Consider the following 72,089-nt stretch of genomic DNA (forward strand, 5'->3'; position numbering starts at 1 on the left):
AGTTTCCTTTTTCATTTACAACTCTTGGACAGGTTTGCAAGCTTTCACTGTCAATCTGTAAATTCACTACTGAATGATAGGACATAAAATTACTGCAATCAAAGTTAGAATTCCAATTGCGTTAATAAGAATGGTTGCAGCACTGTAAAAATAAATGCAAACCTTGGTACCTTCTGTTACATTAGCCTGTATGGGGGCATTGAAGCCAAAGGAGAATGTAATATTAAATGCAAGCTCCCAAAGACCTTCATACTAACAAAGATTATCACAGAAATTGCCTATATTATATGCACCCTTCATCTACTTTGATTTCTCCTTGGTGTTAATGACTGAATGACACAATGGTCTTAAATAGATTATTTTCTCTTGGTTCAGTGCCCTTTGCTGCCTGGACAGCCTTGATGTTGACATAGCGCTAGTATGTTGTCATCAGCTTGGTAGGAATACGGCAGCACTGGGAATTTGCATGCATGGATGCTTTAGTGATGTTTGTGACTGGGTCAGCTTGAGTACATCTGAATTCAAATAAAGAATGAGCAAATTGTCTTGAAAACTTTACCGTTTTAACATATAGTATTAGCAAGGAAATTGATATGAGAAAGCTATACCTAGCGCTACCAATCATTAAAGCAAATTAGCTTTTTTAGTTTGATCTGGGGTTTTCAATCTAAGGACCCCTGAGGATCCATCAAACAGTTTCAGGGGGTCTGCAAAAATAAATTGAATGTTGGTTAAATCATATAGATAGGCCACCCTCCAGAAACAGAAATATTAAATCTGCCCATTCATTAGTTCTTAGTTACTTATTTAATCACGCATCAATATCAAGGGGTCCTTTGATGAACATTGTCTTCTAAAGGTTTAAAACTCCTTCATTACATGATCATACAAAATTCATTCCAGCTATGTAGGTGTGTAAGTAGTTGAAAATTAAAAAATATATAGTGCCTTCAAAACATTTTTTAAATTAATGTAGAATAATTGAAATATATTTCCCTTTAGCAACACAATAAATTTAAGTCATTTATGTTTTTTTTATTATTATTCAGCCACATTTTTTGAAAAATAATTATAAATGTAATCACCCTAGCCCCATTCTTTGCAGATAGGCCTTTGGCAGCAAGTACTGGGAGTCTTTGTGCGTAAGTCTGTATGCATATTTATATTTTGTCACATTTGCCCATTTTTCTATGAATATTCAATAGTGTAAGTGGACTGGGGTCATACCACATATTTAACGGGATTTAAGTTCATCCTGGAATGAATGACGCAAAGAACAGTACACTGATTTCATGATGCTATTCCTTTGCAGTGTAGTTGCCATGTGTTCGGGGTTTTTTGGACGTTAAAATCAGGAGTGGATCAAAGGGGTAGCCGGAGTGGTCATAGCCACACCTATAGCAAAAACAAGGCCACCTCTGTTACCACCCAACATCAAAATAATATAAACAAAATATGCACAATTTTCCAAGTGGAACCATAGAAGAGACAAGGTGCAGCATGGCCACCCATAAAAATAATAATTAAAAAAAGGTCCCTTATGACCACCCCAATCAAAATTTTCTACAGGCGTCACTGGTTGAAATATGAAACTTTTTTCATAAAAGCACTGGACAATGCAAGGCTCATGGACAGGATCTACTTGTCTTTATAGCAGTGTTTCTCCTGAGGTGAGCAGTTGGGAGGAAGCAAAAATGTGGACAGTGAAGGGAGCATAGAACAGGGCTAATATGATTACATTTTTTTAGTGTTTGTAAGAACTCTGGCTGCTGCATTTTGTACTAGCTGAAGTTTATGTAAAGATCTGGATGGATCAACATGTTCAGCGAGCAATTCAGAATAAATAAGCAGGTTGTGGAACCTGTGGAAGACTGTGGAATGTTTGTGAGCCTGAAAGCCATAACCTGATATTCATATATTCGTCTTGATGAATGTGGTCTTTCACTTATCACCTTCCCATGTGTCTATTGTATTACTTGCATTTTGCAGGTCTAACTTGGTGAGATACTGATTGGACTAAATCTGCTACAACATCGTACAGATTAGTTGAATGGAAAAGCTGACATTTTTAGTCATTCTGTTGAGGGTGCAGTAGTTGATGCAGCGATACAGTCCCCTGGCCTGATTCTCGACGAAGAAGAACAAGGAAGCAGCCAGTGAGGTGGACAGCCGAACGAATCCCAATTGTAGGGCTTCCTCAAAGTATCATTCCATCTCCTTGGACTATGGCAAAGTGAGTGGGTTAGGGCAAACCTGGAACCAAGTGAATCTCGCAGTCCCAGGGATAATGTGGTGGCAGTTTTGTTGCTTTAACTTTGCTAAATAGGTCCTGGAAATCGCTGCAAACTAAGGGTATGTGTATCTTTCTTGTGGTACTATCAACTGTGGTGGTAAAGACAGGTAGCTGAAAGCAGATACAGAGGCAGCATGAGTTCTAAGCAATGATCTTCTCATGCGTCATCATGGTTGCACAGCCATGGAAGCCCACGGGTGAATCTGCTGTTAGTGAAAAAGCGGAGCTGAAGAATAATGGGCCTGGGACAGTGTGTAATGAAGCCAGCAGCCATCGGTGAACTATCCAGTTCATGAATGTTAGTAGAGCCTCCAGCCCTGGTAGGGGCAGGGTCAGGTGGCAAGCCAGTGTGGAATCAATTAAGATTCTGGCAGCCTCAGAGTCAATCTGGGCTATGACTACACGGATACTGAAGTCTTAGTAGAGGATGAGCAGGATTCTGATGTTGAAAGTGATGGAGGACCTAACCTGAGCTGTTTCTGTGTGCTTGCGTGAATGAGGTGGATGCGATGGTCACTGAGAAAACACATGAGCGCCTTCCCAGCAGTACAGGCACAGTAGGTTGGATATTCACCGCTGATGCTCAGTCTGCTTGATAGGGTCCATTCTGAACGACATGGGTTCTGTACCCATGGAGGGAAAGAGGTGGGAGTCGGGAGCAGAGTCGCTGGGGAGGAAGGTGGCCAGTCCCAGAGCAAGTTATCCAAGCAAATCGATAATTGGATATATTTTGCAAGGCCTGGGTTTCTGCCCCATCATTTCTGGATAGAGGCTCCTGAGGTGCAGAGTGAGGAAAGCTGGTTCCCTTTACCACTGGTGGCAGCAAGTGACCAGATCTTAACAACAAACAAAGTTCCCACAGTTGGTTGCCCACATCTCTGCCCTATGAGATATGACTGAAAACCTTAGTATTGGAGGAAGGCAGTGAAAGAGGAGAGGACTACACTGTGCTGATGGTACATGGTGATAGCCCACTCCTGGGCTCTCCTTGTAAGGAGAGATATTACAAAGCAGGACAGCTGGGCAGTGTTATGGTGCATGAAGAGGTCACACTGCACTAAGACACTTGGGCAATGTTCTGATGAACCATTGTACCCCAGGACCATAACTATTTGTAGTGTGTTTCAGAACACATCCATGTTAGACAGTAAGAACATTTTTATCTGCATAAAAAACAAAAATTTAACACTCATTCATTATTCACATGCATTGTCAATGCATTAATAACCTTTTTACCTGTAGTTGGCAGTTTCATAAAACTTGGCAGTTTTTCTTCTGAAGAGAATCTTGACAAACTGAAAATTTGTATATTGGAAAAGAACAGGATTGATTGTCTGTACTAGAGTAAACGACGCAGTTCTGGAACATGTCCACTGCATCGACTGTGAGAATCAGGAACACATATTGACAATGGGATCACAGAAACACTGATGGTTTGCAATGTACCCAGACAAAAAAGGTTTTATTTTCAATAGTCTTCCAGTGCATCAACATTCTGCTGCAAAACAAAGTGCTAGTTTTCAAGGCAAACACTCCAAAAATCAGGCAGAAATAATGTAATGTGGGAAAAAAGGGAAAAGATTAATACAATTTTGTTATAAGATTAACAAATGCAGTCAGACTTTGATTATTTAGAATATACATAATCAGCAAAATACCCACCAAGTACATAATATCTGCATTAAATAAAATCAATTTAAATATAAACATTTTAATATAAACAATATAAGTACAACATAATACAGTAAATTAATGAGGAGTCTATATATATATATATATATAATTTTTTTTTTTCTGATGACAAATGTGAAAATCAGAAGTCAGATAAATTCATTATAGAGATGGATATTTAGAACCTTTAGAAAACTGAAAAATACCATTAAAACTTTAAATTTTGGGTGCAAGTGGAAAGCTGTCTGCCTGTAACAAATCAAACTTAGTGAACTGACACGACCTATTTTACTGGTTCCATGCTAACTGGGGGGGAGGGGGACTAAACAAGTACCTACTGTAGCTTTTTTGCTATCAACACAGTGCTGAAAAAACATTGATCAACTCTTTCCCACTGTTTGATGTATTAGCAGCTATCCATTGGCTACAGCGGTGTTACACTGAAGTAACTGGATTTAGTATGAAGAAAATGGCTATTTATAGATGCATATATACATAGAATTAAAACAATACAACAAGTTCACTGTTATGCTATATTGGATAAACCATTATGGAAAATGGATGGATGGATGGATGGATGTAGATATTGATAATCCAATTTACAGTCAAAAGTGGGATGGAATGGACTTACAACTATGGCATACAAATGGTCACTACTACAATACACATGATGGCCAATTTATTACATACACCAATTTAGTACCAGGCAGAAAACATATTTTATCCTCTAGAACGGCTTCAAAAGCAGATGAGTTGTGCGTTCTAAGAAACTATTCTCTACACAACTGTGGTACCGAACTGCTCTTTCTGCACTTGTTGTCTGTCTGTTAGCTTTAATGAGTCTGGGAATTTTCCTCTGACCTCTCATTAACAAGGTGTTATTTGCCAGAGAAATGCCAGCAGAATGTTTTCTTTTTTTTATTCATCACTCCTTTCTCTGTAAGGTCCAGAATTTGTAGTGCATGAAAATACCAAGAGAATGGCTGCGTCTGAGGTACTAGAACCACCACAACTGGTCGAGCATGTTCAAAATTGCTTAATATTAAGCATCTTAGCACTTCTAACGCTTAGTCAAACAATAAGTGAAGCTCTTGGCTGAGCCCGCATGCTGTATATTCAGTGACATAATTCGGTTTGGAGGAATGCATTGTTTGCATTAACAAACAAGTGTACTTAATAATGTAACCACTGAGTGTAACTGCTGAGTCAACAACAAGTCAAGGACTAAGAATAAACATTGACGATTAGACAATTAGTACAAATTTCGGTAGACTTTACGCTGGTAGAATTTTAAGTTGGTCTCAAGCAGGATAGTTGAAACATTCAATCTGGGGTGTGCATTGGCTGAAATAATCCTTGTCCAGGACCAGGTAACCTACTGGTGAATAGCTGGTAAGTACTGAAAATTATGCATTTATCTGAAATTTTTATTATTGGATTATTCATACACTGTGGCCTTTGTAAAACAGTTGTACTCTTTGGAATCCAGTTTATCTGGGACTTTATTAAAGTTATCTAGTTCAAAATTCATCCTCATTAAATACAATGAACTATATTTTCATATAGCTTTGACACTGGCACACAAATTAGACTATTATTAAGGCAAGCTGGCACAAATGCTTGAAATGGCCCAAGCACTATCGATGGATATTTCTGCTTGCATTTTGTTGAAAAAACATTTTAGAGGTTTTTCTGACAGGAAAGTTTCTTTGAATAGCTAGATCTTATCAAGAGTGTCTAAAAATTCGATATGCCTAGATTTAATTCACATTCTTCACGAGTCCCTTCCACCTGCCCTGAGAATTCTACTGTGCTACATAAATAAAATATTGTACTTTTCCATTTCACTACATCAGCACTTATTTCATACAGCATAGTAAATATCAACTAAACTGAAATCCAGCTCTCACCTACTGTCATTGTCTTCTTCTTCTTCTTCCCATCTCACTGTAGTCTTTGAAATATGCCATTGTGGGAAAACAGATACAAGAAAATGCGATGACATGAAAGCCATAGGTATGCCAAAAACCTAAACAATTATAGTGACTGGAAGATGAAAGAGTCATGTATCTCACACTTCAGAGCTCTGGATTTGTGTTTGTCTGGATTGGAGTTTGTATGGGGACCTTCACAGAGTGCAAAAAGATGCATTCTGTGAGAGACTAAAACAATGTCCCAGGTATCCCCTGCCTTGTGACCTGTATTGCCCAGGACAGCCCCCAGGATCACCGTGACCCTGTACTGGATAAGCAGTTCAGATTAAGATGGGCTTTACTGATCCCAGGGGGAAATTCTGGAAGAGAAAAGGATAAATCATAAATGGTGCTGAAAAGTCAGTGGTGAACTGATTTTAATATGAGAGTGTGTGACAATGAACCTCAGATTGTTAGCATAATTTAAAATTGACAAATTCATGACTTTGCTAGAGAAATGTTAATGTAATTAGTAGTAATAGTACTGGTAATATTTCAGAAAAAAAAAGTAGTAAAGACAAGTAAACCTTTGATTAATTTTCAACCACATCAACAATAACAATATACATACCTCGATGATTAGTGCTGTTGCCTCACATCTCTGGGACCAGCGTTAAATTCTCCGCCCTGATTCCATGTGTGTTGAGTTTGCATGTTCTCCCCATGTCATTGTAGGGATTCTCCCAGGTATTCCCTTCAGTCTAAAAACATTATTAGGTGAATTGGACTTACCAAATTCAGAATGGCGAGTCTGCCCGGTGATGGGTTGGTGCCCCATCCTGGGTTATTCCCTGCCTGTAGCTTCTGGGACAGACTGTGGACCCCCTGACCAGGACAGGCAGCTACAGGAAATGGATGAATAAAAAAGGCGATGAAACACTCACTGTTTCAACAATTACGATATTTTTTCTTTCTTTACTTAGAGTGCAAAGACATAATTCTGTAAGCCTGTTGGTCCTACCCAGTACCTACAGAATACAATTTTTAAAGAGGATTTACTTTAGGCAAGCCTCTAAAATGCGTCCCTATCTAAACTGTGTTAAATGAAATAAATATACACCACCTGCATGTATGCCTCTTGATGGAGACTGAGCTACGGGAAGTGTCAAAAAATGCACCTTCAAAGAAATATGTCCAGGGCAGAGAAGGACATGACCGGCAGAAGGAGATAACTCACACGAGGAAGCCACTGCGTCACGGACGGCAGCTCTTCACGCTTGCCTATGGGAAAGATATCTCAGGAGCTGGAGCCGGTGTATCAGCTGCTGGTTAACCGTGATGGACAGCATGCAGCGATCTATTGGCTGTAGGCTTTGTAAATTTCATTCACCGTAACCCAATGGCAAAGGGAGAAAGAGAAGGAGAGAGAGGGGTAGATCGGCTGTGAAGAGCCTCGGTGTTTCCTCCCTATTCCCCAGTTGCGTCTCTCTCTCTCTCTCTCTCTCGCTCGCTCGCTCGCTCGCTTTCTCTCTCTCACACACATACACATTCACTCTATCTCTCTCTATCTCTTTCCCTCACATATGAAGGCAAAAGATTCCCTACAATTTGCAGGTCCTCTGCAGCAAATTTTGCGAACTCCTCAAATGCATGCAGCGGAAAAGCTACAGAAAAGCTGCTTTTTTATTTCTGAAATAACACCTTGGCTGTATCCGTGTTCATTTGGACTGTGAGATTACGTTTTTTGCAGGACAGGACACGGAGTTTAGGTTTTTTCCCCTGTATATCCATTTACCCTTTTCCCTGAAGTCCGAAATAGGAAAACGACTCATGGTACATAGATCTGGTAAGTGGCGTTATCTAATTGTAATTTGGAATATGTTTTAAGATTAATGATGCATACATTACTATGCGAGCAATTATTCACCAAGGGGATTGAGTCCGCATTGTGCAGAAAGTGCGTGCAATTGGGTTGCCAGTGATGTGCGTTACCACGAACAAGCGTAATGAAGTAAGCAATCCTAAATTACGGCTTCACAATCATACACCTATGCTAGACGTTTTATGAAATAGCAGTGATGGAAAATCAAAGGATTTGTTGAATGAACAATTCAACTGTCCGAATACCATAATACATAGATTGACCTAATTCATTCATATACAAAATGTGCACTTTAAATACGTGTGTGTGAGTGTATATATATATATATGCATATATATATGTGTGTGTGTGTGTGTGTGTGTGTGTGTGTGAGAGAGAGAGAGAGAGAGAGAGAGAGAGAGAGAGAGATTTCTAAGATATTTGTCAGGCAAGACAGTTTAAGATTTGATATTTTTATGATTTTAATTTTCTAATTTTGATCCATCAAACCCTGCACTAATGAAAACAGTAAGATGGACGATAAAGCCTATGCCTGCGTAGCGGCTGGAGTAGAAGTCGTGGTAAAGTAGCTTACTTTGGTCTTTCTGCCCCAGATGAAACGACATGAAGGACAGAGCTTGGTCATTAGATTGCATCCAGTGTTTTAATAATTTTATATTATTTTTAAAAACAGAAATGCACATTTATGAATGGATTAAAAAAAATGTAAAAGAAAAGAAAAAAAGATCAACGGTATAATTACACAAGCATCATTCACAAGCTCAAACGCCCGCAGACACAGCACAGCTGCCTTTTCTGGAGTGTTATATAATGGGGTCAGACTGAAGCGCAAATTATTCTGAATCCTGCTTTTAAGCATCCTACGCGTTTACTTAGTCTGTTTGTCCTTTTAATTTTTATTGCAGTTATTTTGCCGCCAATGTGTAATTAACGCTATGAAGCAATTTACGATGAACTCGACTTACAAAATCAACATCACGCCACAAGGTGGCAGTGTGGACAGTTATTCTTTTCAAGGTCCTTGTAAAAGATTAACGTGTTATACACGATCTCTAGAAATTTCACCCCTGCAATGTGCATGTCGGTAAACGGTGCGTTTCATTTGATGTTTTTCACTTAATTTGATGTTTTTCACTTCAACCAATTTAATCAAACAATACTGTCAAGACTGAAAAGAAAATATGTATATTTCTAATACAACAGCAGTAGTGTGCATTGGGTACACTTTTAATTTGTGGCATTAAAAAAGAGGAAATGTTTTTTGGGACAATTTTGGAATATGTATCTTTTACTTAGTAGTTTAAAAATTCACCTTGACGTTATTCAGGCATTTACAAAGAGTTGCAGAGCATTTTAAATTTGAAAAGATTTAACTTCATTAAAAGTTAAATATATTTTAGGCTTATGCAATAATTAAAATGAAAAGAGAAATACGTGCTACTCTGGTAATAATATTTAATATCACATTATTTATGACATCACACATCCCTAAATAAGATGGATTTTACTGTATATCAAATACATTTATCAATTCATCAGCAAAGTACAGCTGGAAATCATATTTTTCTTCTTACTCTCTACTACTACTACTACTACTACTACTATTACTACTAATAATAATAATGATAATAATAATAGTTAATATTATAAACATCATAATTTTGGATGATGATTATGTAGATGACTGGCGGTCATCATTATAATGCTCGCTACAGTCATATATTGGATAAGTGACTGGAGCACGAATGGATGGATCTATTATTATCATTGCTGTTGTTAATGACAACATTATTAACAAATAATACATTCCAAATAGATTTATCAATATACTCTTTAATCTTATTTTCATCTATATAGTATGCTTTTACTTTGACACTACTAAGGCACCCTTCAATTCACAGGTTTGAAAGCAAAGACATGTTTAATATATTATATTGTGGGTCCTTAATATAAAAATTTCTTAATATAGATATATACACCGATAAGCCTTGAATGCAGAAAAAAGGGTCTTATAGTTTCAGTCCCCTTTACCTCCTATGAGCTCCATAAACAAACCAATGAATAAGTAATTGCCTATTGGGCACAGTGATCAATATTTTTCTCTTTAGTCTGGTTAAAAAAGTGTGGGGCACAGCTCAGCTAATGCGTACTCAAATGCTGTTTGTCGAACGCTTATGATTCCAGCCTTGCGGTCCCCATGTCTGCCAGAGGACTTGTTTACTCAGCCCTGTCACCTTTTAATAGATCTGTCCACTGTTAATTCTCAAGTTCCAGTGTCCCCACCGAGCAGGCCATGTTTTGAATAGGAAATATTATCATAATGGGAGTGCGTCCTTTATTCTCTTGCTTTTGTTGTCTGTTATGAAATTTTTAAATTGTTTTCCACACACACGGTTGGGCACAGGATTGAAGAAAATTTCCCTTTCAAGTTAGTTTGCTTTCACCAACCCCTCTCTTTTATTTTGGTCAACTGCAGAGTTCTGTGTGCAGTGATGATAATGATTAAAAGCCAGTTTTAATAACCCTATGTTAATTAAAACACACGTGAATGATTTCTGCTATCACACATAGCAGATTACTGTTTCTGGGGTTGCTGCGATTCATCCTTCCCCATCTGCTGTGAAAGGATGTATTTTCATTAACATATGAGGTCTTCAGCATTCAGGTCTTACATACATCTCTCTGGCAGCTCTAGAACAGAGCAATGGTACTCTGCCCTTGATAATCACCAGGCATAAATCTTATAAATTGTATATGGGATGTATGCAGACAAGCGCTGAACATCTTGTGTTTTGGTGCTATATCAGAGTTGTCCCTACAGGAATGGTGAAACTAAATTGCATCATCACTGGAATAGATAGATAGATAGATAGATAGATAGATAGATTCTTTTGGAATTGTAGCTCACATGAAATTACATATTCCATAAATGAATAATATGATACTGCAAAGGCATCTGTTTTTAAGCCAGCTAATGAAGATGTCACCTCCTTGACCAGTGTAGCACATGGTAATACAGCACAGTTCAAGTGACGGTGATGGACTCTTGACTCACCGAGCATTTGCTTATGCGATAAAGCTGTCAATTCCCACTATTTAAAAAATATGAAAACTAATTAATCAGCTTTTTAGAATTATTCAACTGTGCCTGAATTCCCGCTGACCACTCTGCATTCATCAGGGGTGCTGGGGAAAATGAGCATTTCCCTTGAAAATTAAATTGCATGCAGAAAGCTTTATGCCAGTTGGTTTATTACTGCGTGTAGAAATGTTTCCAACGTGCAAATTGACTATTCATTAAATTAATTTGCTAAAATAATTTTTAATGCGTACTTTACCTTTTAATGTAAATATGTTATTTTGGTTACGCCTCTTCTGTATAAATATAAATACTATAAAATATAGTATAAAATACTATACTATAAAATAAAGTTCAACCTTCAAATCTTAATGGGTCACCATGCCAGCACAAGATATAAACTTTACCCTTAAGCAAACTTAATCTTGAGTAAAGCCATTTAGGATGGACAGGCAGTATACAAAGTCAACCTTGTTTTCTAGAATAGTATGTACACAGAAGGAGCTAGTTATTTTTTCCTTAACACTTCCAATATTTCTTTGAAATGTTGTAATTGACATTATTAAATTGGTGCCGCGAACGCAGCCATTTTTTGCTTTAATAATTCTTAGGCTTGCTTTCTAAATATTTATTCAAATTTGATAGCATTGTATTTCAGCAAGGGTATCATAGTGGGTAGTACTGTGGCCTTACAATGTGGGTTGAATTGCTCTGTGGGTGAATAGGTGTCTCCAGGTTGCCTTTAGAGTGAGAGTAAATGCCCTGTGATTGGCTGGCATCCTGCACAGGGTACCCCATCTTGTGCCAAGCACTTCTGAGGACATGGGGCCATTGTGATGAAATAAGCAGTATGGAAGATGGATGGATGGATGGTTTAAATTAATGTTTAATAGATGAGTTGTCATTTTCATAAAGACATCAAGGAGACCAAAGGTAAAAAAATGTCCTGAAAGTAATTAGCAGTATGTGTTAGCACATTTGTGAGTAATGTTGTTCATTGGAAAATGAAAATCAGACTTTTCTGTATGGCATGTGTCACTTTGGGAAACCAGCCTTGGAATGACCTGGGAGCTCTTCAGCTTGCGTTACCACTGTTCCCGAGCCATACTTTATGGTCACCTATGGCCAGCAAGTGCAGCAGTTAAGCAGTTAAGGACCTAAAACTGAAAGTTTGCTAGTTCATAGGATGGGCCTTCCAGACAAATTGCCTAAATCTCATTCCACTGGATAAACAGTTGCCCAGGTTACTAAATATGGTTAGGTAGTGTGCATAACAGTGTTTGCCAAATAACCAAATGTCATGCTATAGCAAGAATTAGGTAATCTATGGTTATGATTAAACAATTAGAGAGAAGATATGGGGTCAGCCAGCATAATGATAAAGCTATAGGAATATTAAAATCAGCAGCATCACTACAGATTTATGAAGGGGGGGGGGGGGGGGTAAGGGGGCGGTCTGTTGGAAATGGCCCACATTGATTAAACGAATTAGTGTAAGCCCCCCTAAAATGGGCCTAACAACACCCCTGATTAAAAGTATGGTTTTTAGAGATTCTGAAAAGTGAACAAAAATAAAGCGGCAATATAGATGTGTATCATATTTTTACTGGGAATGGGAGGAGTTTGATTACACTCTGAGCAAAGTCATAAACCAGGTCTGATTTAAGGTTGATAGCAAAGCTGTCCTTCTGCTATGAAGGGCAGGAAGCTGTCAGTCAGTGACGCTGGAGGGACTTGGCAGGGCTGCGAATACTGAGTCATACAAAGGACTAGAAATATTAAAAGCAATGCAAAACAAGGAAAAAGTATTCTTTTTTGTTTTTATATGTTTATATATTATTACATTATAACAGTATTTCCTGTATTTGTAATTAATTTTTAGCCTGGATTGAGCTGTGATCAAATTTTATCATATTATACAGGCAACACAGGTTATTTTGAATGAAAGCAGCTTGAAATGAGCTGTTAACCTCCAGCAGTCCCTGTGTCAGTTAAAAACAGCAGACATATTCCAATGACATCTGAATAGTAGCAAAACTCAATCCTCAGCCTGCAGAAGAACAAAAAAGCCAATAGCACATAAAAAGCTGATAGCACATTTAAAAAGTACCGGACCTAACTCGAATCCCTGGGGTACGCCCTGTGTGAAACTGGATATATATTCTGCTTGAATGCCATAATAAATAGCTGGGCCTAATCAATATCCAAATGTACACTTTTATTATATTAACTCCCACCCATGCATTTTTATTATATCTTGCACTCATGAGTTCATGAAGTTAGCTGAAATGGCTGAAAGGTCATTGATAGTTAAGGTCTGATTTGCAAATTTTTAATCAAATATATATATATATATATATATATATATATATATATATATATATATATATACATTAAAGTACAGGAAAAAGTGTGATAATGGTCTAACAGTAAGTGTTTTGCTAGTGGGATGGTGTTTCTATGACTCTGCTGAAACTGTTTTTAAGACAATATAACTGATCCTTGTAAAAAACAGAAGTTTCCTTAAAGACGGGCTTATTGAAAGCTCAGGAAGCTCTAGTTTTAATATCTCAATATCTCACATTAGTTTATACCTTACAGTATATCTCATCAAAGCCATGATTTGTATATATATATATATATATACTGTTTTCAGTATATAAGAATAGGTATGTAACCATCTAGCAGCGTTTCATAGGTATGGGGAAGTGTTGTTCACCATTACAATTAGCTGGGAGAGAGCTGTGAATCTTTATATGCTATGACACCTATAGCAATGACCTCTTTGGAAAATGGCTGAGCCAAAACCTTGACACGATGCATATAAATTATAAATTATAAAAATAAAACTGGATACACTTGTTTTCTCTTTTTCCCATGAGGCCAAAACATGATGAAAGCAAACTTTTTTTTACAAGCATATATGGTCTTATATTCCACTAATCTAATACTTCCACCAACTGCTCTGGGTACAGCTGTTGCAGCGATAACATGACGCATTACACTTCATAGCTGTATAAATCAATGGTGTTCAGCCTAACAGCCTGATCCTGCGGCAGCCATTTCTCAGAGCACCTCTGTTAATGCGGGAAAGCATTAATAAATGACTACTGAACTGATACTCCAATTTACAGAAGTGTCATTGATCACGGGAGCAAAGGAGCACCATAAACAGGTCCTGAAATTAATCCTTTGAGGACAATGAATGGATGAATGAATGAGTCAGGCTTTATTACTGCAAGCTATCAGGTCATTGTATAAAAAGACATTGTATATAATGACAATAATTCATTTTGAATTATGAAAATTAGGAAAATATTATAATGCTACAAATCTTTTTTTCATGCAAGGTGATTGCTTTGAAAAGTTTAAATGAATTTGCTTGAAATTATTTCATTTAATATACAGAGTAACTAAAAATAGCCTAACATGACTAATTGCTCAGAGAAAGAAGAACTGATAACTTAGCTTAATCTATCTGGTTTTAGTTGACCCTGAAGACATAGTGATAAATAGGCTTTCTGTGATCTCAGGGAATTTTATACCTTTCGTATTTTATATGTAAGCCATGAACTTCAATGACTCCAGAAATTGTACCATACTTACCATTTAGTTAACATTTGCTCAAATACATGATTTTGTGTCAGGAAGAGTGCAGCTGTAATATCCAAACCTGGCAAAGGTTCAATGAGATGTTCAAGTGTTCCAGGACATTTTATAGAGTGCAGATTTGGTTGGCCAGGTTATGGGGTAGCTTAGGATGTAAAATAATAATGCAATGCCAAGGAATGCTCAGAGCTAAGAAAGAAACACTTTAGAGCAATGCAAAATTCAGCAAACCCTCTGATAAATGTATCAGGTATTGATTTGCTTCCTGCATATATTATGTGAAATACTGTATGTGGATATGCTTGTGATGTTCTGAAACATATATTATTAGTTATTAATTGAAAGCATGCTCTCTCTTCCCTCACAGTTTTTTTCAGCTAGCTGGAATCCATTCAGGGAAGTAATACTACCCACAAACAAAGGAAAATCTTCACTCCCACTTTGGAGTGCCGAGACAAGACTCCCACCAAGACCTTCTTCCTGGAATGGGGAGTTCTGAGCAGGCATATATTATTGGTGGGCGATTTTTCTGTTTGTCCAACATTGTTGGGTGAGATCGCGTGTTTGTGCTGTGGCACAAGCATATTATAACCCAGCTTGGCTACAGTGGACCATGGCAAGACCCCAGGGAATTGTATGGCTACCATTCATCTTCACCCCCATCCATGTAATTCTGAATGTAGATCTGCTTTTCTGGATTGCTGTTCTGGCTGTGAGATTTACTGCCATCAACTGCCAACAGTCCCAATATTCCATAGTCACCACAAATTATGGGAAATTACGGGGATTAAAAATGCCTTTGCCTAATGAAATCCTGGGGCCAGTGGAACATTACCTGGGAATCCCGTATGCCTCCCCCCCAATTGGGGAACGCAGGTTCCAGCCTCCTGAACCCCCCTCTTCTTGGTCTGGCATCCGCAATGCCACTCAGTTCGCTCCTGTCTGTCCACAATACCTTGAAGACAGATTTTTGCTGAATGACATGTTGCCAGTCTGGTTTACTGCCAATTTGGATACAGTGGTGACCTACGTGCAGGACCAAAGTGAAGACTGTCTTTACTTAAACATCTACGTTCCCACGGAAGATGGTAAGTCACTTTATTAGAATCTATTCATTATAAATATTATTTATTTAATGTTTCATCATCATCCGAATGAATTCCCATTGAAGCACATCCAATTTACAATTATACTTTGGTTGTATATGTTACAAAAAAGGCTTCATATGATATTGAAACAAACATTTATGATAATAATTAGACAGCTGTGTGACTTTTGCAAAAATTCTTGGTCATTTGTGGGGGGAAATCTACAATGTAATTATAAATAATAGAAAGAGAACAAGTAAAACACACTAACAGTTCTTCATGTGCAGAAATCCAGTAAAGATACTGAGCAAAAAGAAATGCTAATGATTTATGAGTACATTTACTCTCCATTTATGGTTTATCAGCATAGTAATGTATGGTGATTGAAGATACAAGGCTTCAAATCCCATGGTGGATGGGTTCATCGCAAGCCACCAGTCACAGATAGGTCTCATTCTCATTACATTGGTCATTTTTGCTCATTGGGTTAGATGGTAGTGATTGACTTTGTGTGGTAATCCCAATGAAAGTAGATTTCTTAGCATTGTTTCTGTTACTATCTTAGGAACATCATTAGCATTCTCACTGTCAAATATGACACAGTTATCCATGCCTTGGGAGGCAATAGAGTGTCTTATGCTGCTAAGGCATGTTGTGTCTTTTGCCCCACACAGAAATCAACATCAACAACATCAGCAACATGATTCTGGGTTTTATGTTGCAAATCAATATGATATTCCCTTGCACACCACAAACAGCATACAATAGTAAAAAAAAGTGAATTAATTGAGATGGAACATTGTCTAGAACAGAAAGGGATTATGCATACAAACAGTGAGGTCAAACTTTTAAATGAAAAGATTAAAATATGATACACTAACATTTGTAAATCAAAAATGGATCCTGCAGATCTGAACAGAAAGTATTAATGGAATATCAGATTCTTATTGAATGTATTATTTTCACACAAAATGTATGCCTTTTGAATTGTACTTTTTCACTAATAACTTATTCTAACACATTTCTAACCTAATGAAGTACAGAACGCTCTTTTGGATTAACGATAAATTAAAGTCACATAGGCTACACAGAGACATTAGTGATCATTAAGAATATCATTAATAAAATAACACATATAATACATAATCATGATGTAATGCCTCTATAATGCAAGTATAATGGCCAATGAAACAACAGTATTACATACACGATTATTACGGTTAAAAATACAAAAAATATATTAAATTCCTGGACACCATGGCTTAATGAGACCATTTCTTATCACTATTTCCACAAAAATACCTAGTACTACCTTTCAGAACATTCCCTGTAACTAATGAATAAAAAAAAAACCTTTTTCTTGTCAAAGGATTGCCATTAAAAAAAATGTTTAATGATAAAAGCATGTACATATTTACAAAGCCTACCAAGTATGTAGTTAATATAATACATGCTGTGTCCACGCATCCATCTACAAAGTATAATATTCACTATATTTAAACATTAAACGAAAATAATAATCTCATTTTGAATATGTACCTTTCTACTGCATGAATGAATTCTAGTAAGTTTTCTGTATTCTTATCCACAGAGTTTGGAATTCAGAGCCTAATCTGGCCATACTCTGATCTGTATTTCAAAAGAAAACAGAGAGCTTTTATCATTGTGTTCACCCCCAATGAATTTCCGAAAAGTGCATCATGCTCTGGAGGGTATGATTACTGCGCTGTAAGCCCGACACTATGAATTCCAGGTGGAACAGAAATGCTGCAAGCCTCAAGCAAGGCAAATCAGTTGCTTAAGTTAAATCCCAGCTACATAAATGGGCCAGGGGACTAAAAATGAACGAAACACATCATAATCCTCTAAATATAATGCAAGTAATAAATATCCGAAAAGAAATAATCGGGACAATTCTATGAGTTCATTAAGGGAATCATCTAACAAAAGAAGGTGAATAGATTAATGAAACACATGAAGATAATCTCATGATCTGAACGCCAGCACAAAGCCTTGGTCTAATTCAGTCCAATGCTGCCATGTTTACAGTAACTGTAGCTGTCCTATTACATATTTCATTTAAGCTCAGTTACAATGCTTACTGGAATGCCCTGTGGCCTTATATTAATTGCCAAACTAATCATGGGTGGTTACATGGTTTACATGTACACAAAATTTACATATAAAAGTCCCCCTTTATATGTGGCTATATAATTACCTAAATGCTTAAGAGATCTTGTTCAATTTCAAATTCAAAATAGAAATGCCCCAATTTAAAAGGTAAGCCATTAACAACAATCAACCATATTTTTGTCATTTTTCCAAGTCCTTTAAATTAACCCTTTCACATCTAAATCTAAACAATATTTTGGAAACATAGAGCAAAATACTTGTCAAATAAAAAATAAGTTGCTGCAACTTAAGATCATTATAAGTGGACTAGCAATCAAAATAATCATAATTCATGAATATTAAATCAACATCCATGAAAGAATTTCACCATACACAAGGAACTACTAACAATGCATGTTAAATAGAAAATATGTTGATTTGAAGATTTAAATATTGTCAGAGCTGTGGCAGTTGCATCTGGTAATTAATTGCATAGTGTCAATGTATATCAATTTTTAAAAAAGAAATATAAAATATTGCCTGCAATGGATTGGTTCCTCATCCTGGGTTACTCACTACTTTCCCTGCGCAGGAGCCATGCACGTCTGCATAAGACAAAGGGGTATATAAAAGCAATGGATGGACAAAATAATGCCCAAAAAATGATGGATAGCATCTCAAGGTGCATGAGGATGTCATCCACCATGCAAACACCCACACCTGTGTGCATTACTGTGTGAATGAATATGGATATGTATTTATCTATACATCTATACATTTATCTGTGTTTGCATAAATACATATGTACATTGTCTTGTTCGATAACATTCCATGTCATTTAACTAGCATCCATGCAGATGATCCTAATCAATTAGTTGTCAATACATTTGATTTGTTGTGTCTATCAAAAAGAAATTCAAAGAGTCATGGCAAATATTCATTGCTGACCGCTGTCTGCTGGGGATTTGGATCGACATGGATCCTGAAGAGAGAAGGATGAGAACACAAAGATGCTGTGCAATGCTGTTCTGCAAAGACAGCCTTGTCAGAATCAGACTAAAAAGAGGCTGTGTAAGGTGAATGCACTCAAGCGTTTGAATGTTTGCTCTGGGTTCAACTGTCAGCTGAACTGAACTGTACGTGTTGTATAGTTATACAATATTGTGCAAAAGTCTAGGCACTAAAAGAAAATGTTTAAAGCTGTTTATCTGCATAGTAAATGTATACTTGCTTCAAAATAAACAAACAGAATTCAGCATTACAATGTATGCAAATGAAGAGTAAATAAGAGTTTTTTGTGCTTGCCGAAAAGTTTTTAGTATCTTGTCAGATGTTTACTAGAACATAGGTTCGGTTCCCAAACCTCTACTCAGGGGCACCAGCCATTACATGGATTTGCTAAATTTCACCACCAGCTTAGTTAATTATTCAATGAAATTAGTAAATTAATTAGTTAAACAAGGTGTGCTAGTGGTCGAGGCAAAAAATTGGATGGCTACCACAAATCCTGGCCTGACTTTAGGACAAGGTTTCTTAATGGCTAAGCTAACACACTTTGCCAGATACAACTGTCTTTAGGGCAGTTAGTGCGGTCAGACCAGGCCCTGCCCTCTAGGGGGGGGGGGGGGGGGCGCTCAAAAGGGATACTTCCCTAGATAATTAAGAGGCTAAATAATAAGTCTTTTTCTTCCTGATTGCATGCAGCAACATTTCATCTTAATTTGTTACTTTGGCTAAATATTAGGACTGTAATGGTATATGTATTCATTGTGTACAGTTTAGTAGGCCTACATCATTTTCGGTACGATACACACAATGAAAAGTATGAATACGTTTTTTGACATGGACGGAACCCAAATTCACAAGCATATGTATTTAGCAAATATGCTTTTGGGAATAACAGTGTTATCAGATCATGTAGTGCCTATTTGTAGGTACATTTTTAAAGTGCATGCTAATTGAAAAAAAGAACCTAAAGTAATACATTAATACACAAACATTGCCGTCTATAGCGTTTGGTCCGCCATCTTTCTTTTTTGATAGCTCTCTTGGCATATTTGCATGAACGGAAATTAATTGGCTGGCAGAGCGAACACTTCGCTTGGTCCAAAGAGGTGGAGTTGGACCTCAGCTGGGGTGTGTCTGGCCGTCCAGCTCCACCCATTTGGCTCTGCAGTGAGCACTGTTTGGCTCCAGTCCTGAATAAGTTAACTTGCCCTCAGCCCTGCGACTCCTCAGAGGTGGGCCTCTTGCCTGACGTAATATCATAGTTTTACACTGATATGAAGATCATTTAAACACCACTTTCTTTGACTGCCTAAGACTTTTGTACAGTACTGTATATCAGAAAATAAAATGCATGCCCATATGTTGTATTACCTCACACATTTAAACGCTGCCTTCTTTTGATCAAATGCTGGATTATGATTCATCACGATCTCATCTGATGTCATCGATAACAAGTTTTTTTCTTATCTTAACTCCATCAGTATAGAGTGTCAGCAGTATAGATAACATATTTGTCTAACTACAGAAAGATCATGAATAGGTAACATGGATCACAGAATTATTCTTACATTAAACCACTTGTGAACTACTGCTAATTAATTGTTCTTTTTGAACTTTCTATGGAGAAAATTTTGTTATGTTAAATATGGTGTCTAATTATCGTATATATTCCAAAGATTCTTGATATTTTCAGGTAATGAGAAATAATTGAGTAACTCATACCAAACATGTATACAGTCCTTACCATTTTAATTTTCTTTTCCTGTTGATTCTGTTAAACATAAGCCAGGAGAATGCCGAAGGAAAAACCACCATCAACAACAATTTAGATGAATTAACACCTGGGTTATTTTTGAATTATCATTTTTTAAAATTCCATCACAAGTACTCTTATGTGAATTTTCCTCGGTGACTGCAGACAATGTATTTTTTTCTTTTGTACCTCATTTTTACCTTTTATCACAAAGGTAGTGCCCATACTGAGCTGGATATTGAGCATTTTTTTACCTGTGACTTTTTTTTTTTTACATCTAATGCATCTTTTAATGCATTTTTACATTTTTTGATAAAGCTACTGTTTTTTTTAAATCTGTTCCTCCCCTTGTCAATCGTAGGAACCAGCTCAAAGAGTCGAGACGATGATATTACCAGTAATGATGATGACGGAGATGAAGGTATTTTGTTTTACTGCAAAAAGCCTTGATCCTGCTGCATGAAAAAGAAAACAGAAACCCTTTTGAGTTTGTTTTTTCCCTCTTTTTCCCATTAAGTGCATAGTTGCGTGCACCTTTTTCAATCCTTATTTCAAACCGCTTCCTTCTTTGGAGAAATTAGCATTTAGATGCAATACTCCCATTTGACTGTTAAAGATTGTGGGACACTGTGTGAAGTCAGCAACATAGAAAATGCTTTTAGACCCAAATACTTGCCTATATGGCAAGGTGCAACCTGGGAACTGAAATTGTGCATGTTTCTAACCCTATAGGAGAAATTAGGAATACTACCTTTGCTTTTTTCTTTTTTTATATAATCTAATTAAGCATGAACACTAACCATTATTTATTAATAGACATTTTAATGAATGCATGAAAGTGATTCCTCATTGAAGAGCATTCAAGATTGATAACAATGAAAAATAACATTTGTATGTTTCAGGAATTTTACTGTCATCCTCTACTGGCCATACAATATTTTACATGTAAGAGACTGGATTGTAAAAATAACAATAATATTTTTAAAATCTCACCGACGTGTCTTTTTTTTTTTTTCTTAGAAGGTTTTGTTAAATGCAAATTATGGAGCAGAAAATGACACATACATGCACGCGCTCCATGGGCAATTACAAACTCTGAATTACACACACATGGAGTGGAGGAGGGATTGGAACCTACAACCCAAGCCATAGTTACTCACTGAGCTGAATCATGACTCATATGTGTTTACTTTCCTTTTTACAATTTTTTCGATTTAAATTTATTTTCTGTGGTAACTATGCTCAGAACATGAAGTTATACTTTAAAACCAAGTCTTTTGTATATATTTGTTTTATGCTCTACATAAGACTGTTTGTGGTATTCAAAGCATTGTAGTTGCATTAATATGTAAAAACAGACCATAGTAAGGTGTGTTGGAGATATTCAACAAAATGCTGAGCAGTCATGAGATATTGGCTGTTAAAAATAAGAACTTTCATAGAGACCTGGTAATAAATTAATAAGGTCATGACATATTGATTAATGTTATTTTACATTAGTCAAATAAAAATGTTTAGTCATTGAATATTATATATACATTTTATTATTATTTTTCTGAAATATAGTCCCTTTTGGTATTCTGGCAGGTAAAACCCTAACCCTATCTGTTGCATAATTAATTTAAAATACATAAATTACAGTGGTATTCAAAATGTATTACATACATTTCAGTACAATCACGTTGCATGTTAATAACATTTAACTAAATAAAAACATTACTTTTCCACATTGTCAACCATTTGTTACAAAAAATTACTTGCTTGTGGTTTATTGGGACTGAAAAATGTCGTTTGTGAATACAGATGTAAAAATATTGAAAACCATACTTTTGGCTCCATGCTCTTTACAATGGTCCTGCTCAGGGGAGGAAACACTCAAATGAAGTGTCATAGTTTTTTTGCCCAGAAGTATAGCATTGGTGTTCAGTTTTATTTTATCCAATAGTGAAACACAGAATACATTAACTATTAATATTAATATTAAGGTACTTAAGTACATTTTAAACATTACTTTGTCTTCAAAGTGTAAGTATTGTGATGGTGAACTCTCTGTCCAGGCTTTTGCAGAGTTCTGAGCGAAACCCTATTTTAATAAATGAGAAATGCAAACCACATAGGAAGCCTTGGAAAAGTAAAATCCATAGTGCGTCACATTTAATTGTCCCAGGCACCTCTGCTTTAGATACACAAAAAACTGCACTGGTGATGAATTGGCTCCCTTGAGGTTAAAACTAAGCAATACAGTTTGCTGCATCTCAGCAGTGCAGCAGCAAAGTACCTCTCGTGTGCCTTTAGAGGCTTTAGAGGCGTTTTTTATAAAAACATAAATAAATAGTTAAATATTATACACACACACATAGTGTAAAGATACTTTCCATGACCACCACCCCATTTTTCCAGGGAGTATTGAACAAGGAAAAAAGCAGTGCTCATATTCTGTGGCCAAGGTGTGTCGCATTGTGTGTTAAGAGAAAATAAATATTCTGTTGATGCCAGCTTGCAATTATGTATACTCAACACAATGAATTTATTTTTCAATGTATTATTTAACACTATTTTCAATTTCAGCTGCTGTAGCAGGATTGAAATACTGTGGAACGAAATTGTTTTCCTCTGCTATATAACTGCATTTGGAGCACATGTAATATCAGATAAACGTTATAGTCTTTATTTTTGTCCGATAATACACATTTTATTTTTCCTTGTTGGCAATCTGCATAGGTTTATGACTGTTTTTATTTGTTGTCTAGTTTAGTGTTTTGTGAGGTGGAATTTATTCACTCGGTAATAATGACTTGCCTTTGCTTGTTCCAATTTGCAAATAGCCTTCACACCTCATACTGTACTCATATGCAACTTGAAATGTGACCTTAAGCAAGTCTCACTAAGACCGTTCCTTTGGCAGTTAATAATAAAATTCTCTGTCTTCTTTCTCCGGCAGACCCTCTTGGCTTGTTACCGAGAATGCTGCCCACAAAACAGTATCTCCCCCAAATTAACCTGGATTGCTTCCTTTGCCAGTCATGCTTATTTTGCCAGGAATAATAACATACTGTAGCATGGGCTTCACTTAATCCAGGCTTCTTCAAGATACAATACTGTTTCCTGTAGATGCTCATTTCCCAAAGTACCATACCCAGACCACTATGTAAGATAGACCTATAAGGTGGGAATTGTAGTCGCAGTCAAGATTTTCATTTTATCCTGTCAAATCAAGATTGTCTGCTGGAAATATTTGGCAGGTATTTATTATTAAGGCTGGGCTCTTTGCTGTAGGACAAAGAAGCTTTTGCAGATTTCCTCAGACGGCTGTAACCTCATACATCGACAGCAATATCATGATGTTGAAATTCACCTGAAATGGTCACACCTCCAGTAGTAACAACTGGTCCTAGAATGAAAGTGTCTTTATTAAAACAAATAAACAACCAAGACTGAACAGGCAATGATAAATGAATGAACGAACGAATGAATAAATGAATGAATGAATTAATGAATTGGAAGGACATGTTTTACGTGATATTGTACTTTCATAATGGGTTTGTTACAAATGACACTGGGCTAAAACATACAAAAACCACCCAAAACCTACAGTTATGTTGATTTGAAAAGTTTTCAATGAACAATATTTAATCTAACCCAAATTATGATAAGACGCTTAATTTTATTGGACCCGGTGACTCTTTTTACATGAACTTCCTACATTTGTTTCCAGACATCCACGATGAGAATGGCTTGAAGCCCGTTATGGTCTACATTCATGGAGGATCCTACATGGAGGGAACGGGGAACATGATCGATGGCAGCATTCTGGCTAGCTATGGCAACGTCATTGTGGTTACCATTAACTACCGGCTAGGAGTTTTAGGTGAGTACCTCTTTTACTCCTCTAGACTTTTTCGGTTGGCTCCCTTCTAAAGAGACATCCCATGAAATCTTCTTTACTATATTGAAGCTTTTTTTACGTGTAAGTTTAAAAATAATTATGGCTTCACTGTGTGAATGTCAGTCCAGCATTTTAGTTTAATTAGCTTTGCAATTCAGTCCCTGGATGTAATATTTTTAATGGTTTTAATTATACAGTAAAGAGCCAGAATAATATGAATCATTAATTTATGTGGCACTGTAGCTTCTCTTTAGAGCGTTCAGTAGTGTTCTTTTTAATGTCATTAAATATGAACTGAAAGAGATGTAGTAGTTTGTACTGTCCCTGTTTGTGATTTAAATATAAACATGTATTATGTACAGTAGGGGCTTAAATTACTGTTGATTTTCTAGTACAGTATGGTAAAATTGAAAGTAAGAGAAATAGTACTAATGAACTAAATATGTAACATGGTTTATGGGCAACACTAAAAACTTATTATATAATGTTCCTTATAGTTCTGAAAATACTGCAACCTAAATGACTTAAAGATCTTTTCCTCAATTAAAACATTTTTTTCCTACAGAAGCAATCCAATAAATAAAACAAAGATGAATAAAATAAATAACAAAAGGTGTGCTATTCGTGACAAATGTGTAGTCTATGACTACTGTAGCATATTTTTAAAACTTAAAATTAAAAAAATCTGTTTAGAAGTTTAGAAAAGGAAGCAGGGAGTAACCATAATAAATTACTACGTTATTGTGTAATAAAGTGGTCGATAGGCTGTCAGTCCACTACACTCCATTACATCTGTATTAAATGTCTTCATGCATTTACTGCATGTTCTACATTAATTGCGTAACCAGCATGTGCACACTGTAATAAATTTATGATTGCATTTTCTATATATTTGAGTTGTCTTTTAAAAATTATCTCGTGGTTAAACTGAAAATAAATTTAAGTGTACAGAGAGCATTGAGCTTTGCAAAGCAGTTAATTGCTTGTATTTCTGAACGTATCTATCTACTAGACGTACTTTAAACAACAAAGCTGTCTTTTAATAATCAAAACTAAAACTTCCATCAGTACCCTACAAACTGACAGATTTAATGTATACAGCTTTATGGTCAATGCACAGTATTGGATTGTATACAGAACATGAGTGGCATGTTAGCCCAAAAAAAGAACCAGCTTTTGATAGATCCACAGAAAGGTGATTTGGTCATAAAGCTTGACAGGAAAGACAGCAAAGAGAGAAAGAATGGTGGAGTGATTTATGTATTATGTGTCGGAGGTATTCCTCTTGAAAAATCAATCACCTTACATTACATGTTAATGTCAAGTATGTGATAAACTCAGGGCCAATTTCATTATTGAGTCAATTTGGCCAGTATGAGTTACTTATGATATTTTTATGATTAACTGTGCATACTAAAACTGATAAATCCTTAAAGTATTGATTGCACACGTTATTTGTTATACAAGGACAAATATTTGAGGGTATTTGAGGTCATTCTCAAAGTTCCTCTATATATACATTATATGGATTTCTTCTTTGCAGCAGATACCACTGAGAAATGGTTAAATACTGCTGAAGTAGAATTTGTTGTTGTGTTTTATTATTGTTATTAAGTATTGTGTTTTTAGTATGACCACAGCCTATTACATTCTTAACCTCAATCATTTCATAGTTACTGTAGTTACTATAACAGCTAGGTAGTAAAAAAAAACCAAAAAAATATATATTCTTATAGAATAATGAATACAGTAGCATTCATGCTTATATACTGTTTACACTCACCGGGAACTTGTGCAGAGGTTTGTATTTACACTGAGTATATTTTTGCTTGCCATTTGTTACAGGCCCAGGTTGTCTGTACCTGCCTCTATATTTAGCCTTTCGGGCCAAGGGGAAAAAGTATTCAGGAATAGATTGTGCTGCAGAGGAAAAAGGTTCCTGCTAAACAAATGGTGTTTCTGCTCTCTGTCAGGTCACTGATTGATGCTTTTGATATTTCATGGCATTTAGCTGTTCTCTATAACGTGTCCAATGCTGCATTTGTTAATCAATGGTTTCGCAGTACTGTAGCATAGTGGTTTGGGCTCAATTAATGCACATTTGGTCCCATTATGTGACACAGAATGTGCAAAGCCTTATTCTACACAAAGGGACAAACTTTTGCAGAGGGCATGCTGGAAGATGTCATTGCACTTCTGCGGATTACCTTCTGCTGTAACACGCAGCCACATTTTTAAAAAATACTTCTAGTAAATCACTGTGAAAAATGTTCTGCTGAGATTTTCAGGTTAAGAACCATATCAGCAGTGCTGGCAATTACACCAACCGAATGTGCTGTAGAAGTTCATGCTGGGTATGCAGCCTATGCCTCTCAAAATTCAGCAAATTAATCTCTTCTGAGTAAAACAATGTGACTGTTAAAATTGTATGAATAGATGGCTTTTCCAAGGGTGCCAGGAAAACAGGGCAGAGTTATAGAAAAATCAGCTTTATTAAGCCTGGTCAAATAGCACACTCCGAAAAGCACATTCACATTGGCAGGTATTCTGCCTGTCAGACCTTGCCTGTTCGGCTGCCATGCTGGCTTTAGTGCAGGGCTAAACCAGAGAACAAGCCAAACGTCAAAAGTAGGAGCAGGCTAACAAAGGAAAATCACAGACCTACCATAAAACTTATTTTTTTATTTATGCCTTATGCCCATTATTCCAGGATAGGCTCTTAATCAAAACCGACATTCAGAACCTCTAGTCGACGTAATCTTGCCCATGTCGTTCTTTTTTTCTTTTTAATTATGTTAATACTTTTATTTAAAAAATCTGTTAATATTTTCCCCAGTGTGTGTTCATGTACTGTCCCCTTAAAAACATACTACTGCGTGTGCTGTCACATGGCTGAGCCCAGTCCAGTCTGCAAACACTGAGCAGATTAAGCAACTCGAGCAGCTTGTACTAAAGGAAAATGCCGTGTCTGTCCTTTGGACACAGTGTGTCAATCATTAACACTGCGGAAAAGCAGTTTCAGCTACCAAAGGTAATACCACCAATCGGTTTCAGCACTAGCAATATTTAAAATACAGTGGAAACCGCATTTAGTGATCATGGTGATAGTTATGAACCGCTTATATGGATCAAAAAGCTTGGGGCAGAATCATTCCTGTACAAATGCTGTGTAAATAATTTGCTTATAATAATCAAGTGGTCTACTTACAGTGTTCATTTTGGGTGTTATTATACATAACATATTTTTTCTTGCCTACTTTGCCTTGTGCTAACCCTTCTGCTCATGGCTAGCTGCTTGAAGTTAATGCTGCTTGCGCAGAAAACCTGACGGGAAAAAGAAATTCATTTTCTCTCAATTACAACTATAGACATTAAAGTTTATGATAAACTGTCAAAAACGAGCCAAAGAAATCCAGTAGCGAAACTACGACAAGCTATATTTTACGTAGAGTACTGTCCTGTGTTATATCATATTTAAATTGTACCCCCTTCAGTAATTTAATTGGTACAGTACTGAAATTTGAAAAGTGTTTGACGAGCTACATTTTGAAAGAGTCAATAAAATTAAGTAAATAATTAATTATTAGATAAAATAAAACGCTATCCATGTTATTACCTTTTAGTCGTGTACTAAACATACAGATGTCAGCTTGATGGTAGTCTGACTGATACATGAAGAAAAGAAAAAAAATGGTTATCATGATCATCCGCATATAGTGATCAGTTTCACCCAGACAAACGTGATCACTATACACAGTTAATTTTCCTTGCAAGAAATGCAACCTATTTTCTACTTTTTTAGGAACTTGGTTTTTACATCAAAACTAAAATGTGACCTTTTTCATAACGTTTTCATTTCAAGTGATTTGTACTTTGATTTCAGTTGTTACAAATATTCAATGAATAACCAACCATAAATGGTTGTGATGTCGTTCTCACTGTTTTCTGTTTCTTTGAAATTATGAATGTGCTTACATTGACTCTGAACGACAGCTCTCGTAGGACAATATGCTGCTGAAAATTGCTGTAGGGAAGTTGATGCAAGACTATTGATTTCCTGAAGCCTGTGAAATAAGGAAAAGATCATTAGGGTAGCCATGACAGATGGCTCACAACCTCCTAGGAGTTTGACCTGATCATTGAGTCTCTGGTTTTCTCAAGAGATAGCTTAGCAACGGAAGCCTAGAGCTGACACATCTGATAGTACTGTGTATTCTTTATGCTTAATCACACCTTGGCTGGTAGATGGTACCCTATTTTGGCACAAAGGGATCAGGTTTTGATTTTTTTTCTTTACTCTGTTGTCTGATAGGATACATTTAAATATACTTAGCTTTAAAATTCTATATGTTTGTATACACCTATAAGTTGTACACTGTAGGTACATAAAGTCATTTCTTTTCACAACATTGTATTCCTCCATGGTAATAATTAGGGGTCCAAGCAGCGTAGCATGCTTGCTCACTTTTCCAAAAGCCACATTTAAAAAATTAAAATATGGTGTAAATTAGTAGTCTTGGACTTTCTGTGGATTGAGGATACTTCATCTGTCTTTACTGAATTATATATCTATGAATATTAAGGGCAGAAATGGCAGAATTCTTTTAAGATAATTTAAGATGTGAAATTACTAATAATAATTTTGCATGTGATGGAATGTATGTCACGTCTGGCGGGCGGGCGAGCAGAAAAGCAGGCGAGCTGAGCCGTAAAGTCGGACGAACAGGGTTTATTACGAACCGGAGGGTTGACAGGCACGAACATCGAGACACTACAATGCCGAATCTGGCATACATGGGGTGACGCGGACTAATATACACAGGACTAATCAAAAGAAACAGGACACAGATGATCACAATCAGGAATGAACACGAGGTAATGAGGGGGCGTGGCACACATCGGGATCGGACGGAGCGGATCGTGACAATGTATAGGAATGTATTTGAAAGGACTGCAAAGATGAAAACAGGCCTGAAGAGAAAAAATGGTTGCCTTGACTACATATATTTTGGTAATTTACACAAAATGTACAATTAAAATGAATCTGTTTCTTTGCATTTAGGTTACTTACTGTACTATACATATATACAGAAAAAATGGTCCCCATAATGTGTCCCCTGGTCCACATCAGCTATTGGGTATATTATAATCTTTGGCACATAATAATCTGAATCTCTAAATACAATGTATGCACTGCTGAGTTCCTGGAAAAAAAATTATAACAAGAATGTTTGGCTTAGAAATATTGATGTGATACATTCAGAATTTGAGCAAATCCATGTAAATGAAACAGATGCGCTAAAGAGATTATAGCTTTCCGACAAACAGATTCACGTCCAGATGGCATTTGCCCTGGAGAAGGCATCAGATGGAAACACTGAAGCTCTCCACTCTCTGCTATTCTGCAGTCTCCATAAGGCATGGAAATCCAGATTACTTAGTGAAAATGCCTTCAGGCAGACATGCCAAGAAAGGAGACTCATTAAGATGTTTGCATCATAAGACCTGTTAGCTAAATGTTAGCTAAATATTGGGGATGAAATCACTAAACTGCGTTTAGATGACACATGGTCTTCGAGGTCCTCAGTCAATTGACTGCCATTGTCATTAAGTGTAGCTAACTAAACTTAATTTTCACTCTTCCTGCTTAATGTGCCTTAACATACAACCAAAATATAATTGGCTAAGTTGTCTTGGGAAGTTGATTTGCATTTATTGTTTGGCTGATTTCTCATGGTAGAAATAATTTGTATAGCTTCTGACAGGTTGAAATTTTTATGTCAGCACATTGTTTGCAATTATGTAACTCAATCAATCAACTTGTGCATCAGAATTTCACAAGAACTAAGTGCTAAATGTTGGAGATAAGAGACATGAAACATATGACAGTATTTTAAAATAACACTGTAAATGGCATTAATTTTAAGGATGACTTGCTGGTTGTTTGAAAGCTAACATGATAGATTTCATAGTCTTACTCTATAATAGACACAAATGTGATTTCATGTGCAAGTGTGTTGATTGCCTGGGGGTTGACTATGGATTAGTTTGCTTCAAATTAAAGCATAGCTTGACTATATGCTAGGAGTCCATGTTTGTGGAGTTTGCATGCTCTTTTGACGTTGTGGTTGCGTGGGTTTCCTTCAGGTAGTCGAGTTTCTCCTGTAGTTAAAAAATGCAGTTAGGTTAAGTGAAATATACCCTGTAATAAACAAACATCTCATTTAGGGTGTACCTCTGCACTGAGCCCTGTGCAGTCTTGGAAAAGGTCTAGGCCAGTATTTGTCAGCCTGGTCTCCAGGAACACCCCTATGTTTTTGCTACCTCCCAGGCAGTCCACATGTTTGCCCCATCCCAGGTCCCAAAAGCAAAAACGTGGGGGTCTTGGGGGTCCTTGAGTCCTGGGTTGAGAAACAATGGTCTAAACCACCTGTAACCCTGCTCAGGACCAGCAAAGATGGAAAGTGGATGTATAGGCGTGCATATGTTAATGATATGTGGAAAAACTTTACACCCAGCATAAAGTATAAATTACTTTCCTGTTTTCTTATATTTTTCTGAAAATATTAAAATGATGTTACTAATTATTTATTAATTGTTTTAAGCTCACTGGTGTTGTTCTAGCCATCCAACAAGATATCAGTAACTTTTTAGAAAACAAAATAAATTCTTGTTAGTTTTCATTACTGCTAAGTTATATACAGGGATTGGACAATGAAACTGAAACACCTAGTTTTAAACCACAATAATTTATTAGTATGGTGTAGGGCCTCCTTTTGCAACCAATACAGCATCAGTTCATCTTGGGAATGACAGATATAAGCCCTTCACAGTGATACTGGTGGAGGAAAACGTTCCCTGACTCACTCCTCCAAAACACCCAAAAGTGGCTCAATAATATTCAGATGTGGTGACTCTGCAGGTTATGGGAGACGTTCGGTTTCACTTTTATGTTCGTCAAACCATTCTGTCATCAGTCTTGCTGTCTATATTGCTGAATTATCATCCTGATACACGGCACCACCTTCAGGGTACAATGTTTGAACCATTGGGTGAACATGGTCCTCCGGAATGCTTTTGTAGTCCTAGGCAGTGACGCACCCTTCTAGAACAAGTAGTGGGCCTAGGGATTGCCATGATATTGCAGCCCAAATCATCATGATCCTCCCCCATGCTGAACTCTGGGTGCCCAACAATCCGTCTGGTAAGCCTCTTTCCTTTTTTTCCCTCCAGAGCAAATATACACTTGCTGCCCACATAAATAGGGTTTAATATTTTCTTTGACTATAAATATATAACCCTCTGCTATGTCTTTATGACTTGTCTGCTGTTAATCACAATCACGTCCAGTTTGTCATATAATCCTGATGTATTGGAAGAAATAACACAATAATACAAGACAATCTAATAAGAGTCCAGTGTCCCTGGATTTAAGAGTGCACCAAAATGAGTTGTTACCCCTGGTGCTATCTATTTAGGTGACGGAATATGTTTTCTTGTACAGTTTAATTTAAAGGTGCTAATATGATGAGATTTCAGATTCCAAAGGTAACTTTGTTGTGGATAAATTAGTTTGCTGGTGTAAACGTGAAGCCTGTTAATAGCGAGGTCTGCAGAGTCCTGGGGGATACACTGTTTTAACAATAGCACTCATAAAGTAATCGCCCCAAAAGAAAAATGTAGGGGTTAGTACTTTGCTTCCCATCTGGGAGGCCCACAATGATTAGCAAGCTCTGCTACGTATTGCTTTTGTGACCAAGGTAGCACATACATTCTTTTGTAGATTGATAACATCGAATAAACATAATCGTAATCACTGAGTTGTTCTTCAGCCTACTAAATAGGAACTTATTTTTAAATTATGTAGCAGAACATTTGAAAAATAAGCATATAATAAGTGTTTGAGGCTGCGATACATTGTGAACAGATAAAGAAGTTACTATTATTGTATTAAGAATGCACAGATTGATACAGAATCATCAATTATGTTGAACCTAAATATTTCATTTTGAGAATCTATTCTAATGTTAATAGTGTTAAATGTTTATATGATCATAACATACCACATATTTTATTACCACCAATTTGAAAAGAAAATCAAACAAATTGAAAAGAAAATCAGCAGTACTGCCCATCCATAACTGGTATTATTCAAGAAAATAAGTGTCTAACAATTAATTATACCAAATAACATATCTGTTCTCCTCCCAGCATGTTCTTCACCTGCCCAGGAAGTTACAGCAGTATAGCAACATTCTTGTTTGTTTGTTTAATTTATTTTTCTCTGAGCTAAAACTGAAACTCTGCAGTACCCCATGATTGATAGAACATGCTGTTCTTGCATTAATATACATATAGGCCACTGGTGTCTCTCACCAGTGAATATTCTACATCTTTGTATTTTCAGTGGAATCTGGTCGTGTTTTGAAGACAAAAAAAAAAGACTTTTACCATTTTTATCTACCACTGCAGTACAGCAGGACTTCGCAGGTTCTCTGTATATATTCAGTTGCTGATTTACTTGGGGCTCCTTGGGTTACATTCTGATGTAATTATTCTATCAAAACCAGTAAAAAATAAATAGTAGTAAAAGTACTAAAATAAATACAACCTCATTTCCAAAAAAGGTGGGATGCCATGTAAACGTAAATAAAAGCAGAATGCAATGATTTATAAATCATATAAACCCGTATTTAATAGAAGACAGAACAAACATATCAAATTTTGAAATTGAGAATTTTATTGTTTTATGAGAAATATATGTTCAATTTGAATTTGATGCCAGCAACACGTTTCAAAAAAGTTGGGACAGGTGCAACGAAAGACTGGAAAAGTCTTTGTAATGCAAAAACAAAACACCTGGGGGGTATTCCATGAAAGTAGCTAAAGAAAGGCAGACATCACCGAAAAAGTCAGACTCAACCTAGCTCCATCTCTAAACTTAGCCTCATGTCATTCCATGAACGCAGTTCAGCTTTAACTAATCAAGACTCATTCGAGAGACTTGCATAGTCTCACTTAGTGCGCAAACCCGCGATATTTAAGAAGCCCAAATGAATGGATGAACGATAGATCGACCAAATGAGTCGGAAAGCCTTTAAAACGAGAGCGGTGTTTCATTCCACCACAGAACAAACGCTGCTGATAGAGCTGTATGAAAAATACAAAGATATAATCCTTAAAAAAAGGCAATACTGTGGCCATAAACACAACCAGGGAGTTGGCTTGGCAATTAATTGCAGACAAACTAAATGCATAAGTTACGTAAATGTTACAAGTGCTTAATGCAGTGGCACATAATTCAAAAGATTACATATGACATCAGTAGTAAGATCGCGGAATTTCGTCCGACGGAACGATCTTTTGCGAATCTGTTCCCACACGTCGGACGTTCTTTGAGACAACGCTTAACTAAGCGAGGGTGCGTTTCCCGAATCCCGAAACCATCGTTGCTAACTACGTTAAGAACTTCCGTTGTTCGAATTATGTAAGTACGACGCAGGTGTTTCCCGAAACCATAGTTCAAACTACAGAGGTAACGAGACTGCGAACTTATAAGGAATAATTTAGCTCTACGATCACATATAATGTGAAGTTGTCTGAAAATGTAGTTTGAAACGTAATGGTTGTGTGATTCTCTGGTCATAAGTACGGTAACTGTCTGTAGTGACAAATCTCAGTCTGCAAAGTATTGATTAGCACAGGGGTGGCTAATTTTATCCAGAAAGGGCCGTTAGGCATGCAGCTTTTCGCTGCAACTCCGTGCTTAGAGTAGAACGTAGAGGACTGATCGACTGAAGAGTTCGCACAACTGGGTTTGAGCAACTGATCGAATGGTTATCCCAAAAAAAAAACCTGCAAACACACCGGCCCTTTCTGAATAAGATTGCCCACCCCTGTAGTAGCATATGCAGTTAGTGTGTATTGCTTGGTAAAGGATGTTATGTACCCTGTGGTCATTGTGCCATATGGTACACTTCGCCATATATAGTAAAAAAAAAAAAAAAGAGAAATAATAATAAAAAACATTAATAAAAAAGAAAATAATAAAACCCAAAAATAATAATAATAAATCATTATCCCTTGTATGTGTACATGTGTGTATTTGCAGCCCTATGCAGACCATTGAGTGTTGTACGTGCAGTTTCTTCATTACAACTTAAGAGGGACAACAGTCGCCTTAGAAAATAGTACAGCACTTTGATGAAGTACTCCTTATTCACTGACAGCTGTCATTGCCATAATGGAAGAGTAGAATGACACTACAGCGGTCAGATATGAATCCATGCCACTAACATTATCCTGTAAGCCAGTGGTTCTCAAACTGGGGGCCGCGGCCCCCTGGGGGGCCACCAGATGGCGCTAGGGGGGCCGTATCGAAATTGTAGAATCTAAAAAAAAAAATTACCTGTATGTAAATCAGGCTTGTCAACCTATGTAAAATATAATGTATTTAAAAAAAAAAAATAGAAGTATAAAAAAAATGTAAATATAAATTTTACGTAGCACACTACGCTGCTATGGACATCATAAATTAATGTTCAGTATTCAGTACTTTTAATTTGTTGCACTTTTCAGACAATGTTAGTTTTACTGTCAAAACTGTTTTAATACAATGCTATATTTTGTGAAATGTAAATTTAACAAACCAGAGAAATAAAGACTACAAACAGAATCTAAAATCTAAAATGAAGTAAAATTGTAAGTTTGAGGATGTTTTTGTCGCGTCGGCAGGCAGGCGAGCCGGGAAGCAGGCGAGATCAGCCGGAGATACGGGTAAACGAGTTTTAATTGTAACGAAAGGTGAGACACTGAGACAGGCATGGACATTAACGTACAATACAATGACAGATCTGACAAGACGTACTCAGACGCGGACTAAATACACAAGACTAGCCAGAAATAACAGGACACAGGTGATCACAATCAGGACTTGACACGAGGTAATGAGGGGGCGTGGCACACACGAGGATCGTACGGAGCTGGGCGTGGCAGTTTTGCGTCATGATTTTTTTTTTGAGGAGGGGGGCCACAAAAGGATTCACCCTACACAAGGGGGCCTTCTGCTGAAAAAGTTTGAGAACCACTGCTGTAAGAGACAACGTCGGACCAGGAATTTGTAAGTGTTCGTAGTGTGACTGAAACACAATGAACTGCAATCAACGTAATTACAGATGGAGCGTCTTTCACAAAATGCAGTGTCATAGTTAAAAGCTCTTCTGTTCATCACTCCAAGAAGCGTTGCATTAATTTTGTGCGATTGCTATTTTTCATATTATTGGTGTTATGTGACTGACACAACAAAATGATGAGACACACACATTATATAAATATAGACTGGAAAAGTCTTTGTAATGCAAAAACAAAACACCTGGGGGGTATTCCATGAAAGTAGCTAAAGAAAGGCAGACATCACCGAAAAAGTCAGACTCAACCTAGCTCCATCTATATATATATATATATATATGATATTACATATTACACGACTGCGTATTTGTACGCGACCGGCTGTGAAAGTAGTTTGTTAGTTGTTGCGCACGACTCGGCGTTAGTCTGGCCAATCAGCGCTGGATCCATTGTAGTTCAAACTATGGTAGGTTCGGCGTGAGTCTGACCAATCAGCGCTGGAACCACTGTAGTTCGAACTACGGAAGTCCCAATTAACTAACGTGGTTCGAACTACTGTGGTACGACGGTTTTCGGAAACAGTCATACTTCGGATGTTGGTTAGTTTGAGCTACCATAATACGATGCATCGTTAATGCTAACTTCCGTCGTTGTTTGGGAAACGCACCCCTGGTCCGGAGCAGACTTGTTCACAGGTGTAAATTACCACGGTAACTCAGCGGGGATTCATTTAAGACACGTTGATGGAACGGAACTCTAACTTAAATAAGACAGACTTATCGAAATAGGCGAGACTTTCCCTTAATCCTGCTTCGTGGAATACCCCCCTGGTTGAATATCTCACAACTAACTAGGTTAATTGGCAACAGGTCAGTAAGGTGATTGGGTATAAAAATAGCCTCCCAGAGGCAAATCATTGAATTCTGTTATTTACATGTTATATAGCGTCCTAACTTTTTTAGAAATGGGGTTGTAAATAAACAGAAAAAAATCTATGTATATTTAATGTACAGTATATAAAGCTAACACAATGTAATGAGACTCCTTCAGCACCACAACTAGCCATCTTTGTTAGTGTTTTAAATGGACTTATGTGTTAAGCCAAATATGTTGGTGTCAACAAGATTTAACAATGATGTTATTTAGCTAAATGATGTTGTTAAAATTATATATAAAATAATCCAAACGATCATTTACGCACATGCGCGTATGCACACACTTTGTCATTATTGTACATCATTTAATATAAATGTATATCCTCTCCTAACACACCATTTTGTAAATGGAAGAATATAAGTATATTGTTACATACTGTATAAATATAATTGTATAGTTCTTGCTGTTCATGACATGAATTTATACATTTTAACAAGTATTTCAGATTCCCCCATTCATGGGCACAATGGCTGGGCTCCTTATGAGAAACCTTTAAAATTATTTTCCTCTATTCTGACCAAGTATCCAACTATGCTGCATTGTACTGCTATATTTCATTCATTTCCCTAAAAGTGCAGGGTCACGGTGTCCCTTGGAGCCTGTCCCAAAGGGCTCAAGAGGCATTGCCAGTCAATCAAATAGTTCTGACTAAGAGCAATTTAGTAAGGCAAGTTCACCGACATTCCATTTTGTTGGAATGCGGGAGGTGACTGTTGTGCCCTGAGGAAACCATCCCAAACATGGGAAGTACAGGCAACCTTAATACGCTAAGAGCCAGGAGCAGGAATCCAACCCACAACCTGCTACTCACTGAACAGAAAGGCCACCCTTATTTTGTAGGAATTATAGGGAAACGCACTGTTAGCTCTTATCATCTAATTCTAACCGATTTCAGTCAGCCATTAAAAACTTCACTCTTCATATAGTATGATTCAGGTTATATCTTTTGCGTATGATGTTTCTGAATTAACACAGTCAAGCTACCTGCTGAGACTAACCAGTGTATGACATTGCCATTAACTCCCAGTCCAAAATGCTAGACCCTATGGTACTGTGCTGTGTGCTCAATCTCCAATTAACAATGTCAAAGTGAAAGACATTGTCACAACCCACCTAAATGGGTGACACAGTATTTCACATCTCCCAAAATGAAAATTCAGAGACATTTTTACAGTGTTTGCTGCTAGAAATGAACAACACAGCAATATAAAAGACTTAAACTGATTTTACCAGCTCTTTTAAAATATTATAATTACAGTGGTCATCAGGATAATGAGATATAGTTTGAAGTTCCATAATTAGGAAGATGGTCTTTTATCATCATGACAAAGAGAATTGTGTTAGCACTAATTTGTACACTCTGGTGGACAAAACTGAATTTATTTAGGGGACAGATTATGTTGAAGCTGCATGTCTAAATGGTGTATAAATGAAAGCATGAAAGAAGCAGTTGAGGGTTTTAGGTTTTGGAGCAGACATGGCTGAGTTAGACTTTCCCCAAAAGCAAAGCAAATATTTGCATCTTCCTGCATTAAGTTTTACTGAGTCAACAAACCGATGCTTGTAACCAGTAGGAGTAGTGATGTTATTTATATGGACAGCTTGATTGTAAGGACTCTAGCTCCATACCTCCAGGATAGTGGGTGTGATTCCCAGCTCTGGGTGTGGTTTGGAGAGCATGTGCTCATGTGGGTTTCCTTTAGGTACACCAGTTTCATCCCACAGTCCATTAACATGCATTTAGGTGCATTAGGTAACTAAATTGCCTGTAATGTATGCCTGGTGATGGGCTGGCATCCCATCTATACTTTATGGTTAGCACTGGGGGTGACTTTTATCCATATAACATACTCAAAGTTACTGAGCCATAAATTAAAATGTTTTAATTTTACCACGGTATTACAGGGTCCCAAAGAGATGGAAAATCTCATTTAATTGGTTATCAAGATGGCTTATACTAAAAACCATACATTTTCTAAATATACATACTTTAAAAATATTTAGATGAACTTAAATATCTTTAAGCATATACTGTAAGCCACAGTGGTCCTGTTTGGCAATGGTTGCTTAGGCACTGTTGCTATGGTCCTCAGGCTGGTTGCTTAGCTGCTCTTGACAGCTGTTGGTGTCAGTGTCATCGGGCTGCTAGTGACACCACTTCTCCATCACTATCACTGTCACGTTGGAACGCAGGGGCTGAGTGTCAATCCATGAGGTGGCTTACAGACAGCAGGGCGTTATTTAGAAATTAAACACGAACTACACACGAAGCAAAAGGACCAAAATCAAAGACAGGTAAGGTAGGAAGGATAAACAAGGTCCAGGACTAAGGCCAGTGATATACCTCACGTGAAGTGATGCGTATGGAGTGCAACGTGTACGCTATGCAGTGTACTGACTGGAGGATTAAAGGTCATGTCCACCAGGGGGCAGTGCAGGAAAACCATATTGGTCAGCTCCTTCATTTCCGGTCTAGGCTATAACACGAAGTGTAGTCCACTCGCTCTCTCCACAGTGATGGAGTTGCTAGTTTTATAATACTGCTGCAGCATTCTCTATTTCCTAAGCACTGCTCCATACTATATTGGCACTTCACTGTGCCGCATATCACTGTGCTACTCCATACTGAATGTTGCACTGTATTGTTAGATATCTCACAGTAGTTAGTATTTCATAATTAGGATGCACGATATTGAGATAAAATCTATTTTTGCAATAAGTGTTCCAGTATTTATAAAGAAAACAATAGTTAAACTATTTCTCACAAACACATATGTTCTTCAGTGATTTAAACTGCAAGGATAAAAATGATTAGGATTGGCTTAGGAAGCATATGCAGAGCTCTTGCAGAAATGGTGGCAATCCTAGGTCATGTAAATTGCACAGCTTGCTAAGTTTTGTTTCCTATAACAATATAAATGTTCTAGTGAAACATATGGTCTCAGTGAATTTTATCACAAACATTTATAAATACCAGAACTGTATTGAAAAATAACACTGCTTATGAAAGCAGGCAAGTAAGAGTTTTAAATTAGAATGTTGTACTTCATACACATGGCACTGCTTTCTTAGAAAAACTGCCTTTAAATTTTGAAGACGTTGTACACAGAGGGACACAATAATGCTCACAATATTTTCTCTCTTGCCTCTGGAAATACACAGTTCTTCTGGCCACATAAAAAAAAATCAGATGCTACTTTAACACTAACTGTGCCATATGTGAAGACATATAAAACACAAAAGGTTATCATTCTACCACCCCGATTATTGATCATACTGCATTTTGCACACATGTCACATTAAGTCCTCGCATAGGTGCACAGACGACGTGTGGAGTCAATGCAGAAAACGTGTGGCATCCACGATACGTAGACATTGTGAGCTTCGAGTAGAAATCGGCCCTAACACTGAGTAGACTAAGAAAGAACACTAAGGAACTACAAGCATGTACACAAACAGAACATTAAAAGATCCACATCCACAATGACCAACAAAGGAGTAGGGCAAGGGTAAGCACATATATACACTTATAACGAGAGCTATGTGAGGGGCAGGTGCAGGACATAACAATTAACTAAACACTGGGGCTGGTAACAACAAGACACAGGTGAGGGTCATTACCACTTAACACTCAGGACTCAAACGCTAGGAATGGGATGACAGACAGGACTGTGAAATGACTGGTACTGACAATTACATGGCTTCCTCTGCCTGGCAGACCTGTCAGTCATCTCAAGCCCCACATCTCTGCTGAGTGCTCTGCCACCACACGTTTGTCTAATATCTTGTGCTGTCAAAATTGGTGTCCGCAGGTCAAGTCATGTAGACACAGGGCCATAAATGTGGAGTAAGTGTCCCTGAGGCATTTCTCTGAGGTTTGTCAGCTAGGAGGGATGTTTCATTTTCATCTTTGAGCAAAGTACTTCCAGTAATGCTCTACTGAAAACATTAAAATGCTTAATTAATCTTGGGTTCATGCAATGGTACCAAATACATTATGTATAATGTTCATATGGACAAGATGCATACATTCATTTCCATAATCAAATTTCATTTGCTTTATTGATTCTCAAGGGCTTTTTGAAATAAAAATTTGAATTCATTGCATTAACTTAGAAAGCTGAGCACATCTTAAGCCTAGTTTATTTATTTTTTTGTCATTGGCCGCATTGCAAGAAGTTTGAAGACACTGAGCTTCGACCTTGCAATGCAGCCATCAACACATTTACCTTATTTACTGCAGGAAGGTTGTATGAATGTCAACTTCTGGTACTGAATTAGCAAACATATGAAATTCTGGTACTAAAGAAAACAGGGAAGATAATAGTCATATCACCCTTTTTTACATTCCTGTTCTGGATATGAAGATATGGGTATTGGCATGTCAGAGGTAAATATGAAGATATCACACAAACAACAGATACAATTCGGGTCATTTATAATTTGCATTTACAAAGTAAGCAAGTTCAAATATTATGATCAGGGTCAGGTTTTTTATTAACTATTAATCCTGTGTCATCAAGAGGCATTTGTAGGAATTATTTGTTCATTGAAGTAAATGACCTAATAATCGACACATTCCATTGCACAATAGTACAAAACCTAGATATCAGTGTATTCATCTTCATCATTATCAGCAGCAGCAGCATCTTTTCACTGTTCTTCCTGGTCAGGGTCAAGGTGGCAGAATGCTCAGCAGGTGACACCAGATATCTTTTTTTACTGTTACAGTCCTTTTGTGGGGGATCCCTAGACATTCTCAGGCCATCTGGGTGATACAGACCCTCCAGCAGGTTCTGGGTCTTTCCCAGCTCCTTTGCCCAGTGGGATGTTCCTGGATGAGCTCCCTTGGGAGCCGTCCAGGTAGCATCCTTATAAGATACCCAGACCACCTCAGCTGACAAAGGAGCAGCTGCTCTACCCTGAGGTCGCATCAGACCCACGAACTCCTCACCCTATCAGGGAGAGTGAGTCCAGCAGCCCTGCTGTGAAACCTCATTTTGGCTGGTAGTACTGGCCACCTTGTTCTTCCGGTCATTACCCAAAACTTATGACCATAGGTGAGAACAGGGACTTACTCCTGCTTAACCACAATGGGCTTTCTCAGTCCTATTGAAACCATAGTCATTGTATTATTTTAGGCAAATGCTTTGAATTACTGACAGAAAACAAAACAACTGAAAATATACAGTAAAATCCAGTTATAACAGACTTCAAGGGACCTGGCAAAACAGTCCGTTATATCCAAAGTCCGTTATATCCAGAGTTGCTGTATGCCCAGAACACAACAACAGGACACCATTTACTCATGCCACACCCCAGCAGACACACTTGTGGTACAGATTATTATATTGTACATGTAGTAATTCAACCTAACCTGACCAGATACGTGACTATTAATAATCCTGACTACGTATCTACGCTGGATATCACCGGCACGCCACGCGCCTTGTTGGCGTAGCTGCATGTCTGTTATAGCCGAAGAAAACTACAGCTAAAAGCGGCCCTGATGACCAAATTGTTTGTCCGTTATAAGCGAAATTCCGATATATGCGAGTCCGCTCCTCGTCTGTTATAGACGATATTCCGTTATAAGCAAGTCCACCAAATGTAATCTTTTGGCTCCAGAATTCACCAAAGCAATGAATTTTTTTTTCCTCAGATTTTTTATGTCTTTAGTAACTTTTATGTCCTGCCATTTTTTCTATTATGATGTCTAGTGTCTGCCTTAAGCATTAACTGCACTGCCACTGTTCTGCAAGGTGAGAGGGGGAATCACTGAAGGAATGTGTTTATGAAGTTCAGTGTTTCACTGCAGGCTTTATGCTGAGATGTCTGATGGCAACGTTTCCCCCATAGCTGATATAATGGAGGCTTTCTATCAGAAGCCAAAGAAAAGGCCCACTGTCTAGCCATAGTGAAGAGACTCCAATTGATGAAAAAGATGGGACAGGCATAATTGAACATGCGCCTTTAAGACCCGGGATTCAGGACACAAATACCGGAATTAATAACATCCACCTATACAGAAGTCAGGAATTATTTCAAAGAAAAAGAAACCTTCCTTTTCCATATTCATTTATTGGAAAAATGTATACCTACAGAAATATCTATTTGTTTTTCATAGGTAATAAACACACAGACAATCCACTTATTCATATTTTTATTGGGACTCTAAATTTATTTCTGTGGCCAAAACCCTAATCACAACAATCACAACCTTTATTTTTTTGATTGCATTCACAGATTTTGAGAAATTTGAGGTTATACTTATGGGGCCAGAAATATGTCCCCACAAGGTAAAAAGTTGCAGGTTTTCATCACATCGTGGGTAAATTTGGTCCCCACAATGTAATAATTACAAACACACACAAATACACACATACAGTACACATCTGGACAATCAATCCTATATAAAACCTACAGTATCCTGTATGTTTTGTGACCTCTAACATTCCACAAACCCTCATTACCGTAGTAATTTTCTGACACTTGACATACAGAAAAAGTTCAGCAGTCTCATTTTCTCCTCGGTTTCAGATATCAGCGGGATATAGATATAGACACATTTTGGGACATTAGGAACCCACTCAGGCACTATTCTTATAAAATCCAATCCCATATAAAGAACTGTCCTTATCCTAAAGGCAGCTTCCATATTGTATTGGTACTGCAGTCTTATTAGTTTTTATATTTATTCATCTTATTTTATTCACTGCATTATCAATGCATGATTAAACAGTTGAGGAACCAAGAAAACATAGCATATGGCTATTTAAGTATTTTAGTGGCAGTGATTTTCTCTTAATTCTCACTGAGCGTAATCTAAGTTGTGACAAACTCCAGCTGTACTGAAGCCATACAAAATTGTGCTTCAGCTCCTGAACCTTATCATTTACTACGTTCACGGAATATGTTTCAAGGTTTGTTTTCCAATTTTTTTAATTAGACTACAGAAATTAAGCTTGCAGATTGATTCACATAAAACCAATAAAATGATTAGTGTTAGTGTATTTGCGTAACCTTCCAGAGTGTGAATAGTCACTTTGATAACTGTGATGTATTTGTTTGCCTCCCTCTCTCCCATATGCCAGTGATTAATATGTTATTTCAATTTGAATGTGTCAGGATGAAAATGGACTAGTATCAATAATACTTACAGCAGTTATTTCGCTGAATAATCCAGCTTTTCTATTTTGTGAACAAGACTGGAAATTAGTATCAATGATACACTATTTATTATTATTTATATGAATTCCTCTAACCTTCTCCATGTTACCCTAGAGAAAACAGGCCAGAAGCCATATCATAAACTTATTGGGTGAAGTTTAACCTGATATCGTGCATATTTGTTCACTGGTATGTACACACACACACAAACACACAGACACACACGCATATACATATACATAGCATTTACTCTTTTGTCTTTGATGTATAGACATTTATGTATGTACTTGGGAGTGTAATACTACATCAAATGTCTACAAACCCATGTGAACGCTAGTATCACCAAAAGGCCTTGAATGTCGAACTCACTCATACTGCTGTCTTTGTGGGGGAAAAAAATAAAAGGGGTGACCTACATTTTATCTCAAACTCCTGCCATCCCGCAATTAATACTGGGATGTGAGCAGGATTAGTCTGCCTTAGTGCAATATGACTGCATCACTGATTCAGGTTTCCAGTAACCGAATCCCGTCAAAAAAAGACAATGCAATATAAGGAGAGAAGACTTTGTTAGTAAGCACTAAACTGTTGGACGCCAGTAGTAACTGATTATCCTTCTTACCCATTTAGATACCTTTATTTTAGAGGTAACCATACATTTCTAAGGACCAAAAAGTGTGTTGAAAGTCTCAGAAAATGTCACATGTCTGCAAACATAATTTTCAAAGCCCAGGGTGCTTAGTCTGTGCTTTTAACATTGTGTGATGTAAATAATTTATGCCTCTCACTGTTATAATGAATATCAGTATAAACAGAGAGTGCACTGAGAAACATATAATTAATGTTTAATGTTAAATAAAAAGATATTTAATTAACACGAGGCAGAACACATATTTTAAATGAATGCACTTGCAGCATCTGACATGTAAATAAGCTTAATTCCAGCACAGGCACGATAGGTAATATGAAAACACATTTTCTCACGAGAGATTGCTAATGGTGTCCACAGTGTGGTGTATTGTTCGCTTCCCAAGTCACTAAGCTTTCACCTTCCCACTGATCTCCTAGGAGCATGCCATACCAATGGCGTGGAGCACAGAGCTGGGCTCCATGTCCGTGCCGGTTCACTTGCAGGTGCCTTTGTGGGCGCGCTGAGACAGACCTGTAATCTCCCACCAGCTGTCCCTGCCATTCCTCTATGACTAACCAGATTCATTGGCTACAAGAGCCATGGGACTCCATCCTCTTCATCCGCTTTGTTCTGACCGACAAGGAGAGCTAATCCTCAAGCCTGCACTGGGGCCTGTCATCTAGAGCCCGGAGCCCATGACAGCGAGGCACACAGGGCACCACAATAACACTCGACATGCATTTAAATTATCTTGTCATTCATGTATAACATGCCTGTGTTATGATCAGTTTGGACCTCCATGCTCTCCTAGTAGAAGCTGACATTTGTGTTGCTGTGTGCCAAATGTCAACTTTTTGATTATGTAATTGAATTAATTGTTTAACCAAAAATCTAAATTTCATTACTAGTTCCATTTTTTATTTGTCTCCCATTACACGATAATCAGTTACCACTGGTGTCCAAAAATTCACATGAATTTTGCAAAGCAAAAAGTGTAGGGAAAAGAAACACAGTTCCGGAAATGTTGTACTTGAGCTAAAATCCATCCATCCATCCATCCTCTGTAACCACTTGACCTATTCAGTATAGTGGGGGGTTCAGAGCCTATCCCAGGTGCAAGGCAGGGAACAATCCAGGATGGGGGACTAACTCCTCACAAGGCGCACTCACAAACCATTCGCTCACACAACATTCACTCACACTCACACATCTTTCATTCACACACCATTCACTCACACTCACACACCATTCGCCCAGAGGAAACCCCACAACAACACAGGGTGAAAATGCAAACTCTACAGATGAAACCCTGGCAGGTGCTGACCACTGCACCACCATGCCACCCCTCTTGAGCTATAATAATTATACTTACTCCATGGTTTCTACTGAACTCTTAAAGGCCCATCACCCCTTTGTCCTACCCATTATTTAGCCAGATGCAGGGGAGGCCTGACATCAGATGGCGCCCCTGCCTAAATCCAATGCTGACTTGCAGGTTTTCCTGTTTATTCCTTACAATAATGGTGCACTGGTGCAGGTAATTAGCTCTTGGAGAGCAAAACCGTTACAGATTTATTCTTTGTTTTAATTCCAGTGAGTCATGAACTAGAATTTTTCTAACACCTTTCACCCTTAAGTTTTCCTTTCTCTTTTTGCTTTCAGGATTTCTTAGCACAGGTGACCAGGCTGCAAAAGGAAACTATGGACTACTTGACCAAATTCAGGCATTGAGGTGGATCAAAGAAAACATACAAGCCTTTAAAGGGGATCCTAAAAGGGTCACGATCTTTGGATCTGGGGCTGGAGCGTCTTGTGTCAGCTTGTTGACACTTTCTCACTATTCAGAAGGTGGGTAAATAGCACTGTCTACAGAGAGCCCATGATTTATGGCGCCAATATAAACAAATATGTTTATAACACAAAGCCGGTAGTCATTGTTGTTTGTACTTTCAAGTATTTTTTTTCTGATAATCTTACAAAAATGGATTTTAAAACAACAATTAACTTGACAGCGATGCTTTTCAGAAGTCAATGGACCTTGTCAGCATGCTAGGTTTTTAAAGCAGTTTTCAAGCAATTTTCCATGTTTGTCTACTTCCATTAAAATTCAATATTGTGTTATTGTACATTGTAATAAGTAAGAAACAAGGCATAGGAAGCCAATATTATATTTAACTTCATTCATCCTTCCAAAAAAACAGAACTTCACAATTAAATATTATCCCCGCATCCATCTTCCAAGTGTTCATCCAGCACAGGGTCTCACTGGGGTCTGGAGCCTATCCCAGGCAGTACAGGATACCAGGCAGGGGAAAACTTTGGACAGTGTGCCAACCTTGAACACAAACACGTACACAGATGTGTGTTTGTATTCATATGTTTGTACAAGTGACTATAACTAACCAAACAAGATAGAAGACTTTTGACACTTTTAGTTTTTTGATATCAGTTACAGATTTTTATAAAATTGAGTTTCCTCTTGTGGGAGCCAAAAAAATGGTCCCCACTACATCAAAATAACAGGTTTTATCACAAGGGTCTTTGATCTCCACAATGTAATATATGCATAATCCACACAGACACATGCACACGCATGCATACTAACGTATGCTTGCATTCATATCTTTGTGGGTACCATCTTTCTATGAGAAAAACCCTAATCCCAACAATGACAACCTTAACTCCTTAACTTAAATACAAAATATTAAATACAAAATACAAACAGATTTTTATAAAACGGAGGTTATCCTTGTGGGGACCAAAAAAATGTCCCAATAAACTAAAGGATTACAGGTTTTTATTATATTGTTGGCAAATCTGATCCCCACAATGTAATAATTCCAAAAACACAAATATGCCCGCACACACATACACAGACACACACATACAAACAATCACATACCATGGGCAATATGTAGACAATTTGCCTCATATGTAAATGTAGCATTTATAATTTATTAAGGCATAACAATGGCAATGGAATTTAAAAATTGTATGATATCATTTTGTTTAAAATAGATGTTAATTTATGTTAAATATTGACAGTCATAACAATGGTTGCTTGTTTAAACTAGTTTCTTGACTTCTGGTGCTATTCAGAATGATTGTTTATGAAGCATTAAGATGAAAACATATTCCTAAGATATAAACCTTCTCTGGCATACATGTCAACCCCAGATCTGCTAGAATGATTTAATGGTGTATTCTAAACACACTGGATGAGTTCCATCCATCTACAGATTGCTTTTCCTGGTGAGAGATGCAACACTGGATGACTTATCCTGTGTAATAGCATCATCCTTGCTGTGGGCCACTGAGTCCCTATACTTAGTGTAAAAGAATGAAATGAGTTTCTCTCTGTTTTTGTTGAAGCAAGACTTTTAATTAATTATCCTTGATTTAAATTGATTAAATTTCACATTTTATCACTCAGGAATTCGTATAATTTGAATGGTGTTAAACCAACTTTTTACCTAGTTAAGGTTGTTTTGTACTGATTTTATATGTAATATATAACATAAATGCAATTAATTTAATGATACTCATAAATTATTTAGTTACATAATTGATTAAAGTAGACTATTTAGTAGGCTACTTCCATTCATCTTCTAACCACTTATCATTAGGGTCATGGCGGGTGGGGGGTGCTGGGGGGGGGGTGTGGGGGGGTGGTTGCTGGAGCTTATCCCAGACAACACAGGGTACAAGACTGGATTCCAGTCAATCACGGGCACCAAGCCACCCACATATGTGGCTTATTTTGCTTTATTTAAATTGTGACATTATTGTACAATCTGCAAAGCATCCAACTTACTTTTAATTAATAATATATTGGTCAATCCATCCTACAGATCTTTTCCAGAAAGCTATCATCCAGAGTGGTACAGCTCTGTCCAGCTGGGCAGTGAACTACCAGCCTGCCAAATACACCCGGATGTTGGCAGAGAAGGTTGGCTGCAACATGCTTGACACCATTAACTTAGTGGAATGTCTCCAAAACAAAAACTACAAGGAGCTCACAGAGCAGTCCATCACTCCTGCAAAGTACCATATCGCCTTTGGACCCGTCATCGACGGGGATGTAATACCTGATGACCCACAGATATTGATGGAACAAGGGGAGTTCCTGAATTATGACATCATGTTGGGGGTCAACCAAGGAGAGGGATTTAAATTTGTGGATGGAATCGTGGACAGCGAGGATGGTGTGTCTGCTAATGATTTTGATTTTGCCATCTCCGATTTTGTTGATCACTTGTATGGCTACCCAGAGGGGAAGGACACCCTTCGAGAAACTATCAAATTCATGTACACAGATTGGGCTGATAAAGAGAACCCAGAAACCAGGAGGAAAACACTGGTTGCACTTTTTACAGACCACCAGTGGGTGGCACCAGCTGTGGCTACTGCAGACCTACACGCTCAGTATGGTTCACCTACCTACTTCTATGCCTTTTACCATCACTGCCAAAGTGACATGAAGCCCAGCTGGGCCGACTCGGCACATGGAGATGAGGTTCCATATGTCTTCGGAATCCCTATGATCGGCCCAACTGACCTGTTTAACTGCAATTTCTCCAAGAATGATGTGATGCTAAGTGCTGTGGTCATGACCTACTGGACCAACTTTGCCAAAACAGGGTGAGTCAAATAATACAATCTTCTCTCACTCTTTAGCTGTGCAACATTCGGGTTGCGTACAATTGTACAATTGTTATCAAAAGCAACCAAGGCTTTGACAGGGCCCTGTATGTATGCAAATGGTTGGATTCAGTTGTTAGATTTGTCTCAGTTAAGAATAGCTATTTTTAATTTGTCCATCCATCCATCTTGCATAAACACTGTTTGGAGCCTGTCCTAGAAGGGAAAGGGGACTCTTTGGAGGGAATACCAGTCTATTGCACACAGTAACACACCAAAAAGGGTAGGTTTTGGTCCCCTACTTCCAGTGAGAACCCATGCCTCCTATATAACTCAATGAACTAGCACACAAACATGCTTCCCAAGACATTTGAGGTCCCCAAGGAAACAGGTTGCTTGCAGTTACTATAGAATATAAGATGTAATGGCATTTCAGTCAAAGCTATTATACAGTACCTTACAGCTGTTTGGGTGAAATAAAAGCTTTTGTATGATGTGATTCTAGGAACAGCTGGCATGTGAGATGGGGTGAATTAAAAAAGAAATATCAAGGAAATGATTTCACAGGCAATCTCACTAATGTCCCAGGTAGACTTCAAAACAATTGCTTTTGTGTTCCCATCTGAGACTTTATTTGAGGCACATAAATAGCAAAAATCATGCTGAAGTTCACAAAATTAAACCTTCACCAGCTAATTACAATACATAGAGCATCTATTTAAATATTGTACCTTTTTAAATTCTTGTTTAGAATAGGAGACTACCTTAAGATACTACTGCACGCAAGCGTAAAGCAGGAATGTTTTTGCCTGTATATGCAACACTCTAATATCTCCATGCTTGAGTTAATACTAAGTGACAGTAATTAACTAAATTATAAACCAGAAAATGAAAGTCACAGCAGCAACACAGAAGTCATCAATTCATTTTCAATATCCAGGGGCTTCGGAAGGGACACATTCAGGAGACCCAAAATCCCCCCCCAGTCGGGAAAATCAATTGAGAGATTAAAATTGTCAACCTGAGTAGGCGGCCCAAGGTGACATTTTCTCAGGGGGCCCGGAATGTTTAGCTACTCCCCTGTTAATATCTGACTACTGTCTGTTTAGAGAACCATCAGTCTGGATCCTGAGACCAGTCGTCTGCCCATTACCAGGTCCAGGTCTTCCTATCAGAAGGATTTGGCCTGTGGTAGGGAACTAGAGCAGGGCAGGAAACATGACATAAGCCTACAAAGAGCTTGCGCCAGATTTGAGGCCAAGGTATTCAAGGTGTAACTGGGTTATCATCAAATATAGCTGCTCTAGAGCTTTTGTTGATATTAAAAAGTTGCCTTAAAGCAGTTAAAGCAGGAAAGTGGAACATATCTAAACACCGAAATCCTAATTAAAAGACCTTACTGAAAGTAAAGCTACAGTAACCAAAGACATTTAATTGGCTCATTTCAGAACCAATCAGCATTCTATAAAATGTTTTGAAGCAATCCACATCCAACATGGACTCCTGGCTTCTCCAACTGTCTGAGCTTCTGACTCTCTTTCCAGTATATCTTTGTTTAACTTACTTTTAGATGAGCAAATGGCAACCTTGCCTTTTAATGTACATTTTCTGTTTCAAGTTTTTTTTTCTTTGCATGTAGTTGCAGCTTCAGTGGTCTTAACTTCTGGTCATGGCTAAGGATACAGTGAAATTCATCATAATTGCATTTGCTTAATTACTTAATAGTGGGAAAGTTGGTTTGCAAAGTATTATGTGAAATAAATAATGTTAATTATTAGTTCTAGCACAGAAATGTTTTAACTCTCCCTCTGAGCGTCACAAACAAATAGACACTTTTTAATGCATACACCTACTGTACATGCTGAGAATATAAATACAGTAACACTTTTTGTATGGAAAATGATTTCTGAACACCATAAAAAATTCTCTCAAGGATATCAATCCAAAGATTAAACATATGTACTGTAGGACAAAAAAAGATGTTTTACATCACAGTAGACATCCATTTAAATCCTTATAGAAAATGCTGGGAGATTTTTACCTGACTGTACAGTAACTAGAGGCTAGTCTTAGGAAAAACCTTCACTTTTGTACTTTTTCACTGATTTCCTGAATTAAACAAAAGGGAATTCTAAGATATTACGCCCAGATGCAATGTGACTCATAGGCTTGGTAAGTATGGAGTTACACTTACTAAGTTTAGGGTGGGATGGTGCCGCTGTTGCTTCACACTTCTGAGACCAGGGTTCATGTCTCTCCCCGGGCTGTAGTGGAGTTTGCATGTTCTTCCCATATCATACTGATGTGAATTGGAGTTGCCAGACTGTCCGTGTGTGTAAATGGTGAGTGTGCCCTGTGATGGGCTGCTGTCCCATCCTGGGTTATTCCCTGCCTTGCACTCGTAGCTTCCGAGATCGGACCCCCCATGACTTTTCAAAGGAAAATTGATGGATGGACATAATAAGTTCAACTATTAAAAAAATAAAATAAAAAGTAGTACATTTGGATATGACTACTGGCAAGTTTTTTTTTTAACATTTTAATTTGCCATTTCTTAAATTGGTAAGTTTTATTGTTTTTATTTGACTATGGCAAATAAACTAATATCAGATTACACAGATGTAATTGGCTAAGTAATTTTTTTGATAAAACATCAGCCTCTTCTGAAGAGTCCTTATAAATTTTGCTTGGTACAATTACAGTGGCATTTCTGTTCATACTATATAATACTAACAAGTTACAATAGTTTTTCAGGGGTTGTAAAGCCTAAAGACCACTACCAAAACGGCATAATTTGGTGAGAAGAAATGTTAAATCAGCCATAACAAGAGACGTTAAAACCATCTTAGCCAAAATCCTCAACAAAGACACAACTCACTCAATCACAAACACATTCTGCAGCAACTCAACAAAGACACACTTTTTATCGCCGCCTAGCTGGTCTTTTCATCCTCCACTGGATAATGAGGGCCGGCTGAATCTCATTATCCTAGGTATCAAGGACATGTATTAACCTTAAAATAATGTTCGGATATATATAATATAAACAAATAAATATGAATATATATAATATAATTTCAATAGCACATTGCATTAATCACAACTTTTTCTTTTATTTCTGTAGAGATCCAAACCAGCCTGTTCCCCAGGACACAAAATTCATCCATACAAAGCCAAACCGATTTGAGGAAGTGGCCTGGTCGAAGTACAACCCGAAGGACCAGCTCTACCTACATATTGGCCTGAAGCCCCGAGTCAGGGATCACTACCGGGCCACCAAGGTTGCCTTCTGGTTGGAGCTTGTCCCACATTTGCACAATATAAATGAACTATTTCCTTATGTGTCCACAACAACGAAGATTCCCCCACAAGACACGACCCCCTTCCCATACACTAAACGGTTTCCTGGAAAGACGTGGCCGTCCACCACTCGTCACCCCGGTGTCCCGCCAGCCAACACTAAGCAAGTGACTGACCAGCGCAAATCAGGGGAGCTGGACGAAAATCCCATCCTCATTGAGAACAAACGTGACTATTCTACGGAGCTCAGCGTGACGATCGCAGTGGGGGCCTCACTTCTCTTCCTCAACATCTTGGCCTTTGCCGCCCTTTACTACAAGAAAGACAAGCGGCGCCATGAGTCGAACCGGCGGCCCAGCCCGCAAAGGAATGCGGCCAACGACATCGCTCACATCCAGAATGAAGAGATCTTGTCCCTCCAGATGAAGCAGCTGGAGCATGACCACGATTGCGAGTCTCTGCAGGCACAAGACACACTCAGGCTGACCTGCCCCTCTGATTACACCCTGACACTGAGGCGATCCCCAGACGACATCCAGCTCATTACGTCCAGCACCATCAACATGATACCCAACTCCTTGGCTGGAATGCAGTCCCTGCACACTTTCAACACTTTTACTGGGCCTCAAAACAGTACTAACCTACCCCACGGGCATTCTACAACAAGAGTATAGCTCTGTCCAAGCAACTATACTCTACAAGGCCCGCAATGACAAGTATTGCTTTCCAAATCAGAATGATCACAGATAGTCAGATATTATTTTACTACCGAGCCTTCTTAAAGAAATATATCAGAGTTTGACTTGACTTGCCTGTGAAACGTGACAAGTGAATGTCACCTTAATTCAGACTTTTGCCTCTGGAAGGATCAAACTATGAACAAGCATTCATTTGATAACATCTATATAGAAGACATACATATTTCTGTGTGTAGCAAGTGATAATGAGTTTAACACAAAGCTTTGTATGTGCCATAGACTGAATGACAAGAACAACCAAGAATGATTGTCTTGTATGTGATGAGTTTTGAACATACCAGTAAAAGAATTTGAATTTTTAAATGGACTATGCATTTAAATTGGTTGACATAATCAAAGTAAAAATTTCCCAGCCTGAACTGTATTTATGAGACTTTGTAAAAAAAAAAAATGTACATAGTTGTGCGTAAACACAAATACAAAGCAGAAGAAACGACAACAATACAAATAAAATAATTTTAATGTGGTTTTGAGTTAATATATGGCTTTTAAACAGCTTGTGCATTAAGTTGAGATGTGTGTAAATATATTTGTCTGACTTTTTCATTTTGAAGAAAAATTAAAAAGATATATATGATGCCATTAATTTCCTTGGGAGCATATATCCTACAGGTCATGGCTGAATTTTTCCATTGCCATATTTTCCATTATTTTATATTGCATGTTTTAGCATTTAGCTTTATAACAATAAAATGACGTGGAAACGCAGCTGCTGTCTTTGGCTGACGGCATGGCTGTGTATGTGAACGGTGACTACACACAAACATACAAATACCCACAGGCTTACACATGTGCCGACACACACACACACTATGCTTTCTGTTTTTTCACCTTAAGCTCCATGCTATAGTTTCAAAGGCCTGTTTTTTTGTTTGTTTGTTTTTTTTTAGCAATCTAAACACTGCCTAAATTCACCGCTTAAAAATTACCAGCATTGTATAATTTAGGAAAAGGCAGTGGGTTTTCGTATTAACGTAAGCAATGTTTGTAAAGAAATGTAGGTTAGATATTTCAAATTGTCATATGCTAGCAATACGTAGTATTGTGCCAGGCTTGTATTACATCGGGTTTAAAAGAAAATAAATGAGTTTTAATTATAATAACAGTAATAGCTGACAAACTAACCCAGATTCTTTTTTATTTATCCAGAAAACTGAGCAAAATCCACAAATAAGCAGAAATATTATAATTATGACAAATATTACAATACTGTATTCTTTGTAGACTGTATACAAAAAAAACTTAAGTAATTCTTCAGTTTTTATGGCACAGTCTTTTCAAGTAGGATATTATATAATTTTTTTTTCTCATAATTATTTATGTTTTGCCTTAAGTGATAGATATTTCTGGCTGAACACCTGTATAATTTTTTTCTGCATTTTTAATAAAATACAACAATATTTTCGAACTTGGTGTTTATGTACATATTTATATAATTTCATTACATGACAGTGGGTTTGCACCTGTATTTAAAGGAGTGAAATTATGTGTGATAACGCCACATAATATGATTTGTGTTTCTGATTTCTTACCCTATTTTAAACTAGCCATTTTGTTTATTTAATGTCATGGACCAAGCTTAAATTCTGTGTTGACACCATGTGGGTTGGCTGAATTTATTGGAATATCAAGAATATTTGTTTTTGTTCAGTTTGGTTTCTGCTCTGTTTGGTTTCTTGACTTTGCTTTTAACACCATTGAGGTTTGCAGATATACCACGATGGTGGTCTTCACTCAGATTGGTAAATATATCTAACATTTACAATGTTATGTAAAGTAAATGTCATTATAAGAAAGGGGCCACACTGGAAATTGCAGAGGATTTAGCAGTGTATGATGTTCAAAATAATTTATCTATAAAACACAAGTAAAACATATGGGACTACACCGGTTAAAATGCCTTACATAAGACATGTAAGAACTGCCTGCATTCTCATCAGTGCTGCATGCAGATCGGCCAGGGTAACCCTGTAGCTAATCAAGCCTTTATGAACATAGGAAGGCCATCACCACGGCAAAAAGATATTTATATATATACTGTATACTATATATTGGGGGAGGGGGGTTCATATACACATTAATGCAAATAAAGTACCCTTCACAGGGCTATTGTGAAACTATGAAAATGGAAAATGTTGGTCTCATGTTGTGCATAGCTACTGTATAGGGATCCCTCTGTGTGGCACAAAGAGTATAATGTTATGGTGACCTTTTGGAGGGAAGGCAGCTGAGCAGCTGTAAATGAAAGACGTTATGTGGCGATTGTCGATATTGTTCAGGGTAATGATTATTTTGAGCTTTGGGTGCACTTATCAAGACCTACATGTTTCAGCAAGTACAATGATTATGTAAAATGTTTGTCAAACAATATTAATAACATCGAAAACCATAATTACCCTTTCTAAAAAAATATTCGACACAAAATAATACTTAAACACACATGATAGATTTTACAATTTCCAAAAATATACTCAAATGTTAATTTATGACTTCATTCCCATAAATTAAAACGTCAAAAGAGCTAATGTTAAATTTCAAAAGATTCAACTACAAGTGGGATTAAGTCACACATTATTGATTGGTTCAGAGCAACCAGGTTCCTCCAATTAGACCTACATGTATGTATAGATCTGTCAGAGTAGCTGGGTGCTGTGTGAGAACTCTTTCTATGGTCCGAGGATAAAGGGTTAATTTGCTTACACTTTGGTATAAAACAATTATGTGAAACATGCCGGTAAGCTAGCAATCATTTTGTGTAACTCAACCGTCACGCTCATGCATATACATTACACACACACACACACACATACAGAATATTATATATATATAATTAAAAATGTAACAGTATGGATGCTGATAAACATTGGCATAGATGTTGCTGTGAAAGGAATTGAATACGTCGGCTAAAACTTTTTTCGCCTTCGGTAAACAGGTTAGACGGCAACCAAATTCTTTAGCCAAATGTGTTCATATTTTTAAAAGCAGAATCCTGGAAATTATTAGGTAGGACAAACACCACTGTTCTGGATATAGGGTAGGGTGAGTTTCACCCGTCCCCCCCATGAGAAACACCCCCAGGAGTTCTGGAGACGAAGGAAGCTGTCAGTCCTAAACTTGCCCTAGTAACGTCTCTAGTGCAGTGAGTTTCTTCAAGATTAAAAGGAAGTTAACTGATAACTGGAGATTCACATCTCTTTCTCCCAGTCACATGTCTAACTTTACACACACACACAGAGGTTTGTAATTATATCTTTGTGGGGACATTCATTTCTATGGGGAAAACTCTAATCCCAACATGACGACCTTCAGCTCTACCCCACCCCAGCCGTAACCAAACAAAATACAAGACTTTTGGCATTTTTAGTTTTTTGATTACATTCACAGATCATTGTGGGGACTTGAAAAATAGTCCCCACAATGTCATAATAACAGACTTTTATTACATTGTGGGGATCATTTTGTTCCCACAGTGTAAAATAAACATAATCCACAGACACACACACACACACACTACTGTTCTGTAACTTCTATTGTAGATTTTATTGTTTTATTGAATACCATTCATAAACTGTCCCTCAGTGGAACCTTTTACTTCACAGGGAGTAATTTTATATTCCTTGTTTAGGTCTACCATTTTCGTTAAAATAGAACTGATGCCTTTATAATTTGCTGTTTAAATGTCTTTAAATTCTGTTTCCCTTATGCACAGGGGCAATAGGAAGTTCTATTGTATCTGTCATGCTTAGAGTTTGACAGTATTAAACGTTGTTTTGAATATACTATTAATACTGCAAATAAGAATTATATACGACTAAATGAAGCTACAAGTGAAAACACAAAAAGTCTAAATATTAAGTTCAAGGATAAAAAGCACAGGCACACACACATTCACACACAATCACACACTAAGGAAAATCATAGGTAGAGATACAAATTCAGCTAACTGCATGACTTTAGACGTTGGGAGGAAAGGTTCTCAACACAAACAGAATATGCATGGAACTCCACAGTTTCCATGTTCACTTGGCCCGGCTGTCTAATAGTGTAAGATGAAATAACAGAGTAATGTAAATTAGTGTCAAAAAGTGAGATTTGTTGCCATAGTGTACAAGACAAGCAATATATCTAAGTCTAATGTGGGAGATAACCATTCCCACTTAAGTTTTACGCCCATTCATTTAGCTGATTCCCATTTAACCGGACCTCAGAATCATTTCATTGAAAGAATAAATTTGCTTTAATTTTTTTTTCATTTCATATTTTACACATAAATGTACCGGTCTGTTATTTTCAAAAGTGAAACACTTCTTTTATTTCTGAGTTGCTGTGTGTTGCAGTTTATTCTACACATTATAAATATTGTCCTGATGTGTTGTGCTTACTAAATGGAGAAGGATTAAATAAACCTCTATTAGACATAGCTGTTTTCTCAAATAAACCTTCAGTTCCCCGAGCCTTGGGGCTTTTCTGATGTGCAGCTGTTACATAAATGAAAAAAATCTCCGCCAGAGCATATGAGGGTTATTGAGACAAACATGTTTTGTTCTACACTGAAAGAAAAAAATTCTAAACCAATATCAGAGCACCCCCTAGAGGCATTACTGGTCATTTTAATAATTCCCAGGATCATTTGCACATATGTGTAGTGATATGCAAGTGTGATTAGCAGTAACGACATTAATCACATTGAGAAACATTCCATAAAGCAGGTGAATAAGAAAAAAAATCCTAAACTTCTTTTCTGTATTAAACTGCAAAATGCAGGTAGGAATTTACAATTCTCTGCTAGACTCAAGACTAAAACTTACTACATATGGCATTCAGATGGGAAAAAAATAAGAATCTAAACTTATTCAGTATTAAAGGGCTTGGGATATGAATTATTGAGGAGAGATGTATTTAGACTCAACATCTGAATACTTAGAAATGCGTGTAATGGAATTTACTTCTGCAGTAAGTGTTGCTGTTGTTGCATTTTTATTTCATAATGAGAATCAGAATCAGCTTTATTTTGGCAAGTACATGTACAATTATGCAGAAGCACTACCATTCAAAATATTTATAATCTTTATAGTTCTACTTAGTGCTTTGTAGTCATATTGGTTGACATTGAGCATTATTTATTATAAGATGTCTGTGGCAACAACCAGGCTTTAAAGGGGGTATTGCATTAATCACTAGCTACCAGTTATTCCATAACAATCCGTGTTTGTGATCAACTGCTCCTTTGGTAGATACCTTTGGTAGAACCCAAAAAAGGTTACATCATTTCACAAGTTAGGAAAAAGATGGTGATGAGCGTACTTGTTTTGCCATGGCATACCATGTCAAAGTAGAGAGATCACAAAACATCTTCATCATTAATGAATCATGACGACTCATTTATTTCAAGCAGTTACCATACTTGTTACTATGTGTGTTATTTTTTTAGACCTTTGTGAACTACTGAAGGAACAAATAATTAACACAAAAAGTGAAATACTGATCTCATGTTTGTTCATCATTAATAAGTCATCATATCTTTTACCTCAAGTAACTGCTACATATGTTCATGATTTGTACAGTACTTCAGTAGTAAATGAGTTACTACTAAGTTACTAAGGAACCATTTTGTAAAGTGTTACCCATCTTCTTTAAGAAATATCCTACACAGCGAGGTTAAATTGGCAGTGGATGGAGGGCTCATATTCTGTCCCTGGAGCTCTTTGTCATGCTAAGACAGCTACAGTTTGATACGGCTTTGGCACCCAACTGGAATCCCCTCGAGAACCTTTCACCTGTAACCAAATGGTCACTCTGCTGGATGAGCTCCCATGGCAAAGTTGGGTTTTAGAACTACTTCGCTTCATAAACACGTGCTGCTTTTATTCTAAGCCAAATGCAATTAACTAGACTTCTTTTGCATTAGAGTGCACACACTTTCCTACTGAAAACACAGTAATCTGACACCAAGACACTTTTAGCCATTTCCAAACACGCCCATTCAGAAAGCCACACCCATGTGCCCATTATGCAAACACGAACGTCACCTGGTCAAGCACCTGATTGCTTATTAGTTAACTCAGCAATCAGAATGTGAGAACTATAAAACTCCACAGATTTACCAACACTAAAGAACAATGGAAGCCGGAGGGAGAGGAAGAGACGTTAGAGGTAGAGGACGCGTAAGAGGAAGAGATAGAGGTAGGGGTGCACAGAGAGGTGAAAGAGGACAAAGACAAAGAAGACAAGCACTTTCCAATGAAATACGGGCAACATTAGTCGGCCATGTTATAAATCATGGATTGACAATGAGAGGCTGGACAGAGAGTCCAACCCAACCTGAGTCGATTTACTGTTGCCTCTGTCATCCGGACATTTCGGCTTGAGAACAGGTATGTTCTGTAACACCCACTCTGTATATATACAGCAATTCAAAGTATCTATGTATATTGTATATACAGTAGGCTAATACTATACATTAAAAATGAAACATACATTCTATATTTACAGTATTCATGTATGTATTCTTTACTTATACAATACTACTGCATAATCCCAGAACCAGAAGAAGGGAAAGAAACATAATAGGTCACAGAGCTATTGTGAATGTTCCTGGCGTAAGTGGGGGAAACATCACAATGTGTGCTGCCATCACAGGTCATGGAGTTCTACGCCACCATGCCATTCTTGGTCCATACAACACAGGGTTGATCCTGACATTTCTGGACAGATTGAGAGACATCTTACAACAGGCAAACCACATGGACGATGAAGGGCAGCAGCACAGATATGTTGTAGTGTGGGACAATGTGGCTTTTCATCGTGCAGCCATGGTGCAAAATTGGTTTGCCAACAACCCACATTTTATAGTGGTTTACCTTCTCCTTTATCCTCCCTTTCTGAACCCCATAGAAGAGTTTTTTTCAGCATGGTGGTGGAAGGTCTATGATCATCAACCCCATGTGCGTGAGGGGCTTCTACAAGCAATGGAGGAGGCATGTGAGGAAGTTGACATAGGAGCTATCCAGGGATGGATAAGACACTCCCGACGCTTCTTTCCTCGCTGTCTAGCAAGGGAAGATGTCGCATGTGAAGTGGATGAGGTGCTGTGGCCAGATCCACTGAGACGACATGACGCTGCATAATCTTGTTTCGTTGTTCATTTGTTTTTTCACCTGCACCTGTTTCTCATTCTGTTCTCCAAAGGTTTAGATTTTCCTGAATTGTACAGTAATATGGATTTTTTTGGTTTTTCTGTAGCTAAATAAATGATTTGTTTGAACCTAATTTATTTCTGCACATATGTCTCTGTGTCCAGTTCTCAGCATTTGCAGTTCTGACAGTCCCTAAAGAGATAAAAGTGTTTTGGATTTTACATAGTGGTGTTTGGTTGGTTGGAGGAAAAATGTAGGCATGGGAAAGAAATGTTTACTATTTGGGGCAAAAGTTTGGTTTTGATAAGTGTTTATATAGTTTTCACCGGAGAGCTTCATTTTGCAGGATATGTGAGGTGTTTTGCTCTTTGGGTGAGGTGTTTTGTGAATTGTGCTAAATGATTTTCAAAAATGGGCCTTGTCAAAATTGTGCTTTAGCAATTGGAAAAAACTGTAAATGCTGAAAAGTAAAATTTATAGCATTCTGAGAATTGTGTACCTTTAAATTTGCATGGCACATTAATAATGAGTTGCACAACTTACCTTTATTCATGTGTACAGATGTATATTTACTGAACCAATGTAGGTTTTAGGTATACAAGAAAACAAGTAGATGGTATATCACTCGAAGTGACAATAGCGGCTTTGCCTGTTAGAACCTTCAGAATTGATAAGAAATCCAGTTCTCTAGCTACTACGCCCTCCCAGAAGCTTTTAAGCCATTACAAATTGCATCACAAAAGCCGTTTTTCTACGGATGCATTCTGGACTATTTCTAAATCTGTCTAAATCAATCTGCAAATTTTTTAAGATACAGTGAGTGGCTGCGAATAATATATATCTGAGGTTCCACAACAGTTGTCATAAGAATGTAAAAATCTGAAAAATGCGACATGACACTTAGAAATCTTTTCTTTCCCTGTAGTAGATCACAGCTTCAGCTAGAGAAAACTATTCAAATTTCTGTTCTATATGAATAGGTTTGTTCCATATAAATAGGTCTAATTTAGTGCTTTTGTTCCATAGATGTTTGCATTGAACAATTTCTATACATTCACAAAAACTCTACAAACATAATTTAGTTGCTTATATTACACTTTGTAGATTGATGCATTGTTCAGTAATGTTAAAATGAACAGTGATCTATCTTCGCTTTGTGGGGATTTTCTATATGTCAGTTATATTTACTTTGCTGGCCATTAATCTTTCCATGTAAAAGATTTTTAAAAATGTCAGGAGAGGAATGTAAACCAAATCATTTGAGTCTGATATATTCATATTTTCCCTTTGACTTTCTCACTATGAATGATGCAATGATGTTTTTGTGTTTACTTGGGATTATGCAAAAATATAACATTTGCTTCAGAGACAGAAATGATTGTACCGAATAAAACAGAAGACAGACTTGCAGTGATGCAAGCACTGTACAAATATATCTTGACCTGGGAAATAACAGTAGTTTTATTTATTCTCAGAGCAAATAGATGTCACTCTGTCTGACCTGAATTGCTGATTATTTTGGTAAAAATAGAAAAAGCCTTAACAGTGCAATGTTTCCATGCTATTCCATGATGTGAAGAAGTAGACCACCATTAGTTTAACTGAACAGTTCATTTTTTTTTATTTTAAAAATTCCCCATGAACATGACTATTATAAATGGTTAGAAGATGGATTGATGGATTTATGAATTTTAGAAATTATTCATTCATTTGGAACCAGTAGACAAAAGCTGTATAAAATATATTCGGGGTAACACATCTCACATACACATGCATTAATGAAACATTTCAACCAAACATATACAGGTGATAACTATTTATTACAAAATATTTTGATACAACATATTTCATGTGTCAGTAAGAATGATGAAATGATATAATAAAACAAAAGAGGAGTAGTTAAAATGTGTGTGTGTGCATGTGTGTGTGTGTGTGTGTTTGTGGATTATATTCATATTATATTATGGGGATTAAATGTTCCCCACCATGTAATAAAAACTTGTTATTTTGACATTGTGGGGATCAAAGTAAAAATACATAAAACAAATTAACCTGCACTTTACCTTTGAAAAGAATCGTGGATGGTGTGAGTGAGGCGAGAGAGAGAGGAGGAGGGTTATATTGTAGGACGACTTTCACTATAACTAATGGAATAACTGCTATCTGTTGGCTCACTGGAATCTTTTTATGTGACTTTAACAAGGAACCAATCCAATGACAGCTGCTTTTGTCTCCTTTTCAATTTCGCAGAAATGTAACATTGCATTGTCGTTAAACAGATTCATTGCTCGCACTGCTACGGCCTTATTTGGATGCTGCTAAATTTTGACTATATGAGTGAGGGACGCCGACTGAGACCGAGCATGGAAGACGATTACCCACAATCTCGCAGCGAGAGAGAGAAGAACCATCGGCTCAGTTGTGATCACATAACGCTAGGCAGACAAAGTGTATACATAATGCTCGTATTGCATGACCTTGCTCGTTTATCAAGTTAAAATGAATTAAAAATTTGTGCTCATCTTGCAAAACACTCGCAGACCAAGTTACTCGCAATCCAAGGTTTTACTGTATTTTGTTTGGTTACATATAGTTAAGATTAGGGCTGGGTAGGGATTAAATAGAAATTAATGGAGAGTCCCCACAAAGATATAACTACAAACATGTGTTTGTGTGTGTGTGATTTCTAATTTCCTTATCCTGTTCTGTGTTTCATGTACACCTTTTTATGTATACCAGTTTTATGTTTTATGTATACCTTATTTAAAATGTTTTTTTTTAAGATGCACTGATTTTAAATGCTATTTGAGGGAGGCTATAGGGACCTTGGGCAAGGAAATGAAAATATTGATAGTGTGATGAGAAATGTTTCAATACTTACAATCTAACTGCTTGTTAATTAACCAACCGAGACAAATCTCTCCCTCCCTGTTTCAGTGCTTGGCTTTCAAAAGAATCGTTATCGTGTTGCGTTGATTGGTACTTCGACAAGGTGGAGGTGAAGAGTGAGATGAGAACAAAGGTCGAGGAATCAGAATGATGCATGAAATCCATAGTTCAGTCTCCAGTGTTGTCTTAATGAAGGAAAATGACATCATGGTAATGAACAAATATGACATAATGACAATGAAAACTGATTGAGAAGACAGAAAATCATCTTGCATTATTATACACTGAATGTTACTTAACTTTTTATTAATGATAATAATGCATACCCTTCAATCGATTTGTGCAGAAGAACACACATTATCTCGACATTCATGCCAATTTAACATAAATATACACTAGTGCCCAAAATTGTGGAAAAACCTAGCATTTTTGGCATTATGCTTTAAAAATTACTACACAAATATTGGTGGTAATGTTTATAAACAATCAAGCAATGTTTACAAATATACATTGGACGCTTACAGTATATAAGTGGAGTAACTGGAATAAAGTTCTGCAATCTCTAAAATGTGGAAGTGCTTCCACAATTTTGGTCACTAGTGTAAAACATGATACATTTCTTATCCATATTTTCCTGAGTATGAGTATTATATCATGTTACTGTATATCCTTCTGCCATAAATGTGTTTAACCTGTTGACTTACAGTATAATTAAGATTAAGATTAAATTCATTGATCCCAGGGGGAAGTTCTGGTGCATAGAGTGCATAGACAAACATATATATATATATATATATATATATATATATATATATATATATATATATATATATATATATATATATAGTGCAAAAATGAAAAATGTACAAAGTACACTTAGTGCAAAGTAAATGTAGTGCAAAAAGATTTAAAAAGTGTAGTCGCAGCACAGATTTAAAAAGTAAACAAATAAATGAAGTTTTCTGAAAAACTGAGAATCTGATACTAAAAACAAGTCCATATAATGCACTAAGAAACAAAAGAATATGTATCCACCTCTTACTTTTAAATGTTTAAATTTGGATGAACCTCCTCTTTTCTTCATTTAAGGGTACCTAGGGGTGGAGCGGCCTTTGGGAGCAGCAGGAGATTACCTGCTGGGCCAGTAACGTTTCGGGGCTGGTTGGCCTGCCATGCACATTAGGACTGGCCGATATTTCAGTTTATACTATGGCTTTGGTCAATATTATTTTCTTTTTGGTCCAGAGATGCAATCACACAGGGAGTTCTGGCAGTCTAATGACAGTTATATTATTTTATATTATAATAACAGTTATATTATTATTACGTTTTATTAAACATGTTGTAAATACCTGTGTGACTTTTTAACTCATAAGCATTCTTATCAACATAATTTTCCATTGGTTTGACAGTTTCTCTGGTAACTTGATGAACAGGCTGCTTCCAGTGAATAGCCTGACTAGACGTTCTATCCTTATAGGGGCCATATTTTTAACAGCACATTGAAACAATATTAAATGCTAATTGAAATACAGTACTAGTACAGTCTTAGGCAGCCAGAGAAAATTATGTTTAAATGATCTTCATGTTGGTTTAAAATGCTATTATGCCTGTCAAAATGTGTCAGCTTAGCCATTTCCAAACTTCTGCTAAACTCACACCAGTATTTGCACCAACCATCAATACAACCATTTATTACTTGACTCGACCACTAGCACACCTCCTATAGCTAATCAATATCTCATTAACTTATTATACTAGTTAATTAAGTGAGCTGGTAAAATTTAATGAACACATGTAATGGCTGAGGTGCCCCTGAAGAGAGGTTTGGGACCTGAAGTGGTGTTCATCTGGCCATCCAACTAGACATGAGTAGCTTTTTGGAGAACGGAAGAAATTCTTACTAGTTTTTATTGTGTTATTCTTAATTTGCATATGTTCAAATGATAAATTGTGCTTTTTGTTATGAGCAAAACTGCACTTACTACTTAATAAATATAAATAGCATAAATAGCATTAAACATTTCTTTTGACTACCTAAGACTTTCACACAGTACTGTACTTTTCTTTTGAAGAATTAACTGTGGCTAGTGTATTCTGTTATTATTTTTTGTTCATTAGCTGTGGTATAACTGGGTTACCACTTCAAGGTGTGCGGTTTTACAAAAATCAGCTCCAACTTGGTTAGCATTACACTAAGTTGTCATTGATTATTTTCATAAAACCTTGATGAGGTTTATTCCTCACATAAAATATAGGGATAAACGATAATATTGAGGTATCCAAACACCCAACCCCCCAACACACACACACACACATACACACACACATACACACACACACAAAAGGAAAGCTTTAAACTGCACTGAAAGCCACATCATAAACCTTATTTTGTGTTCCAGTTAGTCACTATAAGATATCAGCATTGGGTTATCGTCAATGATATCATCAATTACCGATAATCTTTCCATGTAAAATCATCAATTCGCAAAAGCCTAGTGCACTACACTACAAATTATCATAAATAAATGTGCATGCATGTAGCAAATAAATGAAAAGACAGTCCTGCCCCAAGTGATACTACCCTGCAGGTATCCGTAGGGGAAAAGGTGATGGCCCTTCCTAAAATGCTACAAACCTGCTTTACATGAAACTAAACTTCATTTTTCAGAGGATAGCAAACTGAAAAAAACAGAAAGGTGATGCTAAGAAAGCCATTGAATTCAAGCGTGGTGCTGTCACAGGATGCCACCTTTGCAGTAAGTCAGTTTGTAAAATTTCTTCCCTGCTAGATATTCCACGGTCAATTGTAAGTGGTATTATGGCATTTAGGAGCAACAGAAACTCGGCCACAAAGTGGCAGACGACATAAAATAACAGAGTTGAGGCACATAGTGCGTAAAAGTCGCTGACACTCTGTTGACTCAATATCTGCTGAGTTCCAAACTTCCTCTGGCATTAACCCCAGAACAAAAACTGTGCGCCAGGACCTTCATGGATTAGGCTTCCCTGATGGAGCAGCTGCATGCAAACCTCACATCACCAAGTGTAATGCCAAGCTTCGGATGGGGTGATGTAAAGCACGCCGCCACTGGACTCTGGAGCAGTGAAAACGTGATCTGTGGAGTGAAGAATCTGGACGAGTCTGGAGGGACAAGTCTGGGTTTGGTAGATGCCAGGAGAACGTTACCTGCCTGACTGCCTTGTGCCAACAGTAAAGATTGGTGGGGGAGGGATAATGGTATGGGGTTGTGTTTCAGGGGTTGGGCTAAGCCCTTTAGTTCCAGTGAAGGGAAACCTTCAGCATACCAAGACATTTTGGACAATTCTATGCTTCTAACTTTGTGGGAACAGTTTGGGGAAGGCCCTTTTCTGTTCCAGCATGACTGTGCCCCAGTGCACAAAGCAAGGTCCATAAAGGCATGGGTGGGTAAGTTTGGTGTGGAAGAACTTGACTGGCCGGCACAGAGCCCTGACCTCAACCCCATCAAACACCTTTGGGATGAACTAGAATGGAGATTGCAAGCCAGGCTTTCACCTCCAAGATCAGTGCCTGACCTCAGAAATGCTCTCCTGGAAGAATGGGCAAAAATTCCACCAGACACATTCCAAAATCTTGTGGAAAGCCGAGAAGAGTGGCAGCTGTTACAGCTGCAAGGGGGGGAACAAGCTCCATATTGATGCATATGGATCTTTCCTAATACTTTTGTCCATATAGTGTGTGTGTGTGTGTGTGTGTGTGTATATACACAATACATACACACATTTGTTATTATAGTATATAGGTTTGAATTACCATAATTAGATTAGATTAGATTAAACTGTCATTGTGCTGAGTTCAGGTACAAAGCCAATGAAATGCAGTTAGCGTCTAACCAGATGCAAATGAAATATATTCAAATAAATAAATTATAATAAAGATAAATGATGATGGTAAGTGTAAATTATGTTTCTGTGCAAAATATGCATGGGGTAGCATCAGGGGCAGTACAGTGAGAATGGGTTTGCTAGGAAATATGACAAGATGCAGTGATACAAATGCAAATGTTCCAGGTAAAATTAGCCACGAAAGCCGAGGATTAAATATGCCAACATCTTCATAACATTCCCAGCTTTGTGACTGTGACTGTCAAGTGGTCCATTTGATTAAGGCAATTCTCCCCTGTGTGACCTGCAGTCCAGACCATGGCTTGCATTGTGTGCTGCTGCTCGGTAATTGTGACCAGAGGCCTCAACTGGCAGAATAAATTGTTTTGGATTTATTCATGCTGTACCATTAAACCTGTCAGGTGGCTGCGAGGGGCAGGCCATTCCACCTAACAATGCTTAGACTTCTAACACAGTGCTACTGGGCTCTTGGTGCGAAAAGAGGCTGTGAAATGGAATTAATGTCACTATGCTCTCTTGGCACACAAACTGCTGTTTTGTGTTACTTTAGGTGTAGATGCTGAAAGTTATCTGAAATCTCATTATTTGCAAAAAACGTTGTTTGACCTTCATATATTTATATTCATATATAACTAAAACATAAAATGTGGGATTTTAGAAAACATCACAGTCAGAAAGTAACAAAGTTTTACTAAACTATAGCCATCTGCTGTCAAAATCAACAGCCAACTTATTGCAATACTGCTTGCATTTCAATGTGTTTAACATATCTACCATACATGATAAGGAGGTTCAGTATTTAACACTCTACCTCTAGGGCTGTGGGTGCATTTCCTGTCCCTTTTCTTTTGTTTCTTCCTACAGTCCAAAAACTTGCAGGTAAGTGAAATGTCTCTATATTGCCCATAGTGTCTATGCCCCGCACTGGGCTGGTGTCCCATCCAGTTTGTGGTTTGTCTTGTGCCTTCTGGAATTGGTTCAACACTCATCCTGACCCACTATTAGATAAGTGGTAAAGGAAGGTGAATATTATACAAAAAAACACATTTCCATTGGATCCTAAGCTATTACACGCACATTCATTTTCAGGTTTTGCATTTCTTTCACTGGAAATGTTCTGTCAGACAGCTTTGCAAAAATTATATCACATACCCCTAAAAGAAGCTTTAATTGGCCTCATGCGTTATGAGATACATGTATATTTACAACCATACCACATAGAATAAATATATTCCACAGTGTGTATACTTCTACAATCTGCTGGGCTGCCAGATTAGTTAACCTGGAACTGAAAAAGAATTTCTGCATCACATATAATATCGGTATGGATCTTGCACTTGCTGTGTGTCTTATTTCAATGGTAAATTCAATTAAAAAGCAAAATATTAGCATCCACTCCCTTCTTTCTGCTGCAGTGGATAACCAGCATCGGACATTGCAAATGCATGGCTCATGACATAGGTTACAAATGATTTATTATTTATGAAAATGGGTTTGTTCCATAAAGCTTGGAAAGTAATTGTCTTTGAGCCCTTAAGCACACTACACACATTGCTTCAGGAAATGTGCAGTTTCACATTTACATTACATTAATACTGTACAAGATACTTTGTAAGTTGGTTAGACAAGGCATCACGCAGATGTCATAAGGGTTTCTGACATAAAAGCTTTGTGGTGCCATGTGACAGACTGCAAATGAGCTGGCACACAATCATATCACTGGTACAGTATGACCATATTGACGTATTGGATCTGTTATGACTGGCTTCTTGTTCACGGTGTGTCCTGCCCTATACTTCCTGCGATAGACGTACGGCGCCTTTCCACTGGCATGCAACAACCAAGCCTGCCCGACTCATGCCGCAAAGAGATGCTAGTTACAGCACAGTTCCAGCTCACTTCAATTTTCGACTGCAGAAAGGTCAGCTCAGTAAAGGCGTTGCTGGGTTTGGTGAGTGACAGTGATGTAAAACCAAAGAGACGTTTATTTGCTGTTCAAACAGTATACAATAGCATGTCTGTGACAATAGTTGTGTTACGTTAGCATTAAACACTAGTAGTCGTTAGCATAAATTTGCATTATGAATCCATTCCATTCAGCCATTTCCTGTTATTTTAAGGAGGAAGTTGGACATTTTCAAGTTCCAAGTTTTTGCATCAATACATCACAGTGTGTGATAGTATTAACATTGAATAATATATAGAATATGTAATTTTTCCTTCAGGTAATGCTTGCATATTGATACAGATCACTGGTACCTTCATCCATTTTGGCCCAGCTAGTAAGCAGGGCCATGTCAGCATGGCTGTGGGTCGCACAATTTACAATGGAATACTGTCTCTTTGTGGTACGGTTTGGTGCACAGCTTGGTGGAAAAGCACCATTAGGCTCGATGTGGCCCGCTATTGGATAAGTATCTGTGAAAGTGGGGTTAATGGTTCTATTTGTGCTGTGTATACATCATACTGGAAAGGTACCTTAACTGTGTATTGGCACGGATGGGCTGTAAGTGTGTTTTTTATGTCAGCCAAATACTACAATGGGCCAAAGTGTATAAAATCAACCTGGCTGCCATGCTTTGAGTTGGGAAATTACTGATTCTACTCACTGTGGAGAAAGAAGTAAAGTGTCTTCTTCCTTTGTGCCTCGTCATTGTGTTTGACAAAGAAAAAATCTGCTGCTGTGAATGGATGGATCAAAACAATCCAAACAATGCAATCACCACTTCGCTGTTATACAAAACGGCAAGAAAATGTTTCCATTTTGAGGTTACATTTAGTAACTGGTAATGAATCCCATACATATTTGCTCTACATTATGGAATTAATTAAGGATTATTTACTTGCCATTTCAAAAGTAAACAAAGAATAATTAAGAGGGTGTCTGTACTTTGTTGATTATTTACAGAGGAGTGATAATATGTATAATTAGTTGATTAAAGTGTGCAAATGAAATTCCTAATACATATAGCAGTACCGCTAAGATGATTTTGCATTGCCATGGCAATTGATCAACAGCTTTGGGCAAGTCTATAATAAAATTCTATTTGCACTGACTATTTTGGTGTTTTATTTGGTAGTTAGAAGCACAAATATAAAATAAAAAGCTGGATATGTGTTTTTTTTTGGTCAAAAGATCATTGGTGTTGTACATGTACAATTTTACGACCTTGGGTTTGATTGGTTAATTCCCACTGCGTGTGTTGAGTTTGCATCTTTGCTATGTTTGTTCGGGGTTTTTTTCCCTACAGACCATATAAGTTAACTGATGTCCCTAAACTGCCTACTGTATATACAGTATGTCCTTTGATGAATTGCTGTCCACCCTGGACATGCTGTGTCCCCTGTGTCACCCTATTAGTTGTATAGTTGGTTCTACAATTGGAAAGTCTATAGGTTTGCATATACTATTTGCTCCTAATTACTTTGTGTCCTAAGATTATACTGTTTTGGGGGGTTTAATTTCTTTCTGTACTGATATTTAAGTTTTGTTCTATCTGTTAGTCTTGATGTCTTAGAAAGCTTTATCTGCCATGTGTCTTTCCTGCCCTTGGGGCAGATATTTGCCCCACAACGTAGCACACAAAAAAAAATAAGAAAAAAAAAATATATTGCTAATTTAGGGGTGTGTGAAAAGCTGAGCAAAAATGATTTCCTGATGTATCTTTTTTTTATGTAAGACGATGCCACATCGTTGCTGAAGTTTGATATTTGTCACTTACAGGAGAGGAAATGGATAAGCAGGAAGAAGCAGTCTGTTAGAATGAGCTCTCGAAGGCAAGACTGCTATGACTTATTAAGTTCTGATTACAGAAATCATGTTTTTCACATTGAAATATATTAGCATTAACTGGAATAACCAAGTCATTGAACAACACTTCAATCTGCCATTTGTATTTCATCTGAAGATACTGAAAGTGAAGAAAAAAGAAATTGCTCCAGTAATGGTTGCATGGCTGCAATAAACTGCATGCATGCATGGCTCTGTAACAGTCTGAACCCTGAAAGTTTAATACTTAATTAATACTTGTGGTAAGTAGGGCCAGCCCCAGATTCTGTAGAGAATTTCCGAATTTCAGTAGCCCAGGGTATCTGCCGTCTTACTCGCTAGCTCACATCTATTTCACAAGAAAAGTACTGAAATACTAAAAGTAGCGTAAATAAGTGTAACGTTACAGAATGCTACCAGTGATATGCAGATATTCCTATGTTGCCTACAGGCCCATATGGGGGCCTTATCACTTTAAATATAACTTCTAAATGCGCAGCCTGTTGTCTAAAGAAATTCCCAGTCTCTGAGTTTTGTTCATAGATTCATTATTGAATGAGTCATCATTGAGATTCGGGCCCTTTGCTTGACTGTGTGTTTTCAGCTGGCATGATTGGGATTGGGAGCAGTGCTGGGAGCAGATGTGACTAAATTGTATCTTAGTACCAGCGACATCTGAGAAGAGTATTGAGACCAGACCTGATTAGAATATAGATGGGAGTGGTCTGACTCTGGCAACAGCACATCCATCCGTCTTTCAACCCCTTATCCTGGTAAGGGTCATTGGGGAAGGGGGAGCTTATCACAGGATGCACAGGACACAAAGCAGGGCTACGGCTTGGTCAGGATGTTGCAGGAAGCACACACACCGTCATACATTATGGAAATGTAGAGACAACAAGTAACCTAATTACATGCCTTTGGTCTGCAGGAGAAAATTAATGAAATTCAGGGAGAACAGGCACACACACACACACACAAACACACACATACACACACAGTGGGCGTATGATTTAGATCCCGCAGCCCAGGGGGTGTGCTGCAACAGTGACCCCTACTGAGTCATCATCCCGCCTGGAAACAGTATAGTTAAACAATTTTGTCACATTGAACATGATAAAAAAAAGAGTCCAAAACAGATGAGGAATATTATATTTGCTGCTTCATTAAATCTTTATTTTAATTTGTTTTTCCTTCTGACACTGTATTGTTTGAAGTTGAAAACACCTGCTGCGTTTATGTCTTCCTGCGCCCAAAGCACAAGGTAACCAAGTTTCAGTAGTTTGAATGGAGGCAGGCTTATTCGCTGAGACTGCTCAATCTAACTCCAGCGGCATCTTCCAGCACCAAGTTTAGCCAGGAGTAAACACAGAACAGTATTGGAAGATACAATGACAACAACGGAGATGATAGGCTAATTCATTTCCAGTAGGCTTCACACCCATATTCCCCAGCCTTGTGTCCTAAACTGCCTGGGACCAGCTCCAAGACCCTCATGACCCTTACTTGGGCAAGACGGATGGACATGATCTTACTTGCCAACAAACTTT

At 37.4% G+C, this 72,089-nt stretch overlaps 1 protein-coding gene and 1 long non-coding RNA gene across 6 annotated transcripts; one reads left to right on the top strand and one right to left on the bottom strand.

Annotated features, from left to right (window-relative positions):
* Positions 1 to 4,186: 4,186 nt before the first annotated feature.
* On the bottom strand, positions 4,187 to 7,413 carry LOC111849089 (uncharacterized). Of its 2 annotated transcripts, none has more exons than XR_002839456.2 (3): positions 7,115 to 7,413; positions 6,670 to 6,779; positions 4,187 to 6,257 (listed from the first exon to the last, which is right to left on the bottom strand). It is a non-coding gene; the product is annotated as an uncharacterized lncRNA (long non-coding RNA). The 2 variants fall into 2 exon arrangements; XR_002839457.2 differs by having other exon boundaries at positions 7,001 to 7,413.
* On the top strand, positions 7,140 to 54,428 carry LOC111849088 (neuroligin-4, X-linked). 4 transcript variants are annotated; one of them, XM_023821655.2, is made up of 6 exons: positions 7,140 to 7,723; positions 14,815 to 14,963; positions 24,124 to 24,276; positions 45,821 to 46,006; positions 48,010 to 48,799; positions 51,924 to 54,428. In XM_023821655.2, the coding sequence occupies exons 2-6, from the start codon at positions 14,933 to 14,935 to the stop codon at positions 52,771 to 52,773; spliced, it is 2,010 nt and encodes a 669-aa protein (XP_023677423.1). In that variant the 5' UTR covers positions 7,140 to 7,723; positions 14,815 to 14,932; the 3' UTR covers positions 52,774 to 54,428. The 4 variants fall into 4 exon arrangements, with proteins under 4 accessions (XP_023677423.1, XP_023677421.1, XP_023677422.1 ...); XM_023821653.1 differs by lacking the exon at positions 7,140 to 7,723 and adding an exon at positions 20,770 to 20,829 and having other exon boundaries at positions 14,820 to 15,535; XM_023821656.2 differs by lacking the exons at positions 7,140 to 7,723; positions 14,815 to 14,963 and adding exons at positions 18,220 to 18,723; positions 20,770 to 20,829.
* Positions 54,429 to 72,089: the final 17,661 nt, after the last annotated feature.

This window comes from Paramormyrops kingsleyae, chromosome 16, assembly GCF_048594095.1.
Source record: "Paramormyrops kingsleyae isolate MSU_618 chromosome 16, PKINGS_0.4, whole genome shotgun sequence".
Lineage (NCBI taxonomy): Eukaryota > Metazoa > Chordata > Actinopteri > Osteoglossiformes > Mormyridae > Paramormyrops > Paramormyrops kingsleyae.

Bases quoted from the DNA above. Each gene is read 5' to 3' on its own strand.
- LOC111849088 (XM_023821653.1), top strand. From the start codon at position 15,061: ATGGCAAGACCCCAGGGAATTGTATGGCTACCATTCATCTTCACCCCC. The intron at 15,536-20,769 runs GTAAGTCACTTT...TGTCAATCGTAG, and splicing joins CTACGTTCCCACGGAAGATG to GAACCAGCTCAAAGAGTCGA. The intron at 24,277-45,820 runs GTGAGTACCTCT...TTTTGCTTTCAG, and splicing joins CTACCGGCTAGGAGTTTTAG to GATTTCTTAGCACAGGTGAC.